We start from the raw sequence: 72089 nt of genomic DNA, 5'->3' as shown, positions 1-72089 counted from the left end.
CAAGCCCATCAGCACTGTCATCAATACCATCTTCCCCACTACCTTCTCCAAAGAGAAGTCCGAGCGGGTCAAATCCAGGACTCCCCAGTCAACTCTGAGAGGAAATGGGAGCTGGTCCGGCAACGAAAGCCTCGACGGGCTCGTCTTCCCAGGTGTTTTCATCACCAGCAGTGGCGACCTTCACCTGACGTTGGGGATTTCGGATGGAGGTGGTGAGTCGTGACGGGGGTAGCTCTCTTACTATTCATGTCGGTGCTCGCGAGATCCGACTTGCCCTTCATCGTCACCCACAAGAAGGTCTTCCTCAAGCTCAAGTCCGGCATTGAGCACGTACTTGTCTCCACCGACATCTACAAACCAAGGATCTTCAATGGCTTATGATGCAAGCTTAAGTGATGACAGCTGGCCTCAAGATATCTTTAAGGTTGCCAGTGGTAAACACTTCCAAGTCATAGGAAAGGCTTAATGCAAACAGGCTTCCCGAGAAAAAGTTTGAGTGGGTTAAGGCCAGAGGATCTCCGCAGGCCATTTAGGCAGTTTAGCGTGCTTAAGGACATCTACCTGCCAAATGATTACTATACTAGAGCTTTTAAGCCAACTTGGAGCGACGGAGATGTACTTTGTTGCTTTTGTTTTGACTCTCACTTTCATCTGGGTTCGGCCTACCGCTCGTCAATAGTCAAGCAATAGATTCTCCCCCGTCTGACATATCAGTATAGACATGGCTCGGCTGACGCTGCTTCTTGTCCGTTGGCTTAGTCCGGGCGGCGATCAGCTGCGGGGTGGCAGCGTCGAGCTCCTTCGAGTCCAACCCGCCAAAACCAAAGGAAATAATCCATCTTTCTCTCTCTCTGTCTATTTTTTTTTTCACAACCTTCAAACCAAAGCTCTCACTTTCTCTCTCATCAGAAAAATCTCCAAAAGAGAGAGAACAAAAGGAGATCAGGCAAGTTGTCTGCAAAGGGAGTTGTACACTTCGCAAGACGAAAAGTTCTTTGTCCCCTCATTTCTCAGAATAATCAGTGAGAACACAGAGGATAGCTTTAGAAGTATACTGTCTGAACCCTTTCCTGGAGTTTATACATTTGAAATGTTTCAGTCGGATTTCTGTGAATTGTTAGTGTTGTACCCCAGGGCCGTGCCTACACCCCCTGGCGAGTTTCACGAGGAGATCACCAGAAATGCTTGGCGAGTACTTTTCATTTCCTCGGTGCCGGAGACCAGTCACGAAGCTCGCTCTTCAATGCGATCGCAAATCAATCAGCCTGGACGACGACACTGTGGTCCTCTAGGTTTTCGAAATCAGGAAATTGATTCGACTTTGTTAGTGGTTTTGGAAATCAGGAAGGACCTCTGGTTTTGTTAGTGGTTTTTTGGGTTTTCGAAATCTGCCGCAGATAAGAATTGAAATTGATGAGTTTTGGAAGAGTCTGGTAGGTACTATAATTGTAGGACTTATCTCTTTGGAGTAGATGGAGAATCATGTGCTCACATGGCGGACAAAGCAAAAGGAAAAAAGAAAGAAAAGTAAAAGCAAAAGCAAGTGAGTGTGTCTAGAGGTGGAGAGATCAAAGAAAGGAACAGAAAAGAAAAAAGATCATGTTGGGAGAATAATTCATAAAGCAGAAAAAAGGAAAGCAAAAGGGATGCACATGGGGACACTGCAAAAGTAAGGAATAAACACCCTACTAGAATGATGTAATTTATTTTCCTTATCTTTCGGAAACGTCTGTATAAACCCCATCAGAGGGTGTAATAAAAAAAATAAAAAAAAACGACAACCCAAAATAATGGGCTGCAATGTCATGTGGTGGGCGAAGGCCCATAAGCTCGAAATAGCACCAACCAGGTCATCAAAAGTACGCCCAGTACTCCACAATTATTCGGCAACCTGCCGCTATTACCACCAACCAGGTGATCAAAAGTACGCCCAGTACTCCAAAATTATTCGGCAACTTGCTGCTATTACCACCAACCAGGTGATGAAATGTACAACCCGTACTGTAATATCATTTGGCAACTAGCCATTCATACCACCAACCAGGTGATGAAATGTACAACCCGTACTCTAAAATCATTTGGCAACTAACCATTCATGCCACCAACCAGGTGATGAAATGTACAACCCGTACTCTCCTTCATGCCACCAACCAGGTGATCAAAAGTACGTCCAGTACTCCAAATTGTACATGAGCATTACTCATGTCATTCATACATAAACATTCATGAGCATCACTCATAACAATCATACATAAACATTCATGTCAACATTCATGAGCATCACTCATGTCAACATTTATGAACATCACTCATGTCAACATCCATGAGCATCACTCATGTCAACATCCATAAGCATCATGAACATCACTCATATCAATTAGCTTCAAAAGCTTCATTTACAAAGCTCTAGCTTTAAAAAGCTTCATTTATAGAGCTCTAGCTTCAAAAAGCTTGAATTACAGAGCTCTAGCTTCAAAAACTTCATTTACAGAGTTCTAGCTTCAAAAAAACTTCATTTACAGAGCTCTAGCTTCAAAAAAGCTTCAATTACAGAGCTCTAGCTTCAAAACTTCACTTGCAAAGCTTCATCTACAAAGCTTCAGTGCAAGGTATACAAATACCGCCTCCGAACAACTACCATTTTGGCCCATACATGGATTCAATTTGAAGTCTCCAGCCAATAAACTCTATTGACCGAAGACTTAGGGAACTACATTATACACTATATATTGGGCCTCAACTGGGCCTCATGAAAAATACTTGGAGGACTTAGCCCATTATTTATGTACTGAGGAGCGAGCCCTTATTCTATAAAAGGGACTCCCTCACTTTCATTAAAGATGACCCATTATTCATGTACTGAGGAACGAACACTTATTTTATAAAAGGGACACCCTCACCTTCATTAGAGAGCATCGCCGCCTGCTGAGCAACCGCCTCGCCGCGAGCCTTAACTTTAACCCATCACTTATGTATTGAGGAGCGAGCCCTTATTCTATAAAAGGGACTCCCTCACCATCATTAGAGAGCATCGCCGCCTACTGAGCAACCGCCTCGCGGCGAGCATCAACTCTAACCCATCACTTATGTATTGAAGAGCGAGCCCTTATTCTATAAAATGGACTCTCTCACCATCATTAGAGAGCATCAACTCTAGCCCATCATTCATGTATTAAGGAGCGAGCCCTTATTCTATAAAAGGGACTCCCTTAACTTCAACGCCACAAGTCGAGCTAACCAAGGCAACATAAACCACGAGCCGAGTAGCCTCGTAGCATGTGCTACTTCTAGTTGAGCATCATTTCAGATTGAGCATTGTCTCATATCGAGCATTAGTTCAAGATAGCATCTAGTTACTTCGGCCCACACATGGATTGAATTTCAAGTCTTCAGCCAAAAGACTCTCTTGACTGAAGACTTGGGGGACTACTGTTTATACCATATTTAGGGCCTCGTATTTAGATTTCGTACAAATACTCGAGGGACTTAAATGTAATTATGTGATAAAGGAATGGGCAAATATGTAATAAGTGAGGAGTTTTTATTCTATAAAATGGACTCCCTTACCTTCAACACCACAAGCCTAGCCAACTAAGGCAACATACCCCACGAGCCGAGCAGCCAAACAGCATGTGCTACTTCTAGTTGAGCATCATTTCAGATTGAGCACCGCCTCATATCGAGCATTAGTTCAAGACAACATCTAGTTACTTCAGCCCACACATGGACTGAATTTCAAGTCTCCAGCCAAAAGTCTCTCTTGACTGAAGACTTAGGGGACTACTGTTTATACCATATTTAGGGCATCATATTTAAATCTCGTACAAATACTCGAGGGACCTAAATGTAATTATGTGATAAAGGAAAGGGAAAATATGTAATAAGTGAGGATTCCTTATTCTATAAAATGACCCCTCACCCTCACAATTAAAGGAGGCCAATTCCTAAGGCTCCTCACCCCCCTCAAGCTCTCACTCTCAGAGCTCTCTCTCTCCCTTAGATAAATACATAACCAATGTGGATGTAGCCCAAACCTTGGGGTGAACCACGATACATCTTGTGTTATTTACATTTCATGCAGATTCACGGTCGGATTTACGTTGTTCCAAGACCTCCGATTTTGTGCATCAATAGATATGTATATTTAAGCCAATCCAATGGTCACCAATTTTTAATATTTAATTTAATATATATATATATAATTATTATTGTTAATGTACAAAACCGGAGGGGTCTTGGAATAACGTAAATCCGACCGTAAATCTGCAAGAAAGTAAAAAACACAGGATGTATCATGTTTCACCCCAATGTTTGGGTTACGTCCACACTGATGTTGATTGTATTTCTCTTCTTTGTATGAATGTATGGATTACAAGTGTGAGGGGAGTCCCCCAGAAAAAGAGAGTTTGAGAGAGCTCTCTGATGAAAGTGAGGGGATTGTGAGGGTCAGAGAGCTTTCTTTGGGGATCTGAGGCTTGAGGATTGTGGGGGTGATGAGTCCCTTTTATAGACTAAGGGCTCCTCCCCTTTTACATAGATTATGGGCTCAATGTCTGGAAGCCCAAGTAACGAGACCCAATATAATATGGTACTAATAGTAGTCCCCCAAGTCTTCAGTCAAGAGAGTCTTTTGGCTGGAGACTTGAAATTCAGTCCATGTGTGGGCCGAAGTAACTAGATGTCGTCTAGAACTGATACTCGATATGAGGTGGTGCCCAATATAAAATGATGCTCAACTAGAAGTAACATATGTTGCAAGGTTACTCGGTTTATGGCTTATGTTGCCTTGGTTGGCTCGGCTTGTGGCGTTAAAGGTGAGGGAAGGTCCCTTTTTATAGAATAAGGGATCCCTCCTCAATACATAAATGATGAGCTAGAGTTGATGCTCGCGGCGAGGCGGTTGCTCAGCAGGCGGCGATGCTCTCTAATGATGGTGAGGGAGTCCCTTTTATAGAATAAGGGATCGATTCTCAATACATAAGTGATGGGTTAAGAGTCTCTATCTAATAAAGGTGAGGGAGTCCCTTTTATAGAATAAGGGTTCGCTCCTCAATACATGAATGAAGGGTTATGAGTCTCTCTTTAATGAAGGTGAGGGAGTCCATTTTATAGAATAAATGTTCGCTCCTCAATAGATGAATGATGGGTGCTCTATATATGGTACATTGTAAATAATGGGCTAAGTCCCCCAAGTATTTTTCATGAGGCCCAGTTGCGGAAGCCCAATATATAGTACATAGTGTAGTCCCCCAAGTCTTCAGTCAATAGAGTATGTTGGCTGGAGACTTCAAATTGAATCCATGTATGGGCCGAAGTAGAGGTTGTTCGGAGGCAGTCTTTGTATACTATGCACTGAAGCTTTGTAGGTGAAACTTTGAAGTCAGAACTTTGTAAATGAAGCTTTAGAAGCTGGAGCTCTCGAAGCTGGAGCTCTGTAAATGAAGCTTTCGAAGCTGATTGACATGAGTGATGTTCATGAATGTTTATGTTGATTGACATAAGTGATGCTCATGGATGTTGACATAAGTAAAGCTCATGAATGTTGGCATGAGTGATGCTCATGAATGTTGACATGAATGATGGTCATGAATGTTTATATATGATTGACATGAGTGATGCTTATGAATGTTTATGTATGATTGACATGAGTGATGCTCATATATAATTTTGAAGTACTAGACGTACTTTTGATCATCTAGTTGGTGATAATAGCAGCAGGATGCCGAATAATTTTGTAGTACTGGACGTACTTTTGATCACCTGGTTGGTGATAATAGCGGCATGCTGCTGAATAATTTTGGAGTACTGGACATATTTTTGATCACCTAGTTGGTAATAATGGCGGCAAGCTGCCGAATAATTTTGGAGTAGTGGAGGTACTTTTTTTTTTTTTGCCTTCTTTACACATCAGTATAACTATACAATAATTGCTCCAGTTTGCAGAATACAACTTAATAAAATATTCATCAATGACAGTGGGTATGGGTGTGCCATGCTTTCCATTTCCTCGGCTTTTCTCCATCTCTAGACATCTTTTCCTTTTTCATTATTTTCCTCCCTTTATTCCTTGCTTTTGTGGTGTGGGTGTTCATTCCTTACTTTTATTTTCTGCTTTTTCTCGGTTTTTTTTTCTGCTTTACTTTTGCTTTTGTTTCCCATTCCATTTTCTGCATGTTCTCCTGTAAAAAGTGACCCCTTTGTACTCTCAGAAAGTAGGCATCTTTTTGTCTTATTCATGAGTGCTTCTCGTGCAGTGTAAGTGAATACCGCCTGTATTCACTTGATTGGATAGAAGTTTGGTTGTAATTTGAAGCACCTAAGAGAGGAAGGATAAGCTTTGAAATGTTTCTTAAATCAAGCTCCGACGAAGCACCTCTCTGAGCAACTCCTGAGGTATCTGAGCCCAGCAGATCTGATTCAATGGCTCCCATCAAACACATTGACAAAACCACCATTCGATGCGTTTTTATTTCGCAAACCAGCTTCCAACTCACCTCAAGTTGGTTTTGAACATCACCACCATTTGAAGTGCTACTACTACTAGCTTCTTATCCCATCACAAACTCGTCCGAGCCACCTCCATAAACCCATCTCCCATCCTCAGAAATGATCATGGAGTTAAGCGAAACATCATTATGCCCCTGCAAAATACCTTTCGAACAGTGTGTACTCTTCTTCCTTAGGATCAGTTTTAGCATCTGGTTTGGCATTAGGAGCAAACTGAGCAAGACGAACCTTCTTCTTTGCATCCTCATCACCCACCACAGTAGGGCCAGGAAGCCCAAACCTCTATGCTCTAGCCGTCCTCTTCAAGTCCTCTGATTTTTTAGATGTTTCGGATTCGTGTGATGTAGTAACAGTACCAAACCTCTCAGCGCGAGAGTTGCGCTTCTCTTTTTCTGTGAGCTGCACGGATATCCCAAACGGCGCATCTTATTCTCAATGACGGTAGCCGGAGCAGCCGCGTCACCAGTGGTAGAGTCAGTTTTGGGATTCTTACACAAGTGATGTACTCTAGTGTCGCAGGTGGTGAAGCAGCGGCGGAAGCAATCGGAAATTATGTCCATGTTGGGGAGGTGGCGGGCTTCAACGATTGTGAGGTCGAGGTTACCGTGCAGGTAAGTCACCCGCTTAACCGTCTTTTCGGCCATTTCCGGAGGTCAGTGTACAAACCCGTAATTTCGTATACCAGATTTGATGGGTTTGCGGTGGGTGTGAATAGTGACAAAAGCTGGGTTTATGGGGGTTTGGCGTTGCTTATAGGCAGAGAAGGTGGGAGTTCTTTGCCAATTGGGAATTCGGGACCGGGTTGGGGTGTTTGGGATTTCTGATTTCTTTGCGTTTTTTAGAGATGGGTTTTGCAGTGAATTTGCAAGTGATTGGTTCTTGGGTTTCTGCAAATTCACGGTGGAGAGTGTGGTGAGGTCTCATGGTGGTGAGATGAAAAAATGAAAAAGAACCGACATAGCTTTTCGTGTCGATTCCCACAGACGGTGGCAAATGTTAATGCACAAAACCGGAGAGGTCTTGGAACAACGTAAATCCGACTGTGAATTTGCAAGAAAGTAAAGAACACAAGATGTATCGTGGTTCACCCCAATGTTTGGGCTACGTCCACACTAATGTTGATTGTATTTCTCTTCTCTGTATGAATGTATGGATTACAAGTGTGAGGGGAGTCTCCCCAGAGAAAGAGAGAGTTTGAGAGAGCTCTCTGATGAAAGTGAGGGGATTGTGAGCGTCAGAGAGCTTTCTTTGGGGATCTGAGGCTTGAGGATTGTGAGGGTGAGGAGTCCCTTTTATAGACTAAGGGCTCCTCCCATTTTACATAGATCATGGGCTCAATGTCTGGAAGCCCAAGTAACGAGGCCCAATATAATATGGTACTAACAATTATAGTTTTTGTTAAATTAATATATATAATTATTATAGTATTTTTTTAGGGTTATAAAATTATAAAATTAATATTTTGCTTATCGTGTATCGTGTTACCCACGTGTATACCTGAACCAACCCGTTATCTTAATAGGTGCTTATCGGGTTATCTGATGTGAAAATTACTTGACACAAATTAAACCCTCTTTTTATCAATTGTAGTAAAGTATGTAAGTAGGGTATCGTTGTAGGCCGGGGATTAGGAGGGATTGCTAATCTATTCTAAATTAATTTAAAAATATTAAACAAGACTCAAGGACACAAAACTAGGCTAAAAACTCTAATAACTCGAAACACACTTAGAATGACTCAAAATAATGAAAACAATCAAATTAGACACTAGGAACTGAAATGGACGGAAATTGAATTAAAAGACTAACAACAATGAAAACTAACTAAATAATACAATTTAATAATGGGGGGGTTGGTTTTGACGAGAAGTAAATTAAACTTAAATAAATTACAGAATTGACAAAAGCATGAAATTAAGGTGAAAGGATAGGTGACGGACTAGCTAGAGGGTTCTTCTCCACACATGACACATATGCAACCTAAATTGATTTTCAGTTGTTCTTTCAATAAATTGTAACTCTCAATACTTCAGATTAACCGTGAACAGCACTTTTTTAATCTTCAAGTTTTCCTTAAGTTATTGAATTGGACGGAAAAACGCATACAACAATTCAAAACATTCTTCAAAAGTCCCCTACGTGAAAAGCACAATAGAGATACAATCAAAGATCATTAAACTTTGTGAAAACTATAAGCATTGACGAGGCATTCGTTACTATGATTTGCATGAAACTTATGCCAAGAATTTACTTAACGTGATTGTGACTAGCAACCTTCACTACTTGTGAATATAAGTTCATAACGATTAGGTGAAACTCCTTTATATTCTAGCGTCAAATTCATGCATGTAAATTAAGTATGCATTCTTAATCGACATACAAAAATAAGCTATCAATCAAGCAGTTAAGCAAATTAAATCACAACTCAGAAATCACAACTGAAGGTAATCAATTCATATTACAAATATATTCATGGCTTTGAATTAACCTCTAGCCAAAATAAATTTAGTTACACATTATTAAAACAGAAATAAAATATAAGTTTGGAAAGATTTAACCGAGAGAGAAGGCAGCTTGCTCCTTCTGTTTTTCTCCCCGCAAGCACTGCTTCGCTGCTTTCACTTCTCTGCTCTCTGCCCTCACTCTGCGCTTCTCTCTCCGCACACTTCCCTGCTTTCACTTCTCCGCTCTCTCCCCTTGTTTCTGTCGGTCTGTCCTCCCTGGCGCCCTCTTTCTTGGCTAGAAAGGCAGCTTTTATTCTCTGGTTCTCTATTAGCTGCAAGGCAGCTTTTTTTTTTCTTTTTCCGAGCTGCCAAAGGCAGCTTTGCTTCTTTATTTTCTCTGCCGCTGGTTTCTGCCCTCTGTGCTCCTTTATTTCTATTTTATTCTTTATTTGACTTTTCTTCTATTGCCAACCTGTGCTTTGCTGTATTTGTTGCCTTTCAGACAAAACCAAAGGGCAGCCTTAATCATTCATCATGATTATTCATCATGATTTTATGCTTTATGCTCTTCTTTGTCATCTTTGTCTGCTTTTCAATTCCAATATGCAAGTTGTCGTCAGCTAGACCTTCCCTTACTCAAATGCCCATAACTTCTTCTAGAAAAATAATATTAACAATCCGCGAAGTGTTCTACACAGGCAGTTTTGACGAATTTATTACATAAAATTTCACTTGTTCTATTTTTATTTTCTTTGCATAACAAATCCTATAAACACAAAAATAACGTAAATAGCTCAAAAATATAAGGAACTAACTAAGAAAAGACGAGTGAATTCGAAGTAAAAATATATATAAATATGATCCGATCATTATCCGATAACGATCCAATTCGTTATCGTGTCGATCCGAATACTTGTTAATTTCGTGTCGTGTTGTGTCGGATTATCGGGTTGTGTCAGGAATTGTCAGGCCTAATCGGTGCTCTCTACCTAAACCATTTATTATTATTTAATTTCTAATTAAATCTAACCCAACCAAAAAAAAGAAATTAAAAAAAATAGAGATTCAGAGACACTTAATAATATGGTATTATTCTACACTTATAAGTGAGAAATTTTAAATTTTATATTATCGTTGTCAAAAATAAATTTAAACCACGTTATTACTAATTGGGTAAATTACATAGTAGCCCCTCAGGTTTGAGCTTTATTGCAATCTCATACAACATCCTTAAAACATTTCACTTTCATACCTCAAGTACTATTTTATTTCAATTTCATACAACCGTTAGATTTTCCATCCATGGATCTGTTAAATGCTGACGTGGCTGCCACATATATGACACGTGGCTGCCAAATGTCTGCCACGTGGAAAATAAAATAATTTTTTATTTTTTTTTTAAAAAACCTGAAATTGGAAGGAAAAAAAAAAGGTCTGAACCCAGAAGAAGAAGAAAGAGAAAGAGAAGAAGAAGAAGAAAGAGGAGGGAGGAGAAAGAAGAAGAAGAAGAAGAAAAAAAAAAGAAAAAAGAAAGGGGTCCGAACCCAGAAGAAGGAGGAAGAAGAAGAAAGAGGAGGAGGAGGAGGAGAAGGAAGAAGAAGAAGAAGAAGAAGAAAAAAAAAAAAAAAAGGGACCAAACCCAGAAAAAGGAGGAAGAAGAAGAAGAGAAGAAGAAAGAGGAGGAGGAGGGAGAAGAAGAAGAAAAAAAAATAAAAATAAGGTCCGAACCCAGAAGAAAAAGAAAAAGAAAGAGAAGAAGAAGAAGAAAGAGAAGAAGAAGAAGAAAGAGAAAGAGAAGAAGAAGAAAGAGAAAAAAAAAAGAAAAAAAAAGAAAAGGACCGAACCCAGAAGAAGAATGAGGAAGAAAAAGAAGAAGAAGAAAAAAAAAAAAAAAAAAAAGGTCCGAACCCAGAAGAAGAAGAAGAAAGAGAAAGAGAAGAAGAAGAAGAAGGAGAAAGAGAAGAAGAAGAAGAAGGAGAAAGAGAAGAAGAAGAAAGAGAAAAAGAAAAAAAAAGAAGAAAGGGACCGAACCCAGAAGAAGGAGGAAGAAGAAGAAGAGAAGAAGAAAGAGGAGGAGGGAGAAGAAGAAGAAGAAGAAGAAGAAAAAAAAACAAAAAAAAAAGTGGCAAATATGTTTTTTTTTTTTAAATAAATAAAAAATTATTTTATTTGCCACGTGGCAGACATTTGGCAGCCACGTGTCATATATGTGGCAGCCACGTCAGCATTTAACAGATTCATGGATGGAAAATCTAACGGATGTATGAAATTGAAATAAAATAGTACTTGAGGTATGAAAGTGAAATGTTTTAAAGATGTTGTATGAGATTGCAATAGAGCTCAAACCTGAGGGGCTACTATGTAATTTACCCTTACTAATTTGTTGTGCACACTCTCAGCTAGGGATGGGCAAATACCCATTGGTTTATAGGTAACCGCGGTTACCCGCCCATTTAAATTAAACGGTTACGGTTATGGGTAACCGTTTAGATAAATAAATGGTTATGGGTATAACCGTTTACCAGCGAAATTTAAATGGGTGGTTATGGGTATTAACCACGGTTATAAACGGGTAACCGTTTACCCATTTATTTTATATATGTAAAACTAACACAAACCATGTTCTCGATCCAATAATACTTAGCACCCAATAAATTAGCAAGGAATTCATCGGTCATTCTCTCAATAACACTGCTACAGGAATGATGATTCTCATCATCAAGAAATTGGCCAAATTAATTTAAATTCATTGCAGGTAACCGTGAAATTGACAGAAATGTCTTCTAAACAATTTTTGTAACCCAATAATACTTAGCAAATATTATATTTACCTTCATTGGTAACAGTTAAAAATATCGTCCGTAAACTATTATTTCAATTATTGGAATTGTATAAGGACTTAAAAAATTAAAATATGGAAATATATGATGAATGTGCCTATAACGGTGTTTAATTGTCAAAAAAAAAATTATAACAATTTTTTTTTTAATTTTCAAGTTATTAAAAAACATGTAGACGGGTGAAAAAAGGGTAATGGTAAAAAAAAAAAAAGATAAACGGGTTAAAAATGATAAATGGGTAAACGGGTATTAAACAGTTACGGTTAAATGGGTATGCGGTTATGGGTATGGGTATAACCGCTTAGGCAATTACCCAACGGGTAAACAATTATGCGGGTATGAGCATAAACGGTTATAGATAAATTAACCGCGGTTACCCGCCCACGTAACCATTACCCATCCCTACTCTCAGCCCTAGAGATAATAGCGTTAGTTTAAAAAAAAAAAAAAAAAAAAATTATGGCTGTTGCTCCTACTTGGTTGCTTTCCTTGTCATTCTCCTCCCTGTTTTTACATCTTAGCCGCGGGGCACACAGAGAGCGCAGTAACTATGGCTGTTGCTCCTCTTTCTTTCTAAACCCCAACCATCTCTCTCTCTCTCTCTCTCTAAATCTTAAACCCTAGAAAAGCCTCTCTCTCTCAATCTCTCTATTTCTGTGCAGAGTTGCCAACACTAGAGAGAGAGAAAGGGCTTTTGGTTTCAGATCGCGTTGATATCTCAGCTCAGCTCGCTCGCCGATCTACGCCGTCTCGCCCGAGTTCGCTCAATGGGCGGCTCGGACTATTGAAATGCTGGCTGCTGCTCTCCGCGATTTCGATGTTAATCGCCCAAAATGTCCGCTTCTTTAGCTGCTTTTGAGCGCCCCCTTCGACCTGCTGCTTCTAACACGGTACTCTTTCCTCCTCCCCTCTCCTTTTCTTGCTTAAATTAGTAGAGTCGATTTATTTATTTTATTTTTGAATATTTGTTTAAATTCGTTTTAGCTGCCTTTCGTGGGAAGCCGCCAAACTGATGTTGTGAAATGCGATTTTTCAATTTTTTTTTTTTTAGATTTTGGTTTTCGTTAAATCACGGGTGGTGGAATGTTCGTCGCAAATGTTGTGAAATTCGATTGCATTAGATTGATTTTGTTTCCATGTTCTGTTCTGATTGCTGGAGCAAAGTGTACAAGAAAGGAAATTAAAAGGCAAGTAAATTCGACGCAATGGTTCCCATACTTGTTGGTGTGGCAATGCACTTGTCGAAATTAATGAAGTTGCGCTTAGCCCGAGTTTAATCACCTATTTTATTTTTGACTGCTGTTGATTTGGATTTAGAATGTTTCTTTTCTGTTATGGAACAACCGAACAAGAATTTCATTAAGATGATACCAATCGTGTACAAAACAGGATGTACAAGTTTGGAATGAAACTGCAGTGCAATTTCCCTTCATCCGAACAAACCCAAACGTGCCCAAGTTTTGAGGGAATTGATGGAAACTTCGATATTTTAATGTGAAATCAATATCTTTATATTTGAATGTGTTCTTAACTTTCAGATTCTCGAAATTGCAGTCTGTCAGTTATCAATGTAACCTGATCATGTTTTGGTGTTCCTTGGCATCCCTTGTGCTTAATTTTGCAAAGTAGTTTCACATTGTGCTTGGTGGGTGGGAAATATTTTCATGCCTTCTAACATATCAGATGATCCAGCAGGTGTTCAAGAGTGGCCCACTTTTCATATCTTCTAAAGGTTGGTATACATCTCTTGTTCTCCTGTTCCGTTTCCACCCAATGATAGTTTTGGTCGCATCGCATTTCCAATTTATTCGTTATAATGCTCATTTGACTTCGACGTGATTCATTAATCTTAGAAGGAAAAAAATTGTAAATCTGAAATTTGATAATTGGCCTTTATAATGTTATCTTTACTTGGAAAAGAATTCTTTACTAGACTTATCAGCATATCAATTCGTTGAATCCATTAATTGCTCTGATCATTGCCCAAGTGTTTATTTGTTAGACCAATGGATGTGGTACTAGGAACTAAGTTCCTTGGAAATTTCATAAGATTTAGACTTAAAAGATGATTAATGGGGGAGATAACAGAAGAAAAAAAAAACACATCCGAATGAAAGAGAGAAACAGAGATAACACTCCGAAAAGAAACACCCAAGGCATATAATTCTTAAACAAACCATTTAATTTCCAGAGATATTGATATCCTATTTATTTATCTGATTTGTACATTGATAAGTTTCTTTAACCTTATCCTATATCCGTGCAGCGTCTGACGTAATTCAAATAAACCATATCATAGGTGTTAAGAGTAATTTTTCTGAAAACTCTGTGCTTGTTGATTTTTACTTTTTCAAGAGAAATAACTATTTTTGCTTGGTCTAATTATGAACAGCTATTAATATATTTTAACAGCGTAACCATTTTTCCTGTTAGGCATTGGATTTGAACCAGTTTAGTATATTCCTTTTATTTATTATGAAATTTGTGTTAAATTGTTGTGCTATTTCTTTCTTTACCCATCTTTGCTCGGTTTGCTGCACTCCTCTTTTATTAATTATGTATGATGGTTACTTTCAATCAGCATTTCCATGTCTTTGCGGAAGAAGTCACCTTATCGTTTGGTTAGAGATTACTTCTCATATGGTCTCAGGCATTGTTGCTGTAGTGTTTGTCTGTGTTTCGGCTAAGATTTGTGAAATCAAGTTACTATTTGTAAACTTTGTTTGGAAGAAATCCTATAAGAAAGAAGTGTTGATGTGCTGACTGTTGGTTTTTTGCTTTCTCAAGTGCAGAAATGTTGTTTCTTAAATGCTTTCTTCTGGCGGGAAATTCTGATGCCATCTCCAGAGTCTTCAGAATGTAATGCACTCTATCGACCGTGCAACCTGAATGTAATGTTACGCCTGGTTCAAAATCTTGTTCGAAGAAGCTCACCTACAACCCCTGCACTCTCACCCTCACCCCCCTATGTCGATTTTTCAGTGCATTTGTTGCTCCAAAACACTTGCTTGCAACGTTATTTCTCTGGGGGGTCAAAGGCGTCGGCGTCACGCCCTAGTCTCTCCATATGGAGGCGCAAGAAAGAGATGGGGAAGGAAGGTCTCATGGTGGCTAAGGAGCTCAAGAGGCTCCGCTCTCAGCCTCTCCGCCTTGACCACTTCATTCGCTCCCATGTCTCCCGCTTGCTCAAGTCCGATCTCCTCGCTGTTCTCGCCGAGTTCCAGAGACAAGACCAGGTCTTTCTCTCTATCAAGGTTTGTTTTCTTTACTTCTTCTCTCTTAAATTTTTGTCCGAATTTTTGTTGTCATTATCATTATATTATGGTTCTGCATGTTGGGGTTTTAAAAAAAAAAGTTGCTTTGTTTGATTTTCTAGAAAATTCAGGATGGAAATGTTAAATTTATGAATGTAGAATGATGAATTGTTTGGGCTCTTATTTGTTGGAGCCTTGGAGGCCAATGCATATTGAGAAACAATTCACAGTTACCTAACCATCTTGGAGGTATGAATTCTCTTTTGGCATAGGATAGCCTGGCTAATGTGCACCGCTACACGTACAAATTCTTAGTTTTCCATCTTCAGGAGCAGAATTTTGTGATTTCTTTCACTGTGATTCATCTGCAGTATTGCTAATCTGCTACTATCTAAAGTAGTGCTTGGTTCAGTTGAATAAAAATTGAAATGGAATATACCTTGTCGAGAACACTTTTATTGGTTAATTAGAAATTTACAAGTTTGCACTATCTTCTAAGTGTAATCACTTATATTTAATTATTTATTCTGGTCAATTACAACATTGTGGTAGGGTGTGATTGTAACTAATCAAGTCTTAGCTAGACCATGAGATGATACTGGAAAGGCTAAATGATATCAGTAAAGAAACAGAAAACTTCCTCTGTAAGTGTTCAATTGTATTGACTGAATGATAACTTTACAGTGTGTAGATATATATAGCCTTTGGCTATTTACATAGATACCCCTGACTACTTTTATAGCTGTCCTAACTAATCTCAACAGATACTACAACTAATTACATTCAGTTATTTAATAGTAATAGAATTGTTAACAGTAACAGAATTGGATGACTTGTCATTCTCCCTAATACACCCCCTCAAGCTAGAAGGGGAATCCGAAATGAGTCCAATTGGAAGCTTGGAACACAGATAGGTGAATCTGTTTTTAGACAGGGACTTGGTATGAAGATCAGCCAATTGGTCTTCACTGCAAATAAATCGTACTTGAAGGAGTTTTGCCAGAACCAATTCTCTAATATAGTGCTAATCAATTCTCTAATATAGTGGTACTTGGGTTCGCACAATCCTCTTCAGATGCTTCTTTATTTGTTCTCAATGGTCCTCAGTTGGTGATTGTTCTTGTCTATGTTAATGATATTCTTGTCACTGGACCCCATCCTCAACTTTGCCAACACTTTATCAAGCAACTCGGTGCCCAATTTCCAGTGAAAGACCTTGGTCCTTTACACTATTTCTTGGGTTTAGAGGTACACAGATCTTCACAAGGCATATTTCTCCACCAAACAAAGTACTTATTGGATCTTCTTAAGAAAACCAACGTGGAGGGTGCAAAACCTTGTTGCACTCCTCTTGGATCTAAGAAACTAGATCATAGTGGGCCTCTCTTGTCCAATCCTACTGAATATCGTTCCATTGTTGGTGGTTTACAATATCTAACTTAGACTAGATCGGATCTTGCCTTTGTTGTGAACCAAATCTGCCAATTTGTGCATGATCCCCGAAAGCAACATCTTCAGGTAGCAAAAAGGGTTCTCAGATTTCTCAAAGGTTCTCTTTCCCATGGTTTGTGGTTCACTAAAGGTCCTGTCCATCTTTCAGCATACTTTGATGCTGATTGGGCTGGCTGCACATTTGACAGGCGATCAACCACTGGCTATTCTATCTTCTTGGGTTCTAATCTTATTAGCTGGAGTGCCAAGAAACAAAGCACTGTTGCACGGTCATCTACAGAGGCTGAATATCGCTCCTTAGCTCACACAGCTGCTGAAATCACTTGGGTTTGCAAAATTCTCAAAGATCTACACTATCCTCTATCTACATTGCCTACTCTTTGGTATATCCCAAAAAAATACAACTTTTGCTCTTGGGATCCAATTTGCTATGAATATAGGGTTTGAGCCAAGGAAAGCATTGACAACCAAACACTTTTAGTTTAAAGTAGTCTGGATGGCAGTGAAACAACAACTCCCAAGGTGACTGTGAAACACCAGAGATGGGAAGGATTAATAAGGTAGATGGCAGTGGAGAAAGCTTCTACCCAGAAAAGATGAGGGACATGAGAGGCAACAAGTAGAGTTCTAGCTGTCTCAACAAGGTGCCGGTGCTTTCGTTTTGCATAACCGTTTTGCTCAGGAGTGTGGGGACAACTGAAATGATGAAGAATGCCATGTTTGCTAAGATATGATGCAAAAGAATGACTTGTAAATTCACCCCCTGAATCTGAACGCAGAACTTTTATTTTATTTCCAAGTAAATTTTCTACATATGATTTGAAGACAACAAATGTAGAGAATACATCGGACTTGGATTTCAAAGGAAAGAACCAACTATATTTGCTATAGTCATCAACAATAAACAAATAATATTGAAAACCACTATTGGATTTGACCAAGGCAGGTCCCCACAGATCACAGTGCAGTAGCTGAAGACTTTGAGTTGTTGATGAAGTAGCTGCTTTAAATGGGAGCTTATGATTCTTAGCCAGTGCACAATATGAGCAGAAAAAATCCACAGTAGTCTTGCCTTGTAAAGCAAGATTATTAGTTGAAATTACCCTTCTGAAAATGGAGGAAGGATGACCCAAGCGCCTGTGCCAATCTTTAACAGGAGCTTTAATACTGAGTAAGGCTGTAGGTGAAGAAGAATGAGAGTTGCTTGAACTTTGAAGAGGATAGAAACCATCTTTAACCGGTCCCCGTAAAAGCATCTTCCCTGAAATACAATTCTTGACATAGGATCCATAAGGGTCAAGTGTCAACGAACAATTATTATCATGAACAAACTGATAAGCTGATAAGAGATTATGTTTTATGTGAGGAACATGTGAAACATTTCTCAGGTGAAAGGAGGTATGAGGAGTGTGCAAAGAAAAGAAGATGAACCAACATTAAGAATAGACAAACCTTTACCGTCTCCAACATACACTTTATCCTCGCCAGTGTAGTAGGAGAGGTAACGTTAGCAACATCACTAATGATGTGAGAGGTTGCGCCGGAATCAATTAACCAAGGCTGAGATGGTTTAGCAGAATAATGAGCACACATGGCAGTGAGTTTAGCTGGAGGAATACGACCACTGATATACGAATTCATACGATCGAAACAGTCAATAGCCTCATGACTGGTAGAACCACATATTTGACAAGGAACTTTGAAGTGAGAAGAACCTTGATTGTTGTGAGAGCCTTGATAACCTCGATTGCCACGATTGTTGGTAAAGGTACCATGATTTCCTCGATTACCTCAATTGGAAAAGAACTGCCCCTTAGTGTTCCTACCACGATTGGAGTTAAACCGAGATGCAAAGTGAAGATGTTGATGCTGAGCAGCAAATGCAGATGGATTAGGAAGTAGGGAAGGCTGAGATTGCACCGAGAAGGCCTAGAAAGGTTCACTAACAGAAGATGAACTAACAGTTTTGCGCCTTGCCATAGACAATTCCTTTGTAAGAAGAAGGTCATGAAGTTCATCAAGAGAGGTAGAGGACAATCGAAGCATGATAGAATCTATGAAAGACTCAAATTCATGAGGCAAGCCATGTAGTGTGGCTGCAATAAGATCTCGATCAGACACAGAAGCATCAGCGACTTGCAAGGAATCTGAAATTTCCTTGAGATCTTGAAGATATTCAGAGATGGAACGAGATCCTTTCTGAATAGATTGAAGGCGCGATCGCAGTTGATGGATATGAGCCTTTGAAATGCCAGCAAAACGCTGTTCAAGCTTCACCCAAAGCTCTTGAGATGACGAAACCCCAATCGTGAAAAGGATGATTTCCTCAGAAAGTGTGGAATTCAACCAGATCAAAAGATTTTGATCTTTTTCATACCATTCCTCAAAAGCAGGATTGATGCGACGATCAGGGAGAAATGGCGATGGACAGACTTCGATACCATCAATGATGCCAAGAAGCTTATATCGTCGGAAAATCGGGCCAAATAGTGCCGCCATGGTAGATAATTGGATCTTTTCAACTTGATCGGCACCATGCTACCGATGTTGTGAATTGTAAGAGAAGTGTAGGAATTCATAGGATTGGGATTACAAGAGGAATTAGGGTTTGGGCTCGAGGGGGAGATGATCGAAGAAGACGATCCAGTCGACGGAGCCGCCATTACTGACAGAAATCAAGATCGTAAAAGACAAATCGAAGAATCAGAGAAAAAGAATAACAAGAATCGATCACGAATCGATCACAAATCGATCGATGTAGCGAGCGGAAAGAGAGATCGAAGCGGTGAAGCAAAATGGCGAGATACCATAAAGGAAGTTTTCAATTGTATTGACTGAATGATAACTTTACACACTGTGTAGATATATATAGCCTTTGGCTATTTACATAGATACCCCTGACTACTTTTATAGATGTCTTAACTAATCTCAACAGATACCACAACTAATTACATTCAGTTATTTAATAGTAATAGAATTGTTAACAATACCAGAATTGGATGACTTGTCATTCTCCCTAATAATCAGATCCTCCTTTAGGGCCTATAAATTAGATGCACATTAGTTGGACTCATTAGAGCCTATAAATTTTGGTGGGTTTTTTTTTTGGGGAGGGGGGGGATCTCCCATATTTTTACTTTTCTTCTTTCTTCCTTAGACTCAATAGAATAGTTGGACTCATTAGGGCCTATAAATTTTGGTTGGTTGGTTGGGGGGGGGGTGATCTCCCATACTTTTACTTTTATTCTTTCTTCCTTAGACTCAATAGAATAGGAGGAATAAGGAAAAGGAAAGTGTGGCTAGGGTCTTATATCAGGGCCCCACCTTTTCTAAATCAGTAGAGCCGCACCATTTGTTGGAGAACAAGAGGGTGATGGTTCTAAACCCTCACACCCTTGTAAGGGTACAGCAAAGGAAAATTAAATCCTTTATCTACCTTCTCAAAAAGGAAGTCACAGTAAGAGCTCCAGTGCAAGAAGCTCCCTGCTCTCCCCCTTTTTTTATTGCTTGCAGAAAATTAAGAGTTTTCATGAGGTGTGGGGTTTCTTAGTTTCTATTGTAGCGTGTATTGTCTTGCATTTTAAGTTTCTAATATGTTCATATGCACAGAAACCTGCTAGTTTGTCGTGCAACTTTGGCTGCTTGTACTAGGCTTTGTTCTTAGTCATCCAAAAATAAATTAACAGCTTCTCACAAGCATGCATTTTGTATCTAGATTTGCCCACGTGAAAGGTAGGACAAAATAAAATGAAAATAAGGTGAGCTCGAAAAGACCTGCAACTATGAGCAGGGATTGTAAATTTGTGTAAGTTCAGGCTACAAAGGGATTGGAGAAAAAGTAAAGTTGCCATTCAAAAACAAAGCTTTGATAGCGACTTCAAAGATACTGGAAAATTTTGTGGATCTTTGCTGATTCCTCTCAATGAAATTTGCCGTGTTGCACTAAGTTACTTACGGATGTATGCATGCAATCCGGGAACCCTTTGGGGTCGATCAACCATAGGACCTGTTTAGAGTTATTTGGTCCTTTATTTTCCGTTTAGTTGAGTTTCTTATATTGCATCAACAAGTGCACATGCATATTTCTTCTGAAAGGAAAGGAGCATTTTACTCTTTTTGGCTGGGGTGGGTGAGGAAGGAAATATGCATGTTGATTGGCTTGGTGAGGAAGGAAATATGCATGTTGATTGGCTATCCTGCAATGTTTTCTTTTACTAATACATAATGTTTTTATTTTTCCAGATATATGATGTGGTTCGTAAAGAGATTTGGTATAGACCGGACATGTTCTTTTATAGGGACATGCTTATGATGCTTGCAAGAAACAAAAAGGTGGATGAAGCAAAGAAGGTTTGGGGAGATCTGAAGAGAGAGGAAGTTTTATTTGATCAGCATACTTTCGGGGACATCATGAGGGCTTTCCTAGATAGTGGTTTGCCCTTGGAGGCAATGGAGATATATGGTGAAATGAGACAATCACCTGATCCTCCAATCTCATTGCCGTTTAGGGTAATATTGAAGGGCCTCCTCCCGTACCCAGAACTGAGGGAGAAGGTGAAAGATGACTTCTTGGAGCTATTTCCTGATATGATCGTCTATGACCCACCTGAAGACTTATTTGAAGACAAAGAATGGAAAAGAGAGAGTGAAGATGATGACTAATAGTGCTGCAAGGCATGATGCAATCCGTTGTGTGTGGTGTTTAAGTAGGTCTTTTACTAGTAGATGGTTGATATGCTGCATGGTACAACAATTAATCCAGCACTTCAGTTTGTGTTGCAACGAGTAAGTAACCCTGATTCTATTAACAAAGTATTGTCTTGTAAATGCTTTTGGGAAGTCTTATTCAAATAGTTAGGCAGACTTAGGTATGCGATCCTAGTTTTAGTTTTAGTTATCGTTCTCATGTTTGGGTTGAAACAATTTTTGTTTCCGAGTTTCAAATTACTACTATCCTACTGCCCTACCTATGCCCCAAATGTCTTATGTAAATGAAATAATTTTCCGTTGGCGGGCTTTCATCGCCATTGAGGGTTTTGATGCCAAAAAATGGACCAACTCCGTTGGTGAAAACACTAGATTATTCATTCCAATTCAAATGAGGTCATGAAAGAGAATATTGATCCCTTTTTATTTACATCAATTTCCTTTTAAATAAATAAATAAATATATATATATATATATATCATAAGTCTATATCTATATAGATATAGCCTCACAGTGGGACTAACTAATGTATTTGGGGGCAGTTTTTGTCCAATGCCAAGTGAACGCCATCGCGAACAGCTAAGTACTCTTCCAAGGCAGGATCCAAAACCTCGAGTGTAGCTACCGGCTTTGTCACGGAATATGACACCAGCTCCCCTTGACCGGTAGCAGCGTGAAAGTCTCGGTCTATATGAACTTGTAACCATTGGTTAGGACTTGGAGGGAGCCACCGAGAAGGAGAAGAGATTGGTTTTGCAATCAAGTCGGGCTGATCATTCAAATAGTCTAACAAATGCGAATCAGCTAGACGGCCCACAACTGCCGGATCTTTTACGAGCACGTCGAATAAAATACGAACCTGATAGCTGCCAAGTACAAGCAATGTGGTATAACCATGCTTAGAAGTGAGGACGAGAACAAACTGCCTTGGCGAATGGACAACCTTTTGGCCACATGCAGCGGCAGCGCCGACTCCAAAAAGAAACTACAACATAGACATATCTAGTTTAGTTACCAAATTCGATCTAGTAGGGAGAATGTCATTGCATAATTTCCATAAGTAAATTTTAATTGGATTTGGAACCTTAGAATTCCATAGAGCTTTCCAAAGTGTAGAAAAAGCTGCAGAGGAACTAGAGGATGGCCTCTCATAATTCAAATCAAAACCCACTCTTCACAGAGACTGAACCCTTAGACCTACTTCAACCTTTGGAGTAAAACTTTAATTTTAGGTTATAAACTTACCTCAACTTGCTCCAACCCTTTGGACAAATGATGTGGTAGAAACTAACACACAAATTAAACTCTATAAATTATGCAATCGTAGTATGAGTAAGTATGGATCGTTCTATTCAGGGGATTAGAATGGATGCTAATCAACACAAATTAAACTTATAAAACTGAAAACTAAGTTAAACTAACAATAAAACAATGACTGGGGGGATTTTGGACGAGTTTGATTAAAACAAAAGTAAATGGCAGCAAGTAAATTAAGTTGTGAATGAAATATGGATGAAATGATAGCTAAATGATTCTTCTCCACACATGAAACATATGCATACAAATCGATTTCCAGTTATTCTTCTTATAAACCATGAATGACAATGCCCCAAATTAACTGTGAACATCACCAATTAACTCTCAGATTTTCCTAAGTTCATTGAATTGGACTCAGCGACGCAACCAAATTATTTTTCTCAAATTCCCTAACTATGAAAAGCATGATAGAGATACATCTCAAAGATCATTTAGTTCTGTGAAAATCATAAGCATTGACAAAACATTCGTAACTATGAAAAGCATGATACTCATACCAAGAATTTACTTAACTCAATCATGACTAGTTACTACTTACAAATATAAGTTCATAACTATTAGGTGAAATTCTCTTATATTCTAGCATCAAATCCCTGCATGCAAACTAAGTATGCATCTTTAATAAACATACAAGAATAAGTTCTCTATAAAGCAGATAAATAAATCACATTCATGCTTTATGAAACAATAACTTAATGGAATCAATTTATATAAAACATATGATCATGGCTTCGAATTCACCTCTAGCTAAAAAGAAACTTAGTTACACATATTCGTCATAACTAAAAAGCAATTTAAAATAAACATTGAAACTTAAAACAAAGATAGAAAGAACTCTGAAAATTCTAGCAACTTCAATGGATGAATGTTAGGCGCGGCACACCCAAAATCGTTGCAGGAATTTCATATATATAGGGGAAACAACTGAATCCAAGGAGGTTTTGGCGTTTTAAATTATTTTAGAACTCTAAGAATCAGGAAGAGTGTTGGAATGTGATTAGGATTTCTCTTTGCAGCTGGAGATAAGATAAGATAATGTTGGATAAGATAGGATAAGATAATATTCCTCTTCAACTAGGATTCCTCTTTCTTGTGTAATTCCTTACCTTACAAGCCTCAACTTTAATTTATCCAGATTTTAGCACATGTTTAACACCATTTAAACACAAAAAATGTCCAGCCTATATGTTATCCAATCGAAGTCCAAAACTGCTCCAAATTGCTCCATTTGGCTATCTATTGTCATCTTTACCAACTGGACATACAATAATAAGAAAATAACTTAAATTACTACAATAAATGGAAATTAACTAAGAAAATACAAAGAAATAAGATAACAAAGTTGAATAAATATGCTTCTATCAATAAATATGAGTTTTAACTCAAAACTCATTTATGAGGCAAATTTAGGCTAGCATTCTCCCTGGGTTAGTGGGGCTGGCCCATCATATACGTGTATTTTTTTTTTCAATTTTATATTTATAAATTCATTGAATCCAATGGCTAAGATCTAATATGATCAAATCCAACAGTTAAAAAAAGATCTAACAATCCAAATTTAAATCGAACGGCTAAAGTAATTAAGAAAAATTCTTTTATTTGTTTCATATTCTTTAATAGCGTTCCACGAGTTTTTGTCGAAGTTCCTTTTGAGTGCAAATATAAGGATAGTATAGTAGCACAAGTAAGGGTGTCGAACCACAGGGAATGAGAAACAACTTAGTAAAACCTTTTACAAATTAGCATTAGTTAAAGACTCCTATGATTTAGTAAAACCTTTTACAAATTAGCATTAGTTAAAGACTCCTATGACTTAAAATGGGGGGTTTGAGTAATTTTGGAAAAGAAATAAAGGCAGAAAGAAAAGGGAAAAATTAGAACTATCTAAAAACAAACCTAAGACATGGAATAGATTAGAAACGTTTTTAGGACATAAATTTGACTTCAAATGAACACATGTCTACTAAACATTCATGAATCAGTGATATGATCTTTTAACTTATCCTTTTCAAATGCACAACTAAGATGTTCACATATCTAGCATGGCATATAACTAGATTGTATGAATCCTCTCTTACTTTGCATGTTAGATGCATGTCATATACATAAAACTTATATTTGTAAGTGCAACCTAGCATGACATATACTCAGATTTAGTACCTAGAAACTCATTAAGAACGAAGAAGATCATGAACCCTAGAACATGTCATTTATCCTAGAACTTCATGGAATCAATTTACATGATTAGTTTTAAACCTAACCACATGTTGCTAATGAATGAAAGAAGATATGGCAGTAATCCTTATCATTCTCAACAGAAAGCAAACATAAACAAGGTAGCTAAGCTTGAAAATATGTACTTGAAATGATTGAAACAGAAAACCGATTCTAGCTTGCAAATGAAATTGATAAACTAAAAACTGCATCATAACATTAATGCAATCATGTCTAGGATTTCAAAGTAGTCCTAAGTATCCATAAAAACAAAATACATAAAAAGTCAGGAAAGCTAGAACCTAGAAAACAGCTCAAGGCTAAAGACTCTTGCTCTCTCCCTAGATTCTCCTCCTTCTGTTGAGTATTTGTCTCCTATTAAAAGGCTTAGGACTTATCTAAAATCTGACACATATACATCCTTGAATTTACTCTCATTTATAACTCATAACAACCAGCTTTTAGTATTGGAGTAACTAAAAACTAGTTGTTATCAGAATTTGTAACTGAACAGCTCCTCTTTATTCTGTTATAACTTCTTGTCGAAACCTCCAAATCACAAGTTGTAAAGGCCATCAGAAAGAAGACTTCCAGGGCTTTCCAACCATATATGGCCTATTTTCTAATTCGTTCTAAGCACTTCGGGACAAAGATCACAAGTTGGCTGTTTTGAAAAGACCTATTTTGACGGATCTTAGGCCAATATTCAAAATAAGATGATTTCTCCAAACCCTTACTTTCATCCTGAAATACAATACAAACAACAAAATACCTTGTGATTAGGGATGGGTAAATACCCATTGGTTATGGGTAACCGCAGTTACCCGCCCATTTAAATTAAACGGTTACGGTTATGGGTAACCGTTTACCCATTTATTTTATATATGTAAAACTAACACAAACCATGTTCTTGATCCAATAATACTTAGCACCCAATAAATTAGCGAGGAATTCATCGGTCCTTCTCTCAATAACACTGCTACAGGAATGATGATTCTCATCATCAAGGAATTCGCCAAATTAATTTAAATTCTTTGCGGGTAACCGTGAAATTGACAGAAATGATTTGACAGAAATGTCTTCTAAACAATTTTTGTAATCCAATAATACTTAGCAAATATTATATTTACCTTCATTGGTAACAGTTAAAAATATCGTCTGTAAACTATTATTTCAATTATTGGAATGGTATAAAAACTTAAAAAATTAAAATACGGAAATGTATGATGAATGTACCTATAACGGTGTTTAATTGTAAAAAAAAAAATTATGACAATTTTTTTTTAATTTTCAAGTTGTTAAAAAACATGTAGACGGGTGAAAAAGGGGTAATGGTAAAAAAAAAAAAGATAAACGGGTTAAAAAGGGTAAATGGGTAAACGGGTATTAAACGGTTACGGTTAAATGGGTATGCGGTTATGGGTATGGTTAACCATTTATAAACGGCTATAGGTATGGATATAACCGTTTAGACAATTACCCAACGAGTAAACGGTTATGCGGGTATGAGCATAAACGGTTATGGGTAAATAACCGCGGTTACCCGCCCGCCATAACCGTTGCCCATCTCTACTTGTGATGCATAGAGATTTTAAGTAAAAAACCTAAGTAAAAGAGGGCATATAAATATAACTTTATGCACTCAACAGTTTCATGGTGTTGATTTAGTGATTTTTAAATATTTATCGGAATCTAAATATTTTTAGGTTAAAATGTTCATAAAATAAATCCAGATAGTCTACATAATTTTTTTTTTAAAAAGGAGTTACTATAAGAAAAAAAAAATCATATAGTCTACATATTTATCAAAATCTAAATATTGTTAAGTAAAAAATTTTAGGTTTTAACCCGAAAGTTCGAGATAATGGAGGAATGAGCCAAACGGTAAGAAATGTGCTATTATGTATAACTGAACTTGTGGGCGCTGGATGAGGATGAGATCATATTTGTTGATAAAAATTTCTTACCTGGTACAATGTTTTATCTCTCATCCATATTATTGACATTATACTTAAAGTTAGCAATTTTTCTTCAATGATAGTTAATATTGATAGTATAGAAAATGAATACATAAAATGAATAGTTTAGATTGAAAATAAAAAGTTTAACAATTATGAAAATCAAATTTAACGATTAAAACGCCTATAAAAATGAGTGTTAAATAGCATTGAAGCTACTTCCTAAAGTTAAACTTATTGGACACATGATTAAATATAAAATATATATTTTTTAATTATTTTTCTAAATCAAGGCACAACCTTACTTGCAAGCACGAGAACCGACCATATTGAGTCAATGACCACTCCACTCACTCTCTATGCACATTCTTTCTTCCACTCCTTACAAATTTAGAAATCTCCCACCTCTATATTTAATTACTTTATACAAACAAAATTAAGAAAAAGAAGGGGTCAAGATAACGGACGTGGATCCCCTCTTGATCCATTATGTGGGGATCCTAGGGATCCTCACATCTGAGCCGTACATTGTAAATAGTGCGGTCAGAAATCATTTTACTTTTATTATTTTAAATTAAACACAAATAGTGTCTAATGAAAACTGACCACACGATATACGATGAACGGTTGAGATGTACCGGAGGGATCCGTCTTTCAAGATAACCATACTTTCTATAGAGCTCACAACCGAGCAATTTTTTGGTATACTTGGAATATGGTCAGGGTGAGTTATTATTTAATTCAAATTGCAATACGTTAATTTACGTACAAAGTTATTTTTGACACTTAAAAAAAAATCATTTGATACTCTTTCTTCATGTTTTTATCTCTTATAAAGGTGCATACTGACTATTTTAGAGAGTTAATAATAACAAGATTTTATTTTATTTTATTAATTTACTGTAGATGTGAAACGTGCCAATCAGTTGCCAACATTTATTATAACACGTAAAATGATACACTATGTAAGTTGTGTTTTCAGTACCTGAAAATTTTTACAAGTAATAAATTACTAAGTGCCCAATTTCAACACTACCTGTGACAGCCCGTCCCTAAAAATTATGCTTTTTGTAATTTCAAAAATGTGAATTTGCAAAAATGCCCTAGAGGTGAAGGTGTTGACTTTCATTGACCAATGTGTAGTGGGATGTACTAAATATTCTTTTAACGTATTCCTGAGGTACTCAACGATATGAACGAGTAAGCGCAAACATAATTGAATTTGGAATTACGAACCGAAAGTATTTTGAAGAAATAACTATTCTATTTATATTATATTAATGTATGTTAAATTAGGAGGACATGTGTGTGTGAGTGTGTGTGTGAGTGTGTGTGTGTATGTGACGGAAAGGGGGAAGAAAAAGAAGAGGAATGGGGGGAGAAGAAGCAAGGAGGATAAGGGAAGGGCTGCTGCCCAATCAGGAAGAGGAGAGAAGTGAGGGACCAACCAGAGAAGAGAGCAAGGAGGAGAAATGAGGGAGAAAAGAAAAAGGGGAAACCGGGTTTCCCTTAACCCGTGACCCGACCCGGTGGATTCTCCCATCTCTGGCCACCTTGGACGACAAGCTTAGTGTCAAAATGACCTTTACCATGAGGCCAACGGATCCCTCTTCCATTTACATGTGAAAATTGGTGAATTTTGGGTAAAATCGTGCAAAAAGGGGGCACGGGTTGGTTTCATTCCGCCATGATTGGAAGTTACCTCCTCCAATTAACACTACAAATAAACTCCCCTCAACCTCAGGAACAAAGCCCAAGCACTTGTGGAGGCATTGGAGTGAGCATTGAGGTTGAATTGAAGCACACCATTTTCTAGGGTTCCGGCGGGTTTGACCAAAATTGGAGCTTTTCTCGGCCAAATTGGAATTGGTCACAGGTATAAAAGTTACTCTACTCATTGAGATATTCATTCCTGTAACTTTTGGTAATTTTTGGAAATAGTTGGATTTTCGGGCGAGTCGGGACGACCGACCACCACTTGCCGCGGCACGTGCGACGGTGCGTGGCCAGGAGATTTTAGATGCTACTTTTAAGCTAAATTAAATGCCCTGAATTCAGTTTTGATATCTAAATGTCATAGGTTGATCGTTTGAATCAAATTTTGTTACGATACTTGGTTTGGTCAAAATATGAATCGACGATCCGACCGTTGGATCGTCACCAAACTTGGATACATTATAATACGTAATATTTATGGATCATAGGAATTTACGGATCGGGAATCCGAAGTACTGATCTTCCCGAATTGGATTTGTAAATTTGTAAAATAAATGTTAACTGCCACTTGGTTTTGGGCAATTGGCGGAGATCCGACTGTTGGATCGTAATGAAATTTTAAGATGTTGTTCTAGAAGCATAATGTGTATCTTTGGAAGTAACGGATCAGAAATCCTTAATGCAAATCTTCCAGATCAAATCTTAAGGGTGTGTTTTATGTTAATTATGTATTTTTATCAATCAGTAGAAGAAGACCTTTGACTCGTGACTCCAAACCCAAACCCTTAACCCTTTTAATTCTTTTGTTTTTTTTGTTATTTGTTAAATTGAAGGCCTAAACCCAAACCCAATCCCTAAAACCCTAAACCCTTTTAGTTTAGGCCTTTGGGCCTAGAACCTTTAAATCCAACCTATTAAACTAACCTAACCTAATAACCCTTAACCCAGATGAAATATTCTGTTAGGGAATATCCCATCTGTTTGAGAATATTCCGTCCTTCAGGGAATATTCATCCTGTTGACTTTTGTTGACTTTTCGAAAATTTAAGCAGGACTCTTCTTAGGGTAATTCGACGTCCTGAATCCGTTTTTGACGTTTGTTTTCCCAAATTCAATTGTTATGATATAGTTTTATTAATTGTACCTTTATGTGCTTAGAGGCAATTATTAGTGGCGTTTCCATCTTCGCTAGGTTGCGTGGCTCTTCAGCAGCGAAGTATCTGTGAATGGGCAGTTTATTTTATACATATACATATTGATAGTTTCCCTAAATGCGTAGTTACTTCACTTTTACGCTTATATTGCCAAGTATTCGATATTGTGATATGAAATGTGATAAATGCTGCTATATGGTTGAGATATTATTGTCATGACATTCATACATATGTGTACATGCTCATCTTGTTGCACCCCGGTGTTAGTACTCCACCCAGGGCCAGGGCCAGTCCTTCACGTGTATGTTCACATCTGTACCATTCGCTCGCCTTGGATCCAAGTTAGGTGCCAATCTTTTTGAGTAGATTGCATTAGGCAATCCGACTTGTACGTGACCATGCTTTTGCACCAGTCTTCGCGTAATCGTAGTACTAGAGCGCCTTGATTACACCCAGTTCGGTTAGGTAGAATTGCCTTAGGCAGTTCCGACTTGTGTGCTAGCTTAGATGATGAGCAAACTACTTATAATTGATTATCACATGATTATATTACTTTGGCATTTGATATATCATGACTTGGCATATTTTTGGTTATATTGCTGTTATATTTGATTACATACTTACGTAGTATGTTTTAAGGAAACTATACTTGTTTTACGGCAAGGGGTTAGTATATTAAAAAATTAAGGTTTTCGTATAAGTATTGTTTTACTGACCCACTCAACTATGTTTTTCGCCCCTCCAGGTTTAGTAGCTGTGTTTACGCGTATACGAGGATTCTGGCAAATCTCAGGAGATTCTTCAGTGGTATAACCCTCATCCTAATTACTGTATTGTCTTATACTCTGACATTACGTGTGAAAATGGTTCAATCCCATTCACCCGCGCACTCTTTTGATTAGGCATTTTCAGGTTTAATTTATTCACTTTTTCCACATCACTACACTTTATGGCTTCGTCACCTTCTAGGTGTCGGCTATCACAACTCGATTTGGAGTTCTGGTAAACATTCCGGGTCGGGGTGTGTCATATGCCCCACACTTTGTCTGTGAAATTTTTATTTTAAAATGGAAAGGAGAAAGGGGAAAAAAGAAATGTGGATTAGAGAGAAAGTTTTTTCTTTTCTTTTTTTTAATATTTTATTTTTCAAATTTAGAGGATGTTAGCATCACTCTTGGTTGAGACTTTGAAAAAAAACAAGAGAATTTAATTTGTGTGAATTTACTCTACTACTCATGATTTTATTTTATAGTAAAAGATAAAATTGTCTTTTTATTCTCTTTTTGTTAAGATTAGGATGAAAGAGAAATTCTCTGCCTAGATTCCCTCCGTCTCCGCTGCCAGCTCGTTCCCTCCCCTCCCATTGGTTCGATTTCTCCACTGAGACTTAACCTTGACTGCAGGCGACCACTCCCTCTCCCTCCTCCTCCTCGTCCAACATTAGCTTCAAGCAAGTAGGTGAAAAAGCAAACACAATCCTCCCTCCCCAATAAAAATACTACCACAGACACTGCTGCTCTCTACCTAATCTATTTATTATTATTTAATTACTAATTAAATCTAACCCAACCAAAAATAAGAAATTTAAAAAAAAAAATAGAGATTCAGAGCCACTTAATAATATGGCATTATTCTACACTTATAAGTGAGAAATTTTAAATTTTATATTATCGTTGCCAAAAATAAATTTAAACCACATTATTACTAATTTGTTGTGCACGCTCTCAACCCTAAAAATAATAGCGTTAGTTTAAAAAAAAAAAAAAATTATGGCTGTTGCTCCTACTTGGTTGCTTTCCTTGTCATTCTCCTCCCTGTTTTTACATCTTAGCCGCGGGGCACACAGAGAGCGCAGTAACTATGGCTGTTGCTCCTCTTTCTTTCTAAACTCCAACCATCTCTCTCTCTCTCTCTCTCTAAATCTTAAACCCTAGAAAAGCCTCTCTCTCTCAATCTCTCTATTTCTGTGCAGAGTTGCCAACACTAGAGAGAGAGAAAGGGCTTTTGGTTTCAGATCGCGTTGATATCTCAGCTCAGCTCGCTCGCCGATCTACGCCGTCTCGCCCGAGTTCGCTCAATGGGCGGTTCGGACTATTGAAATGCTGGCTGCTGCTCTCCGCGATTTCGATGTTAATCGCCCAAAATGTCCGCTTCTTTAGCTGCTTTTGAGCGCCCCCTTCGACCTGCTGCTTCTAACACGGTACTCTTTCCTCCTCCCCTCTCCTTTTCTTGCTTAAATTAGTAGAGTCGATTTATTTATTTTATTTTTGAATATTTGTTTAAATTCGTTTTAGCTGCCTTTCGTGGGAAGCCGCCAAACTGATGTTGTGAAATGCGATTTTTCAATTTTTTTTTTTTTTAGATTTTGGTTTTCGTTAAATCACGGGTGGTGGAATGTTCGTCGCAAATGTTGTGAAATTCGATTGCATTAGATTGATTTTGTTTCCATGTTCTGTTCTGATTGCTGGAGCAAAGTGTACAAGAAAGGAAATTAAAAGGCAAGTAAATTCGACGCAATGGTTCCCATACTTGTTGGTGTGGCAATGCACTTGTCGAAATTAATGAAGTTGCGCTTAGCCCGAGTTTAATCGCCTATTTTATTTTTGACTGCTGTTGATTTGGATTTAGAATGTTTCTTTTCTGTTATGGAACAACCGAACAAGAATTTCATTAAGATGATACCAATCGTGTACAAAACAGGATGTACAAGTTTGGAATGAAACTGCAGTGCAATTTCCCTTCATCCGAACAAACCCAAACGTGCCCAAGTTTTGAGGGAATTGATGGAAACTTCGATATTTTAATGTGAAATCAATATCTTTATATTTGAATGTGTTCTTAACTTTCAGATTCTCGAAATTGCAGTCTGTCAGTTATCAATGTAACCTGATCATGTTTTGGTGTTCCTTGGCATCCCTTGTGCTTAATTTTGCAAAGTAGTTTCACATTGTGCTTGGTGGGTGGGAAATATTTTCATGCCTTCTAACATATCAGATGATCCAGCAGGTGTTCAAGAGTGGCCCACTTTTCATATCTTCTAAAGGTTGGTATACATCTCTTGTTCTCCTGTTCCGTTTCCACCCAATGATAGTTTTGGTCGCATCGCATTTCCAATTTATTCGTTATAACGCTCATTTGACTTCGACGTGATTCATTAATCTTAGAAGGAAAAAAATTGTAAATCTGAAATTTGATAATTGGCCTTTATAATGTTATCTTTACTTGGAAAAGAATTCTTTACTAGACTTATCAGCATATCAATTCGTTGAATCCATTAATTGCTCTGATCATTGCCCAAGTGTTTATTTGTTAGACCAATGGATGTGGTACTAGGAACTAAGTTCCTTGGAAATTTCATAAGATTTAGACTTAAAAGATGATTAATGGGGGAGATAACAAAAGAAAAAAAAACACATCCGAATGAAAGAGAGAAACAGAGATAACACTCCGAAAAGAAACACCCAAGGCATATAATTCTTAAACAGACCATTTAATTTCCAGAGATATTGATATCCTATTTATTTATCTGATTTGTACATTGATAAGTTTCTTTAACCTTATCCTATATCCGTGCAGCGTCTGATGTAATTCAAATAAACCATCTCATAGGTGTTAAGAGTATTTTTTCTGAAAACTGTGTGCTTGTGGATTTTTACTTTTTCAAGAGAAATAACTATTTTTGCTTGGTCTAATTATGAACAGCTATTAATATGTTTTAAATAATTAAAAGAGAGGAAAAGGAGTTTTTCCAAGGAGTTTTTATTTTGTTTAATTTGAATAATGAAAACCTTCCAAACCAGTTTATGTTGCAGCCTCAGAGTTAGAGATCTTGGGGACAACTGAAGATTTTGCTTCATTCCTCTCAAACTGATATGTTAAGAGTATCTTGGTATTCGTGTTTGGTTTTGTCAACTAGAATTCGAACTTAAAAATTTTTCAATCATGCATTTCATAGTTTTTTCAGAATCACGTCTTCTGCACTCATTATTTATATATTCAGTTCTTATGTATTAACTTTGCAGGAATAGGCTGGAAGTCTTGGAAGAAGCGGTGGTTTATCCTCACACGGACATCTTTGGTTTTCTTTAAAAATGATCCTGTTAGTATTCATCAGTAATCTTTACCTCTTTTTTGGTTATACCATTATATTTTGTCTTCGTTTTAATTTCCTTTTCTTTTTCTATGATTGGCCTCATTATTTTGCATGAATTCAATGTTGTTATCGGAAAAAATTTGTTGGTCACTGAATTGACGTGTAAGTTGTATTGGTGCTAAAAATGGTGGACTTGAGACATGTAGTTTTGATGGTTTATTTGTCGGAAAGGGTTCACACCTAGCTTCCCTGTATGTTTGAAAGACACTAATATTCTACTATGTCAAGAGCTATTGAAACTTCTTCTATTGCCTTCTGAAATGGGATGAATCCCTGTTCAGTCCTTCATATTGTGATCTTGATGATATGTGAAATTATTGTAGCTGCTTCTCTTCCTTTAATGTATATGTTATTAAGGAAACCAACGAAAATGCATGGTTTCCCATCATTCCTCCTTCCTCAATTAAAATGTCACATTGTGAATACAATTTCAATATATAAGGGTCTGTATTTCAAGTGTTTGCTGGTTGGTTATGTGTTGGAGTTCCCAGAACAACCTGCTAATTGCTAGCTTATTTGCTGAGCAGAACTCTTGAAAACTGAGGCAGGACTTTATTGATTTTGTGTGTGTGTGTGTTTGTCTCTGTCTCTGTCTCTCTCTCATACATACCTGACAGTTGAACAACTGCGAAGTGCATGTTATTTTTTATTTCATTTTTAGTAATGAATGTTGTTTTAAATCTTTGTACAGAGTGCACTTCCACAAAGAGGTGGTGAAGTAAATTTGACTTTGGGGGGCATTGACTTGAACAATTCTGGGAGGTATGCATGACCATGCTGATTGTTTGTTTTATTATTATCTGCAATCTGACTAATAAATGCAACTGGTTTCATGTAGTGTTGTTGTAAGAGAAGATAAAAAGCTGCTGACCGTTTTATTTCCTGATGGACGTGATGGGCGGGCCTTCACTCTTAAGGTGACTTTTTTTGTGATATTTTTGTTCAAGACTTATTCGAATATATAGTATAATTGCATAGCTTCTGTTGATGTTATGTACATTGCATAGCTTCTGCTGATATTTATGTACATAATAATTCGATTAATTTTTGTAATCATAGGCTGAGACATCAGAAGACCTGTATGAGTGGAAGACAGCCCTTGAACTTGCCCTTGCACAAGCTCCAAGTGCTGCCCTTGTCATGGGACACAATGGGATTTTCCGTAATGACACAAATGATACGCTTGAAGGGTCCTTCCATCAATGTTTGTACTTTTTCGTCATTACACATTCAATGTCTCATGATTTCATCTATCTTGAGCTAGTATATTTATATATAATTTTGGGCTTTCAGGGAGGGATAAACGGCCTGTTAAATCTTTGGTTGTTGGAAGACCAATTCTGCTTGCGCTAGAAGATATTGATGGAGGTCCTTCCTTCCTCGAGAAAGCTCTTCGGTTCCTGGAAAAGTTTGGTAAGTTGTGATCCTGTTAATATTGACAAGAGCTCAAACTGTACGGAAAAATTCCTTGCAAATGTGTGTAACCCTTGTTAATCCAGTTAATATTTACCTTAGAACCCCTATGTTTTCTAGTTAAGATTTACCGTAGAACCCCTACATTTTTGTTAATCCAATTAATATTTACCGTAGAACCCTTATGTTTTCTAGACAAACATACGGAACAACCCTTGTTCATCCATTGTGTTTCTCTTGTTCATGTATCTTGTATCCAATATCAGATTTTCCAAAAAGTCAACTATGTATTTTGAGTATCAGATGTGTTTGTAATTCTTTTGTGGGCGCATAATTGGATACTTCATACCCGTGCTTTACAGATACAATTTGTAAAGATAGATATAAATAAAAAGGTGGACCAGAGTTGCATAAATCACAGGTTTTATGTTCGAACCATGATTGGGTTCGCATGTAGTGGCGGAGCCTTATGTAGACTGCACAGTACCATCACCCCCCTCTCTCCCTTTCTTTTATGTTTTCTTAAAAGCTAATGACCATTTCAAAAACAGATGCATATGTTGCCTTGTTGGCAAGGAAGTGAATTTCTTGCTTAGGCTTTTAGCACATATTTGTGTTTTTCTTTAATAAATCTATTAACTATTTAAAAAATAGTTAATGAGTATGGACTTTTAATTGTATTTTTAGCACAAATGAGTATACATTTGGTATGCAAATAAATTCTTTATTCGCAATAATGGGCGACCCAATCTCCTACTTCTGTTTTAGCTTTTAATCTCTCTTAGGCAAAATATTATTTAATGTTTTGGAGTTGCAGGAACTCTGAAAACTCAAAGAAGACGAAGAGGAACAGTATTGTGGAATCCTCTCCTTTTTTGCTTTTACCAATACCAAGAAATAATATGAAAAAAGTTTAGAGAAAATAATGTATTAAATCTGAACTATTAACTGTGGCTTCAGCTTGGAAAAATAATGTATAAAGTTTAATAAATCCATTTATAATTAGAATAAATATCGGTTTATATAAGTAAAAAATATGCAAAATTATTTACCATAAGGAAAACAATCCAGATTGAACTTTAAAATGAACCCATAATACCGTACCAACTGAGTATGACCGTAGCTTACTCTGTCTCCATAAACTATCGTACGTCGTACCCTTTCCCATTTTATTTACTGACTGGACGCTTTGTCTCTTTGTCAGTGCATTACACTCATATCTGAGTATGATTAGAATACAATTGTTGTGATATTGGCTATGCAGAAGTCAAGATACTCCTTCACATACCAGTGTGGAGACATCATTAGTACAAACTGTTAATCCTAATTGCCTATGAAACTATTTGGAAGCACAAGTCTGGGAATTTACTCATTAAGTCATTATATTGGGAGATATACCAAAAGAAAGATGGTGTAAAAACATATTTTTGAGCATTATACTATACAGTTTTATAATCTGTAATTTATTTGTCTAATAGGTACGAAAGCTGAAGGAATTTTGCGACAGTCTGCAGATGTTGAAGAGGTAGAACGTAGAGTACAAGATTATGAGCAAGGTATCCATTTTATTCAAGTTGAAAATATCTGCTTCATTCAATTTGGTGATTGCTTTGAATGGCTTTAGTGGATCTTAAAATACATAATAGATCCCGTTGTGCCAATAGCTCATGCCCTCAATTTTCTTGGAAGTATACATTGATTTCCAGCTTAGTGTCCTAACTGTTTTTGATGTTTGAAGGCAAGACTGAATTTGATCCGGACGAGGACGCTCATGTTGTTGGTGATTGTGTCAAGGTACTTTCCCAAAATTTGTTTGGTGTCATTTGCTGTCCGGTATGAATAATGCTTTATTTCAATATTTACTCAATCTGTTTGATCTACAGCATGTTCTGAGAGAACTGCCTTCATCTCCAGTACCAGCATCTTGCTGCACTGCATTGCTAGAGGCTTATAGTAAGTTTATCTTTATGTTATGCCTTGTGAATTCATAAATTAATTAATGGGCTCTTTGTTTATCTGGGGAGTTAAGTAACTGGAAAATTTGTGAGATTGTACAACCACATACTGCATAGAAAAGATTGACCATCAGTCTCCTGCGCAGTTATCCATTTGGACATATTAAATAATACTTTTATGCACGATTCAGAGATTTGTACCAAGTCTCCATGTCAAATTTTCTGTCAACTGATAGTTTCCTCAAGTTTCTGGATTTATTTGCACAAATTGATCAATTTATATTATTGTAATGGAATAAAAAAATTTACTGTTTGCTTTGTGTTCTCTTTAACTAGAAATTGATCGAAAGGAAGCTCGGATTAATGCAATACGCTCTTCAATATTGGAGACATTTCCCGAGCCAAACCGCCGTTTATTACAGAGGTAACCTTCTCGTACATGATGTGAGATGTCTTCTTCCATTCTACGTTCTGAGTCCTACTCATAATGTTTGAGACACCTACTTCTGTAGTGCACTTGTACTTAATGCATGAGTTTTAAGGGAACGAGATATCTCATATGTTGGCAAGGAAGGCATGCACAATAGTTTGAAAGGTGATGCATAAAACAATATATGAAGCAAGGATGAAGATGTTAGGGTCAGTTGAAATATCCATAGTGATATTGAGGATTCAAGGATATATTCATTGAAATATGGTTAAAAATTATGAATACAACGGATACTTGTTTTAGAAGTTGGAAATGAAACATTAGGAAATGTTAATCTAATTAGTAGAACGTCATTTAAACATGTATATTGTATAGCATACTGTTCATAAATTATATGACATGTAAAATCAAAAGCGTTCGCATTCTGAGCATGAATTTGTACAATTTTTTTGCTATCTATTTTATTTTAGATTTATTTCAAGTTGTCTTTGGTATGTCTGAAATGTATTAACTTCAATAATTTTAATAATAGTTCTGTGTTGAATTGCCAAAACAGTCCTAGTCTGTAGAATATTATAAATAAGATCTGGCTATAATGTGGACCTGAGGACCATGAAAAATAGGCTTAAATGTTAAAATGGTCCTTGTCTTTTAGTCATCGGGTCAATTTAGGCCTTGTGTTTTCAACTTGGCCAATTTGGTCCTTGTGTTTATCTCCGTTAGCCAATTAAGGACATTTCCATCTAATTTCTGTAAATTTTTTTTTATAAATTATTATAAACATTTATAAAATTATAATTTAGTTGATTTAAAAATTTAAAAATGAAATAAAATAAAAAATTAAAAGAAAAATTATTCTCCTTCCAACTCTCCAACCTCCTCCCTAACATTACCCCCTCTCTTTTCTATGTCACAACCTTAATCATTTTTCAGATTGGAAGTTTTATTTCTTATAAGGCTCATCCTTAAGTCCTTACCTTTTTGCGTTGGTAATGGATGAGTTAACAGGACATATTCAAGATGATATTCCTTGGTGTATGCTTTTCGCAGACGATATAGTGTTGATAGATGAAACTCAGGAAGGGGTAAATGCAAAGCTTAACCTTTGGAGAGAAGTGTTGGAATCTAAAGGTCTTCGCCTAAGCCGATCAAAGACAGAATATATGGAGTGCAAGTTCAGTGCAAATGGAGGCCAAAACGAGTTAGGGGTGAGGATCGGAGATCAAGAAATACCAAAGAGCGACCGTTTTCGTTACCTAGGATCTATCTTGCAAAAGAACGGAGAATTAGATGAAGATCTCAACCATAGAATACAAGCTGGATGGATGAAGTGGAAGAGTGCATCCGGCGTGTTATGTGACCGTCGTAGGCCACTGAAGCTCAAGGGAAAATTTTATAGGACGGCAATAAGGCCAGCGATGTTGTATGGCACAGAATGTTGGGCGGTGAAGCATCAACACGTACACAAAATGGGTGTAGCGGAGATGAGGATGCTTCGTTGGATGTGTGGGCACACGAGAAAGGATAAGATTAGGAATGAGGATATCCGGGGTAAAGTAGGAGTAGCCGAAATTGAAGGAAAGATGAGAGAAAATCGGTTACGGTGGTTTGGACATGTGCAAAGAAGGCCTACTGACGCTCCGATTAGAAGATGCGACTATGGGACAGAGGTTCAGGGTCGAAGGGGTAGAGGAAGACCTAGGAAAACTTTGGAAGAGACTCTAAGAAAAGACTTAGAGTACTTGGATCTAACGAAGGACATGACACAGGATCGAGCACAATGGCGTTCTAAGATTCATATAGCCGATCCCACTCAGTGACTTGGATTTTCCAAGTCTCCAACCGAGAAGTTTTCCTCACTCGGAAAATTAAGGGAACACTACCCCAACCTACATGCTCCACTCAGAAAGCTTCAACATACAAGCTTCAACAAAAGAAAATTCAAAGAACTTAGCGAAGAAGGCTTTGGTGTTTTTAACACAGTACGTTGAAATGAAGGAAAGCTTATTTATTGATATCCCCAATAAGCTACAAATATGTACATATACATGAGTCAAAATAAACACACAAGAGGGAGCCTTCATAAAGGTTGCTTAGGAGAAGTCTCAGCAGTCGGTAGAGCCCCAGAAAGAGAAGGCACCGGAGGGGGATCATTTGGAGCCTCAGTACTGGACAGAACCCTAGAAGGAGGAGGCATCAGAGGTTGATCATTTGGAGCTTCATTACGCGGTACAGCCCCAGAAGACGAAGGCAATAAATGCCTTTGGAACAAACCCACAAATCTCTGATGATCAAGTAAAACCTGACCATCAGTTTCCTTCATCTGGTCAAGCTTCCTCTTCATGTTTGTAGCATAGTCATGTGCGAGCCGGTGCAACTGTTTATTCTCATGCTTGAGCCCTCTAATCTCCTGTTTGAGACTCATCACTTCAGCCGCCAATGATTCAACTTGGCGGGTTCGAGCAAATAGGCGTTGGGCCATATTAGACACAGAACCTGCACACTGAACACTGAGAGCCAGCGAATCCTTAACAGCTAACTCATCAGACCGTTTGGAAAGTAGTCTGTTATCTTTGGGAGTGAGAAGGTTCCTGGACACCACCGCAGCGGTCATATCATTCTTCATCACGGAATCCCCAACGGTAAGAGGACCAGTAGGGGAGACGAAGGATGGGCGCCATATGTTGTCTGGAGAAGGCGGGGCTGCCTCTTCAACAAGGTTCAAGTCAAAACGACGGTCGGAGGGGCCAGACATTTTCAAAGTTGTTGAAGAGAGAAGAGGTCGGACAAATCAAGATCTTAGAAGTGCAAGAATGAAGCTTCTACTGGTGGAGATTCAAGTGTGCTTTGGAACTTAATGCCAGCCCCTATAAAAATCTGCACTCGACGGAGCTTCAGAAATCGAAGAGGCGCCTGCTCAGAAATCGAAGAGGCGTTTGCTTTCTCAAAAGCTGGGCTGCTTAGAGATCACGAGGGTTGATCTCAGAAATCGAAGAGGCGTTTGCTTTCTCAAAAGTTGGGCTGCTCAAAGACCACGAAGGCCGATCTCAGAAATCGAAGAGGCGCTCGCTTTCTCAAAAGCTGGGCTACCCAGAGACCACGAGGGCCGATCTCAGAAATCGAAGAGGCACCTACTTTTCCAGCCTTGTCAGCACCTGTCACACGCACACTCAGCTTTGCGGAAATTATGGGCATTCTGTCGAAGACTTCTGGGGAAGTAGAAAACACATGAATCTTACTGTTCAATCACCCACTTCCCACACGCAACAATAGCTCATGGGTACCACAGATAACTTTGCCAAAGTTGAGCACGTGAAGCTTGCAGCTCCCACTACATCGCTCTGACCAAGAAGGGTAAAAGAATAGCAAAGAAACAGCACTAACAAAGTTTAGACCCATAAATTTTGAAGGTCTAGCTACCATATTATTACCCACAAGGGTAAAGGAACAGTACCACTGCTGGATAATTGGAAAGTCCCTGTGTGTCAACCTCTGTGCTTCGTGGCAAGGTAGACTAGCAAACATGCCCAACCTTTACTCACATTCGAGAAAACACTCCCAATAAGATTGCTTGCTCCAAAATCGAAGAGGCACCGTCCTCCGAATCTCGAGAGCCAGACTCCCAACATGACTACTTTCTTAAAAATCGAAGAGAGGGTAAAGGAACAGTACCATTGCTGGATAATTGGAAAGTCCCTGTGTGTCAACCTCTGTGCTTCGTGGCAAGGTAGACTAGCAAACATGCCCAACCTTTACTCACATTCGAGAAAACACTCCCAACAAGATTGCTTGCTCCAAAATCGAAGAGGCACCGCCCTCCGAATCTCGAATCTCGAGAGCCAGACTCCCAACATGATTACTTTCTCAAAAATCGAAGAGACTGCTCCCCGAATCTTCGAGAGCCAGACCCCCAGCATGATTGCTTTCTCAAAAATCGATGAGGCATCGTTCTCCGAATCAATCGAAGAGGCGCTCGCTTTCTCAAAAGCTGGGCTGCTCAGAGACCACGAGGGCCGATCTCAGAAATCGAAGAGGCACCTACTTTTCTAGCCTTGTCAGCACCTGTCACACGCACACTCAGCTTTGCAGAAATTATGGGCATTCTGTCGAAGACTTCTGGTGAAGTAGAAAGCACATGAATCTTACTGTTCAATCACCCACTTCCCACACGCAACAATAGCTCATGGGTACCACAGATAACTTTGCCAAAGTTCTCTGCCAAAGTTGAGCACGTGAAGCTTGCAGCTCCCACTACATCGCTCTGACCAAGAAAGGTAAAAGAATAGCAAAGAAACAGCACTAACAAAGTTTAGACACATAAATTTTGAAGGTCTAGCTACCATATTATTACCCACAAGGGTAAAAGAACAGTACCACTGCTGGATAATTGGAAAGTCCCTGTGTGTCAACCTCTGTGCTTCGTGGCAAGGTAGACTAGCAAACATGCCCAACCTTTACTCACATTCGAGAAAACACTCCCAACAAGATTGCTTGCTCCAAAATCGAAGAGGCACCGTCCTCCGAATCTCGAGAGCCAAACTCCCAACATGACTACTTTCTCAAAATCGAAGAGAGGGTAAAGGAACAGTACCATTGCTGGATAATTGGAAAGTCCCTGTGTGTCAACCTTTGTGCTTCGTGGCAAGGTAGACTAGCAAACATGCCCAACCTTTACTCACATTCGAGACAACACTCCCAACAAGATTGCTTGCTCCAAAATCGAAGAGGCACCGCCCTCCGAATCTCGAGAGCCAGACTCCCAACATGATTACTTCCTCAAAAATCGAAGAGACACTGCTCTCCGAATCTCGAGAGCCAGACCCCCAGCATGATTGCTTTCTCAAAAATCGAAGAGGCATCGTTCTCCGAATCTCGAGAGCCAGATACCACAGACCACTTTTTTCAAAGTGCTCTGACAGAGTTAAAACATGTGAAACTGGCAGCTCCCACTACTGTGCTATGACCAAGCAGGGTAAAGGAATAGCATTACTACTTGTTGTTAGGGAGACTCCTATATATGTCGACCTCCATCCCCAACGGACAGGCAGACCTGCAAAAATGCTCAACCCTTCATCATATCTGAGAGGGCACTCCCAACGAAGCCTTTCGAAATATTCAGCTTTCTTTCCCCCCGATAATACCTCTGCAAACAAGCTATACTAGAGCAAGAATATCTCATATCATCAGGGTTAAAAGCAAGAGTATCCCATATCATGCTTTTTCCCTGTCTTTTCCTTTGGCCTTGTTTTTACCTGCAAGACAAGGAGAAAGAGAGCAATCAGTCAGCACTTGGAATCAAGCTTCCAGCCAGGAACTGACTGCCTGGAACCCCTTACCTGATTACTTACCTGGCATTGCTCTCGAGTACTCATCTTCAACATCTTATGTTTCCAGGGAAGATTCCGCATCTGCTTGAGGAACAGATAGGGCAAGTGCGAAGGATACAAGGAAGCATGTGGAGACAAGCGTAACAGCACACGTGCCGATACATCCATTACTCTGTCAAAAGCAAAAGTATCCCATATCAGCAGGGTGGAACGTACTCTAGATTTGATGGACTTGTTTTGACCCTCAAATTCTCCAGTCGGCCTTGTACTCTGGAGGAAACCAGAAAACCCTTCAGCTCAGTTCAAGAATAAGCCTGTGGAAAGTTACTTCTTCAAAAGCAAAAGTATCTCATATCATCTCTTCTCATTTTTCTTCTCTTTATCCTTCATGCTGCTGCAAGATGGGGAGAAGGTGAACAATCAGTCGGAGCTCTGATTGCTTACCTTGTCTGTCACCTCTTTCAGCAGACCCCCTAGCTCGGCAACTTGGGGGACTCCTACTACATGGTTTGTATCGCGCTTGACCAAGCCTGAAACTACAAGTAAGCTTCAAGTGAAATTGATACATTACCTTGTGCATCTCCACCAGTTAAAGATACCACCCCTGGATGGAGGAAGAGTACTTCCAGAGAAGATGCCACATCTACCTATGAGACAGATAAGGCAAGTCAAGACGACACCACACTCCGATACTTAGAAGTTTCGTGATTACGAGATCATTCTCCCATAATATTTCCTAATGTCATTTGTAATAAATCATTCACTTGTACTCACTAAAGGAGAGCTTGAACCTATGTACTTGTGTAAACCCTTCACAATTAATGAGAACTCTTCTATTCCGTGGACGTAGCCAATCTGGGTGAACCACGTACATCTTGTGTTTGCTTTCCTATCTCTATCCATTTATATACTTATCCACACTAATGACCGGAGCAATCTAGCGAAGATCACAAAAAGCGACCGTTTTCGCTACCTAGGATCTATCTTGCAAGAGAACGGAGAATTAGATGGAGATCTCAACCATAGAATACGAGCTGGATGGATGAAGTGTAAGAGTGCATCCGGCGTGTTGTGTGACCGTCGTAGGCCACTGAAGCTTAAGGGAAAATTTTATAGGACGGCAATAAGGCCAGCGATGTTGTATGGCACAGAATGTTGGGCGGTGAAGCATCAACACGTACACAAAATGGGTGTAGCGGAGATGAGGATGCTTCGTGGGATGTGTGGGCACACGAGAAATGATAAGATTGGGAATGAGGATATCCGAGGTAAAGTAGGAGTAGCTGAAATTGTAGGAAAGATGAGAGAAAATCGGCTCCGGTGATTTGGACATGTGCAAAGAAGGCCGACTGACGCTCCGGTTCAAAGATGTGACTACGGGACAGAGGTTCAGGGCCGAAGGGGTAGAGGAAGACCTAGGAAAACTTTGGAAGAGACTCTAAGAAAAGACTTAGAGTACTTGGATCTAACGAGGACATGACACAAAACCGAGCGCAATGGTGTTCTAGGATTCATATAGCCGACCCCATTTAGTGGGAAAAGGCTTTGTTGTTGTTTGTATGTGTTATTTCTCATTGATTTGCATTTTTTTGTAAAGAGAAAGGGTAATTATTGCTCATATGATTTTTCTTATGAATTTTTTTAAAAGAGATTGAATGAAATGCCCTTAATTGGCTCACAGAGACAAACACAAGGACTAAATTAGCCAAATCGAAAACATGGGGACTAAATTGGCCATATGACTATAACACATGGACCATTTTGACATTTAAGCCTGAAAAATATGTTACAAAGAAGTTTGACATGATGTGATTGAAAATATATTAAACAATGTTATGGCCCTAGTTACTGATGTTTCAGTAGTGGAAGTAATATGGGCATGTAGATTGCAACAAAGTCCATCCCAATATTAAAATCTTATTCCCTTCTATTTCAGTATCTGGTGCTTCAAATCTTGGCATATTGGTGAAATGTTGGACTGATGTTTCGACATATTTATCCATATAAAAGTTAATGTTTTCTTACTAGACAGTTTATGCAAGAGCCTCTGTTGAATGTTAGGTTGTTACTTTGGGAAACAAAATTTTAGCCACTTTGAGTATATCATATTGTAGAGACCACTCTTTCCCATGGACATGCATTCTATTAACGATTATGCTAAACAATCATATTGGTCTATAACTTGCTTTTCTCCTTTTCTTTTTGCAGAATTTTGAAGATGATGCATACCATATCTTCTCACTCTCATGAGAATCGGATGACTCCATCTGCAGTTGCTGCATGCATGGCACCCTTGCTCTTACGCCCTCTATTAGCTGGTGAATGTGAGCTGGATGATGACTTTGATATTAATGGTGATAATTCAACCCAACTTATTGCTGCTGCAAATGCTGCTAATAATGCTCAAGCTATCATCACAACTCTTTTGGAGGAGTATGAAAACGTTTTTCATGTAAGACACTGCATAGTTGGTTTATACATTGTGTTCTTGCTATTTCATAAGGTGGATCCTGGATTTATAATTCTCATTCTTTCAAACTGTATAACTTCACTTATTCCAATCAACTATAGTATTCAGCGCAACGTGTTAGGATATCTACTCTCCTTTTAACATCTCTTTTGCTGTGGAATGGGGGTACCATGGGCTTAGTGAAGATTGCTTGAACTAATGAAGGAGATAAGTTTGGTACTGGTACAAGTCATAGGTGCACAGTCATAACAACCCAGACTTCGTTTTTCCTCGGAACTATATCTTGAATAAGTTGATAGAATCATTGTAGTAAGTTTGTGTGGTGTTAGGTTGATAATCTTGTTTGATGTTAAATCCATTTATATATCCAAGTGTGTTCTAGGGAGCACTAGAGAAACTTAAGCTATTCAGTGGTGGTTTAGGCTGGGGTGGGGGTTGTGTAGAGTGATTAGGAGCACGGAAGATTTTATGTTAAGCCTCCACCAGATTGGACATACTAGTATTTTGGATGGGACTTAATGATATGGTAAATGCATTGGCTCATCTTTGCTTGATCTAGAACAAGATCCAGTCTTTATGAGTAATGGATTACCTGCTTATTGACATGTTAGTACTATATCATAGGTAAGGTCTGATATGTTGTATCCATGACATGGTGAGAGTGCCTGCTTGAGATGACATCCAACTCTAAAGTGTCTTTATGAATGATAGAAAAAATTGGATGCAGTTCTAGTTGTTGAAGAATTGGTTTGAGGTGCATCAGCTGAAGAAGAACAAAGGTTTTGTAGTTAAATTTGCCTTCCTCCTTGTCTAATGTTATGTGTCTAGTCGGAGATAAATGCCTATGGGGGTTCAACTGCAATTCTTGCATTTCGCAGTATGAGATAGGAGTTTCATTATTGGGATTAGTGGGTGCCATGCTATTTTATCCTTTGAGAGAGATATCAATATCTATTTTTGTAGGATCCTTTTACACCTCACTCTGAAAAGCACTCAAATAATTTACTTCATTTTACTTTAACTGTTTGAACGTTTTGTTTGTTTGGATGTTTCTCTGGACTGCATGGCTAGTTGTCAATTCGATGACATCTCTAGTAAGTTTAATACAAACTACATGATATATTGTTTAAACACGAATTGAGATGAAACGCATCATTCATGAATGATGAAACTTTTGCTGACACTGATTCTTATGGTCTTCCTTTACATGCTATTTACAAAGTCTCGAAATCTTAAGTTCATGTTAGATTTTTCAATTATGCAAAGTGGTCTTTACTTGTTGGGCTCTTGTTTCAGGATGAAAATCTTCTAAGGTGTTCCATCTCTGCTGATTCTCGAATTGAGAATAGTGGGAGTGAAGATTCATCTGATGATGAAAATCTTGATCTGAAAGACAATGGTTACCATGACGCAGAAAATGAAGTTGATCTAGAAACAGATGATGATCCGGATAGAGTCCATAGTGGAAAGTTGAGTGAAAGCAGTGGTTATGCTGGCAGTGACCTCTATGATTATAAGGTTCTCTCCCTCCGTTTCTCTCTCACTCACTCACTCCACAGTGCTTGTGTTATGCTCTGATTTGTGTATGGTTTTAAGAATTTTTTATGTGTGTGTGTATATATATACTAATGAAGGGATTAGAGTCTTTCTCCTGTACGACATTAGTAGGTTATGCCTTCCTATGCCACTGATTGCATTGACTTTCACGTAATTGACTCCAGCAATTGCTGTGGGGTCCTCTATGAGTTATATGATGTCGTACAAAAAGTTATATTTCATTAGTTTGATACAAACACCTGGAAGATTTTTGTAACATTACGTTGGTTCCAACATGATACTGCTAATAGATCTGTGTCACTGTTACCCCTTTTGTTTATTTATTTATTTATATTTTTTTTCCCATAACCTTGGTCTTTGATTAGCTCTTGGGTCTTTAGGAGTCGAAGGGACGTACCAAGTCAATTAACTTATATGCAAGTTCCTGATTTTGCCTATTTGATCTGATTTTCTTCTCTGTTGAAATGTTCAACTGCGTGAGTTATAATATTTCTGATTGACATGTAAATTGGTGTCCTCAAACAGGCGTTCGGGGTTGATGATTCAGATGTTGGATCACCTAAAGGAAATCATGCGTCAGCTCAGAGTTCAAGTTCATATGTTCCTCAACCCATCAGAGATCCAAATGTTGGAGTCGTGGAAAGAGGAAGCAAACCAAAAAAAGAAAATGAAAATGTAATTAGTGAGACAGAAACACCAAGTGCGTCACCTGCTGGAGATTCTTACAGATCAATGGGAGAGATTCTGTCAGTAGTGGATCCAGGGCATCATTTACTGGTTCCTGGACTTGATTCAGGAACTGCGAAGACAGCGGCTAAAGTTACAGGCTCCAATCATAATGCAAAGCGATCGGCATTTTGGGGAAGAAGCAATGTGAGTTGTCATTTTTTGTTATCTTTTATTATCTTAAGTTGATTTTCGGGTTAACCCAGTTAACAAGCAGCAGATAAATTATATGTTAATCAGTGAAGAAGCGGTTTCATTTAGCTGATGTTCAATAATCAAACTTGATAGCTCTTTCTTTATTTTAAAGTCAAATTAACTCTGCATGAGAGAGAGATGTGGATCCCCTAATGTTTTAGACAAAAAAGAGAGATGGATCCTTTTCTATTGGGTTTAATTCTTTGCATTGAGTACAGACAATGATTTATTGGATACCTCCTGAAACTGTATGGCTTCATTATCAAGAAGCTTGTGCATATTTATTAGTTTGTTGATTTTTAATGTCCTCTTCTTTTCTTATTTTCAAGGTGAATTTGCAGTCTAGATATTATTTTTAGGTTTTAGTCAGTATTTGACGTGATAGCCTTATATTTGAGCATACCCTTTGTTTTAGGAGATAATAGCTTAGCCGGCATTTACAGTTTTGTTTTAAAATCCAGTGACATCTGATATTCTTCATTAATTGTTGTACAGGCAAGAAAGACACCGTCAATGGAATCAGTTGATTCTTCTGGAGAGGAAGAGTAAGTTACTCATAATATGCATTTGTAGTTTTGTACTTTGTTTTAGCAACAGGCTTAATGCTCATGAAATATATGGACGTGCTACCTTTTGTTTAAAGCTTCACAACTTTCATGTAGCTGTTAAGAAATCTGATATGTGCTGTAAGTTATATGGTACTTTTAGTAAGTGAAATAATTTGGTTGTTTTTTTAGGCTTTCAATTCAGAGGCTTGAGATTGCGAAAAACGACTTGCAGCACAGGATTGCGAAAGAGGTAGCTATGCTTCTGCTTGACTTATTGTAATGTCAAATCATAGAAACTGGTACTTATACTAACCGGATTAGACACTCATGTTATAGGCAAGAGGAAATGCAATATTACAAGCTAGTTTGGAGAGAAGGAAGCAAGCTTTACATGAGCGCCGCTTGGCACTGGAACAAGATGTATGTTCATGAAAAAAATTCCAGATTAATTTTCTTCCTCCGTCCCCGTTTATTTAAGGACCTGACTAGATAATAGAAGGAAGGGAACAACAAAAGAATGTGTGAATATATTTTTGCCTGCATTCGGTGATGTTGTGGGGTTTACTCCTGTTTGACACTGGGAGGGTTTGCTTCTGAATTTCCTTTACATGAGTGCAAATGAAAGACAACCCTTTTTGACTTTTTAAACTGATACACTTTTGTAGTGGTAATGATAGCTCATAACTACACCCTCTGTTCTGTGGCTTACAAAGGCAATTAGACAGAGCAAAATTGCTGGTTCTGTTCAGTTGCATAGGCGACTGGCTAACATTCGTGTACAACATTTTTTATTTTATTTTTTGACAAGTAACATAAGAAATTACAGGTTTTGTGTTTTCATTTTCTCAATCATTTTATATTTGATAAGTAAGGGTGCCACTTGATTGAGTTACACAATTATACTTGATGTTAAAACCTCCTCACTGTTTTTTCAGTGGAAAACCTGCTTACTGTTGATCAAAGGAAAATAAAATCTCCTTACTACTCTATTATTAGTTTCTAGATTGTCAATGTGGGAGCTAGATCTTAAGGTGTGAACGTGTATAGTATTTAATGACATCTATTGGTAGTACTTTGTATCTTACAAGTAATTTTCCTCTTTGCTTTTTGGCTGCGTATAAGATCTTCGATTAACTATCTGGAAATGATAATATAGGTTTCAAGATTGCAAGAGCAGCTACAAGCTGAACGAGATCTTAGAGCAGCATTAGAGGTTGGTTTGAGCATGTCTTCTGGACAGTTGGCCAGTTCACGTGGCATGGATTCTAAGGTTTGTATAGATTGTAAAGGATTAGTTTTATTTTAATTCTTTTTCATATCATTTATCCAAGCCAGATTCTTATGATTAAATTCTGGTTTGAAGACACGGGCTGAGCTTGAGGAGATAGCTCTTGCTGAAGCAGATGTGGCCAGGTTGAAGCAGAAAGTTGCAGAACTTCACCATCAACTTAATCAACAGCGACAGCATCATTATGGTTCTCTCTCTGATGCTTGTGACCGTTATCAAAATGGCCAAAATCATAATTCCCAACAGTGAGTGTGCAGAACCCACCATTTTCTCAAAAGAATAAAAAAAAAAAAGAAAAAGACGTAATCATCTTATATGATTGAATTTTTCTCTAAAAAAGTAAAAATTGGGAAATGATTTTTTCACACCCATTTGAGTCTTTGACCTGCACTCTGCTAAATTCTGTCCCCTGATTCTCTTGATTTATCCAATCCAGAAAGAGGACGAGGTGTAGAAATCAGTCCCCAAAAAATCGGGGGTTGAAAAGGGGAGTGCAGAAATCAGTCCCCTAAAATTCGGGTTGCAATCCCCTAAAATTCGGGTTGCTTTAGTTAACCCAAGGCTTCTTAACATTGCAGAGTACATTGCTATATGATTGAGGGATTCATCAATGCAATTTGCAGAGCTTTAATACTACTAGGAATTTGTTTGGTTCAGGTCAAGAAGTTCTTATGATTTTAAATTGTTTACTTTCTGCAGGAGGTTTCTTCAGCAAGATTTTGATGCAACCCTTGCCTTCTGTAATCATGAAAGGAAACAAAGGAATGAGGTGAGGTGTTATGTTTTTCTATCTTCGATAGTTCATGCTTCATATTGGGAAGCATTCCTACTTGGATATTTTCCAGTGATTTGCAAAATGTTGTTTACTTGGCGTTGCTCTTCCTTGATATCGTTACTCTACCTATGTCCCTCACATTTTTATTTCAATTCTGTCCTTAACAATCCAGTACTCCTTGACTATTTTGCTACAGGAGAGTTTGCTGGGGGAAGATTGGAGGACTATCAAGGGCCAAATTTTAGCATCTGGCAGCAGTGTAAGGCAGCCTTCTAGGAAGCAATTCATGGATCCGGCTAGCATAAGTGAATCAAAAAGTACTGATGCATCGAAAAGTTTGTCTGTTGATGAGCTTTCTGCTGTTGATTCTGTGTCCATGCCATCGACTTCAAGAGCACCAGAGGCAAGCGTTTCTATTTTTCTGCGACTGTCATTTCTAGTTTGTGGTTGAGCTTCTCTCTAAAAATTAAAATTTTGCTATTTAGTATCTTTGAAACCTTATCTTGTATTAACTCTGGAATGGTTCCCGCCAAATTCAAACAATTGTAACGTATTGAAGTTGTGACTATGGTTCCAGGTGGTGGATTATCCAAGGCATCCATCAACAGCATCTTCTGCCTTGGTAGAATTAACAACTCGTCTTGATTTCTTCAAGGAAAGACGTTCTCAGCTGATGGAACAGCTTCATAATCTTGATTTAAATTATGGCACGACATCTTTGCAAGACTCTGTTTATAGACCATCGTCCCCACCGTGGAATTGACTGGCGGAGGAAATTGAGTTGGAAGAAGAATGCCGGATGCCTTCCTGTATATTCTTTGATAATGTTTGCATATAAATAGTCATGTGGTGCTCTTGTTCGATATTGAAAGTTGCTCGTTTTTCATTTCTTAGTGAGAGGAAGTGAACGGAATTTCGGTGAGAAGTGTTTTCTCTTTGTTATATGTATTGATGATTCCTTTTGTTGTTGACAAGGACCCTGTAACTGTAAACAAATCTGTCTTCTGTTGTTGTGTCCATAGGTGGGGTAATGTTATTGAACGATAATATTTTTAGTCAGCTACTTTTTGAGGTCACTTCACATATTTCTTACTGCATTACTTGTTTTTAATCTTAGTTTTCTATTACAAATCCAAGGGTCTTTCTATATGGCAGTACTTTCTCCTGACTCATTTGATCGACAGACCACTGCTGTGATTAATCTCGGATCGGTTATGAAATCGGAAAGCTTGTTAGGTGGCTGTTTGGGCGGGGTTAGGCGGGACTAGGCGAGGTTAGGAGAGACTAGGAGGAGCAAGGCGGGCTGCGCGGGGCTGGGAGAGGCCATGTGAAGGAGAGCCGGAATCTGAAAATTTTTAGTGCAGAGTTGACGGACGGGCACAAAGTCGTGGAGAAAATGATGAGTTGGCTCTTTAATATAATGCTTGACGTCGTCGTTTTATACTTCTTTCTTTTGCTGACTTTTTTTCTTTCATTATTTAATTTTTTTTTTCTCACTTATAAGGCCCACCATCTTTCTCTGTAACTTTTTTTTTATTATCCCATTCTTATCCTTTTAGTGCCTCGCCCGTTTTCCACTAGATTATTAACCTAAAACTCCCACCTCATGTAATATATACTAGCATTTGGCTACATATTTTGTGTGTATGAATACATTTTTTTAGAAAATGAGGAGAGAGGGAGAGAGAGAGAGAACGTGGGGGAGTGAGAGGTTTTTGTTTTTGGTTTTTTATTTTTTTTACTTTTTTATTTTTATAGAAATATTAGAAGTATTTTAATATCGCTTGTAGGTGAGGTTTTAATAAAAAAGGGTAAAATTTGGACCTATGAAATTACATTATTGCCCATCATTTTGTTTGTTTGATAGAAGACTAATTTGTCTTTTCATCCTCTTTTGGTTGACAAATAGGGTTTTTATTAATTAGTAGAGATAAATATGATTTTTTTTTAAGATTTATTATATATAAGTATATGTTGTTATTTATTTTGTGCCATATTACTGTATTGGTATATATAATGTAGTAATTTAATTAATTTATATGAAAATTATTCAAATTCGCTTAGTTCGCCTAGCCCACCGCCTGATTAGCGCCTAGCATCTTTTAGAACCATGGTCATGTCTGCTGGAGATAGTTTAGTTTACAATGTTGCTAACATCTCAAGCTGAAACAATTCGCTTCCTAATGCCTCTGCTAACCCATACACAAACAATCAAGTCCATGATGCTTCAATCGTCCCAGGGAACAATAACGCTCTAATTGTTGGATCCCCTCCCACCATGGATCAGATATAGGTGATTTTCTAACATTAGCTTCTTTGTTGATGAACTACAGAGGACCAATAAGGCTTCTCAGACGGAGAACCACTCAAACTTTGTTGACATCGAGAGGCGAATAAAGCCTTTGGAGAACTCTAGCAGGACTACTCTACAAACCCAAGTCCTTGTATTTGGATTTGGGAACTTGAGTACTATAACTCCAGATGGACATCTAATTGCGTCAACATCCATTCAGGCTCTAGCTGGGATTATTGATTCGAACGCGTGCGCAAGACAACGTGATGGCCAAATTATCAACCATACCTCTGTAGGCGTGACTCAAACCCGATGCACCTCTGATCCCTTGGACACTACAAGAGCCCCACCATCTTAACTTCGATGATCTGGATTCGTCAGAAGAGCAAGAGTGGCATAAATTACTAAATCGAGATGTTTTTAGGGATGCTCCGAGGGACACTCAAAATCACCTCCCCAGTAAGGCTGTTGATAGGAGCATATTTATGCGACTTAGTTAGCTTGTTTACTTGCATATATGTTGTTAGTTCTTACTTATTATAATGTTTTAAGCTATTTTCGTGTGTTTGTAGGTCCAAATGACAAAGTTGGTAAGAAAGTGCATTTTGGAGCATTTTGGAGCATTTTAGAGCAGTTTTGGGCTGGAATGGATAGCTTACATATGGAGCACAAGGAATAGATGAATTTGAAGACCAAGATGTCAAGGAATGTACTAAAGAGTTGAAGAAATAAATCCAAGACAAAGAAGATAAGGAATATGTGAACACGGAAAATTCCTGAAACAAAAGAGACAAGAACAACGTGCACAAAATAATATTTGTGTTTGATGATTTTGGGTTACAATCTCTCTCAAATTTGATCCTCTGATTCGATCTCCGTAAGGTGTTGATTTATGGATGTTTCGTTGATCCAAGGGCCGTTGAGGCTTGATCTTGGATGAACTGTTGGAAGTTTCTTCAAGGGGTCGTGGGCTTAATCTTTGAAGGTGGATTTGAGCGGATCTTCAAAGAGCCGTTGGGGCTTGATCTTGAGGATGAGTGTTTCTTCAAGGGCCGTTAAGGTTTGATCTTGAATAACAGTGATGAACGGATCTTCAAGGGCTTTTGGGCTTGATCTTGAAGAACGGTTGGATGTGTGGATTTGTTGATGTTGTTGATCCAAGGGCCGTCGGGGCTTGATCTTGGATGAACGGATCTTCAAGGGCTTTTGGGCTTGATCTTAAAGATGGATGATTGTTGATCCAAAGGCCGTCGGGGCTTGATCTTGGGATGAGCAGTTGTGTGGATTTGTTGATGTTGTTCATCCAAAGGGCCATTGGGGCTTGATCTTAGGATGAACAGTTGTGTAGATTTATTGATGTTGTTGATCCAAAGGGCCGTTGGGGCTTAATCTTAGGATGAACAGATGATGAACGATAAATACTTTCTTCAAGGGCCGTCGGGGCTTGATCTTGAATTGGTGGAAGTTCTTCAAGGGCCTTTGGGGCTTGATCTTGAAGGAACAGTTGTGTGGATTTGGTGATGTTGTTGATCCAAAAGGGTCGTCGAGGCTTGATCTTAGGATGAACAGATGTGTGGATTTGTTGAACACTTTCTTCAAGGGCCGTCGAGGCTTGATCTTGAATTGGTGGAAGTTCTTCAAGGGTCGTTGGGGCTTGATCTTGAAGGAGGATTTGACGAAGAACGAAGAGGGCTTTTTTGATCCTTCGGGATTCTTAGGAATTTGGGAGGTTGGATGCTTGAAAGCTTTAGAGTTTCAAAGCTTCAAGGATTTTGGATGAGTGGGGAGTATTCTCTTCCATTTTGGGAGTAGAGAAATGTATTTGTGAATTGGTTGATGATACCTTGATGTAGAAGCCTATTTATAGGCTTTGAGAATGAATCACCACCACAAAATATTTTTTTCTTTTCCAAGCACCATTGCCTAATTTCCCACTTAATACAATTTTAAACTTGAAGTGGTAATTTTATGGCCTAATTTTCCACTTAATATCATTTTAAACTTGATATGTGCATGCTTTGTCATTGCCCAAAATGAGAAGAAAACCTTGTTTTGATCTTCAATGGATTGAAATGTGCTTGCCTTGTCATTGCCCAAAATGAGAAGAAAAACTTGTGTAATCCTCCAAGGGTATTTCTTTTTGAAGGGAAAATTATGAGATTCTAGAATGGGATTTCATAATGACTATCATGCATATACAAATCAAAATTTAATATACGAAAGCAGCGGAAGCATTTATAACATATTATCAAAGCTATAGTCATGCAAATCCCCTTCAAGGTTCATAGGTTTATATATAATGCATCAAAACAATTTTTAGAATCAAGAACAAAGTGAAGGTTAGTCTTATACCTCTTGATCTAGACTTAAGACCAAGGATGGACCACCTCCAAGGCCTTTGCTCCTTGAAATCCTTGAGCCTAGCTTCCCTCCTTGCCTCCTCCACTTTGTTACAATGAGTGCTCCTAGGTTCTCTTCAAGTTCCCAAAGTAGGAAACCTCTAAAGATCCTCACCCACTAGTGTAGTGAGAAGGATGAAGGAATAACCAAAAGGGTGTAAGAGATGTTAGTAAAAACCCCCCTTTGGTGGCCGGCCTTTGTGGTTCAAGATGGCTATTTTCTTTTGCCTCTTTTGTTGTTCAAAACTCACAAAAAAACCCTAATGAACAATATCTTATAAAGTTGCTTATATAGACAAAAAGAAAACCTAGTCAACACTTGACTAAATATCTTTCCAAAACCCACATAATATGGCCGGCCCTCTTGTGTTGTTTTTGGGCTTTGGGCTTTTAATATTTCAAGTCATCCAATGCTTGAATAAAAGCCCAATGGGTTTATGCCCAATGGGCCTAATTAAACCCGAACGTTTCTTTAAGCCCAAAACGATCTTTATCGCTTTTATGATTTCTTTAGACTTTTCTAAATTAATCACAACACATAATTAATCCAATTAATTGTTTCCATCATCCATTAGTTACTCACTACAATAGTGTTGTGGTGAACAATCTTTTAGGTTCTAATTAGCAAGGCAGTGAGGTGATTGGCATTAATCCAATTGCTTATATTTAATTCAATCACTTAGTGAATTAAAACCTCATTTTAATTCACCTTTCTTCTTTGACGACTACATCTAATCATCTAGAAGAACTCACAAGCTATGAGTGACATCTAACCATATGTCATAGCTACCCAAGCTAATGTAGAAGTTTATTCAAAGAACCTAGTTAGTTGGAATTACAATGTAATTCAATCCTTCTCTAATACAATACTCTCAATCACATCATTAGGGTATGGATATTTCATGTCAAACCTCTAATGTGATTATTCCTTCTTATATGATCCAATTGAGTCGTATAGGAACACTTTCCTTTATTACGCTCGACACTTCAGCCGAAGATTCCCGAATCATATCTTAGAGTATTCTTCCTCTCTTATCGAGGATTAGAGATTCCTTGTTGCGCATACACTTGCCTTCATGACTAAGTGGCTTAACCCCAATTATGCCGTGGACACCCTCGAATGGGGAGACTTTGACATAATCAAAGATTAAGTACTTAACCACAAGACAACGACGATGCCTCAGGTCTAAGGATTACTTACATCTTTCCAACCATTAGAGTTACTTGCTTGACATGTGAGTAGACCTCCATGCAAGTACTCCCGTTCGATTGTGTTCAGTGAACTCATTCCCTTAATGAGCACCTACATACTTGTCTTAGTGTCACAACACGAATGGGTTGAGACTTTCCATCCTTCCAATTGAAGCGGACACAGCATGTACTGGTCTAAGCATTGTCAGTATCCCTCCGACAATCCAATGACCAGGAACCTTTTTGGACATCTGTTTATGTGAAGAAGGTCTCTGTAGTCTAACATCATTAGATTACTTCTTCAATCGATCCATTGTCCATGGATTCACTATTCAGGACATATTTCGTTTATTGAGATAGTCCTAATTAGTATCTTTGCCATTTGATGTATAAGAATCATCCATACATCGATTCATTTGTCCTGAAAGATTTCTTCCAAAGATTGACTTTCAGGGCATATTTCCAACACTTTTTATTTTGTTGAGTCACACACCATGTGTACAATTTGTATGACACGTGGCATATGCCATGTATGCCTTGACACGTCAAAATTTTAATGCGTTGGTGAACATTTATTTCACCGCAATTTCGATGTCTACATAATCAACTCAAAAGAAGGAGATATTATCCAAACTGCCTTATCTTATCCAAAACCTTATCCAACCTTATCTTATCCAAACTAACCTTATCTTATCTTATTCTTTCCTAATCTAACCTTATCTTATCTTATTCAAATCAGTTTGTGCCTTGATTCTAGACATTTATAAGGGATAATTATGCATTTAAAATACATATTTCAGATTCTAGAACCCTTATCCCTTATGTGCCGCATATATGCCCTCTCCTTGGTGATTTAGGAATTGTAATCCTTCTCTGAACCCATGTCGTATATCCTTGTCCTTTTAGGTTCAGAAATTTGTGCTAAAACATCCTTTCTAGAAGCTTTAAAACCTGCCGCACCTTTCTAGCCTAATCCCCCTTGGTTTCTGATTGTTTTAACCCATTCCACTTGGGTTTTGGTTACACAATCCTATTCCTACTCAACCTTATGCCGTGCCTAGCCTATAAATACATCATTCTGCGAACAAATCAGATCACCACCCTCTACCATATATTTCTACACCACGCACCCATATATTCAGATACAATTCACAGAGATTCATCAAGTGCTTGCAAGGAAGGAAGTAAGGAGCTTTGTGCTGTGGCTTGCAATCCAAGGAGGGTTCGAAATCTACCATTGGAGTTGCTGGGACGTTCCTAGTTCTTTTTATCCCTAGATTTGTTTCAATGTTTGTTTTAATTTGGTTTTATGTTTTCAATGACATGAGGAACTAATTTCTTTTTAGTTGGAGGTGAATTTGAAGCCATGATTATATGCTTTATATGAATTGATTACATCCAGTTATTGTTTCTCGAGTCTTGAATGTGATTTGCTTATCTGAGTTATTAAAACTTGTTTATGTATGTTGATTGAGGATGCATACTTAATTTGCATGCATGAACTTGATGCTAGAGTATAAGAGAGTTTCACCTAATCGTTATGAACTTATATTCACAAGTAGTAAAAGTCACTAGTCATGATTGTGTTAAGTAAGTCCTAGGCAAGAGTATCATGCTTTTCATAGTTACGAATGTCTCATCAATGCTTATGGTTTTCAAGGAACTTAATGACCTTTGATATGTCTTTTTATCATGCTTTTCACAGTTAGGGGACTTGAGGATGATAGTTTGGTTGCGATGTGTATTCCATCCAATTCAATGAATTAAGGAAAATTTGATGGTTAATTTGTGCTATCACGGTTAACTTGGGGTGTTGTCATTCATGGTTTAAAGGAATAATAACTGGAAATTGGTTTGTTTGCATATTTCATGTGTGGAGAAGGACCTTCTAACTAGCCTTTCACCCTTTTCAATTCACCAAATTCATTTTTATAAAGTGTTTTATGCAAAGTTTCTGTTTTAAGTTTTAAATTCGTAAAAAACAATCCCCCATTCATTAAGTCTTGTTAGTTGAGTCATAATCTGTTTTCTTTTAGTCTTTTGAGTCAAGTTAAGTCTTATTTTCGTCAAAATCACTTGTTAGGTCTAGAATTGAGTCTTTTTTATTGTTTGTTGCTGTTTTGAGTGTTTTGAGTCTATAGAGTCTAGTTTAGTGTTTTTGAATCTTATTTGTGTTGATTAGCAGCCCTAGTTAATCCCCGGTCTAGAACGATCCCTACTAGCTTAATACTACAATTACATGTTTAATAGGGTTTAATTTGTGTGTCGAGTTAATTTTCACATCAGTTGTCGCTAAAGATAGAGATCCTATTTCTTCAACAATCGAATTTGCACCTTCTCTAGAGAAGTTCACTTAACCCATGTTTAAGTACTTCAACAACGATTCTGGCCCGAACTACCATGTCATTTATTGTTAGAATGTTATGGCTCTATACAACAATAAGAACGCATGGATGTGCAAGATGTTCCCATCTACCTTGGAGGGACATGCTATAAGATAGTTCTCAAAATTGTCAGCCCGCATAGTTCTTATAATTGCCAGCCCACATCTTTGATAGTTACGACCTTACTAACATCTTCCCTATTACTTACTATGTCTATTGTGATGTCCGCAATGTCATGAGGCCATTTTTCAACATGAGCACTCAAACTATGAATGAGATTTTTATAGCATACCTAAAACGATCTTGTGCGGAATTGGTTGAGATCGAAAAGCTGGATGACAGACTCGCTACAATGGATTTCAAGCAAGGGCTATGTCTACTTGCCTCTCTCCTAGAAGAATAAGAAAAAGTACGATTACGACACCCTAGTAGAATGCTTTGATATTGTTGATGGTATCACCGACTAGGACGATAGAGCTTGGAAGAAAAACTCTGACACAATTCATGAAAGAAGGTCCGCTCAAAGAAGAGATGACCGAGACACCCCACCTCATTTCCTCTTCAGAATGACAAGAGAGGACGCAAGGATAAGCCAGCTCTTCCCAAGCTAAAATAGTACATTGCTTTAAACATTACCATCAACAACGCCCTTCATAGCATCAAGGATAAACTCTTCCTAAAAAAGCCCAAACTTAATTGACTAGTATGTCCAACTAGTCAAAGTCTACGCATATAAGTCTCACAACAACAATCCCCAAACTTGAACACATTCACATATCAGTTCATTGTGCAAACAATAGTGACAAAGCAATTATGAATTAAAGTATGTTGGATTGACTAGTCAAACTCACCAATCAACTATGTACATATTCATTAGTTAACTAAACACAAACCTATCAATCAAACTTAGTTTAATACAAGTTATCCTAGTCAATAACAATTCAATTCATTACTCATAATATGTAGTGTAAACTTAGTCGCAAACACATATCAAATAGCAACCCATAGGATGCATGTAACAAGTGCTAATAAACAAGATACATGGACAAGTTCAAGTAACAAAGAACATAAGAAGTTTTTGACCTGACCCACCTCTGAGTTTAAAAAATTGGGGACTCCATCGAGTCTAATCCACTAGTGCAAATAAGAGTCATACAAGGTCAAGCTCATTTTCTAGATCTAATCTATAAAGAAGCTTTACCTTTGTATAAACTTACTTTGCAAGAGATGGAGACATCTTTAATCTTCCTAAGAGGGCAACTACATCCCTTGAGCTCATCTTCTTATGGCACCGAGACCAAAATGATTCATGTAGAATGATATGATGATGATGATATGAGATGTCGATTCAAATGACAAGTCAGTTTCTCCAGTCAAACAGTTGAAGCAAGAAAACTGATGTGAATCCAACCTAGGTCTATATGAAGATTTGAAACTTAAAAATCTAGACTATGAACATTGCAAACCTTTTTCAGAGATAATGTGAGTGAGTTAGCATAAGATTAAAGACATGAAAAAATATATGCAAATTGGGTTTCTAGTAAAGGACAAGAGAGGAAACTTCAAGCTTTTACACCACTCTCTAAAATCTAAACCCTCTAACCAACCACGAACTATGTAAATGATATGTAGCCGTGGATTAAAAAAAAAAATCAATTTCTTCAACCAAGCATTAAGGATTGAAGAAATTAACTGAGAATCCTCCCTATAAAGGTCTATTAAAAAAGATTTTGAAATAAGATTGAGATCAAAGATCGGAGCAAGCATTTTTATGAATAATTTTAAGAATATTCAATGAAGAACTTTTATCTAGAAAATGATTTGCTCCTTCTACGGTTTCTAGGCTAGAGAGGAAAAAGAAAGACACTATCACTTTGAAGATGAAGTTGGAAATCCCAAAAAAATGAAATCCCAAAAAACAAAAGACCACCACACAAGGCTTTTATCAAAATTTTTTTTTTTGTTTTGGTTCAGTTGGAGTACCACAAGGACATGTGTCAAATGAAAAGCAATCTAAAAAGATCAATGGTGAAAAACTTACACTCGGGTAAAAGGTGTCAGTCAACCCGTCTACCTTAAATTGTGTGCCCAACTCTCATGAAAACAATGAGCAATTTTGACAGGACAACTTCACTAGTCAAAATGTTTAAGAAATTTAAACGTAAAATGCATATGCATGTACAAACCTTACTTGAGTTGAGGCAACACCATTTGCACTTTGATCTTTCATAACCCAGACTTTAGACTCAAGTATCCTAAGGTCTCATATAAGGAAAATAGATCTAAAGAGCATGTGTGGTACATAATTACAGGATTTACAAGGAAAGCCAAAAACAACTAACTCTAGATACTTCACAAAGTATAATTATATTCTCAATGATAGATTGAGAACCCCGAGTCATTAACTAGTATTTGAAACAAAATAAAACAAAACAAAATCAGAAACAAAATAAAAGAAACAAACGGCAACAAAGGGGAATATAAGCAATTTTGCTTATCCCCAACAACAACTCCAAAATTTGATGTAACTAATGCTAGGGGTGGGTTGGAAAAACTGAAAACCGAAAACAACTGGACTGAAAACCGAACTGGGGCCTAAAAAACCGAACCGAACCAAAGTTCCATTATTTTATTAATTAATAATTCTATCTAAGAACGATGTCATTTACCTCTCGAAGTGCAACCCTACGCATCCTGATTCCTCTCTCCCATTTTCCCAATTCGACTTCGCGCAGTCCTCTGAGCCTCATCTTTTAGACTCTCTCTCGGTCTTCAATCACTTTCTCAAAGACTCAAATTCTTTGTCTCTCATTCCTAGCGGCGACCCGCGACGGCGCGACCCTTCTCAGTTCTCACTCTCAAACTCTTAGCAAAAGGTTAGTCTCACACTCTCACTTCTTATAATTTAGATTGATGCATGCAGAATCGGAGAATACCCATGTTTCAGAATTTGTAATATTTGATTAATTATTCTTTGTCTTGATTGAAGATTTTGATGGTTTTCTAGGATTTTGAGAACTTGTTTGTGGGTATTGCTTTGAATTTTAGATGTATATATACACAATAAAACTATTGGTGGTTACTGTTATCTGATTTCATGCTCTGCACTCTTGTTTTAAGTTCATCCAAATCATTCCTCGAAATTTATACTCACGGGAGAGGTTTACAATTTACACTATGTATTTTGGAATCTTATAGGAATCTATAACTGGTCTTTTATTATGCAATTATGTGGACCAATATGCAGAACCATAATTACAGTAAAAATATATTCCTTCGATCACAATATTACCCATCAACAACAATTTTATCTTATTTTTAGCATATTTGATCTTCCAAGAGAGAATTAAGATATAAAATGAATGACGGTTTGTATTGAGGGCATTAAACGTGAAGTAATCACAGAGATATGAAATGTAGAGAGGTGTGAACAGATGAGGGTTTTCTTTTATGTTCTTTCCTTGTTGGTTATACATGTTGATTTTTATTTGATGTTAAAGTTATTAACTGCATCAAAATGAATGGTTGGTTTGGCATAAACCAAGTCATTAACTGCATCAGAATGAGTGGAAAATCGGAGATAGGGTCATGACTGGTTGGTTTTTCCTCTTCATGTAAAACGATACTTGTTGTGTCTGTCTGGTAGATATGTTAAACCAGAGTGCCTTCAAGTCAGATTTTGTTGGGGGGGGTGGTTTAGTGTTAAGTGGAATTTACATATCATTTGATATATGCTTGATTTCATTTGGTTTATCACGGTATACACCTCATAGGTATGTTCTGTCTTATTCTTGCTGCATTTTTGTATCATTGGCCTTGAAAAATGATCACATTTTTTAAATCATAATTTTTTAACTTTTATATCAATAACCGAATATGCACCAATTGGAATCTGTATAAGTTTGTAGTACTAACTACTATCCTCTTATTATTTTGTGTGAATTAGATGAAGTCAAATGCTTCAAAGGTCTCAAGGGTCTCAAGCTCAAGTTCAAACTCAATGAAATCAAAATCAAATAGCCCTCAAGATCAAACGAACTTTGAATGTTTATTTTAATTGTCTTTGATTCTATTAGAAATTTGGAATGCTTATTTTATCTATGTTGAAATGGGACTTTGATTTTATTTATACTTCTCTAGATGTATTACAAAATGGCTGCAAATTGTTTTCTTTCAATTTTTTTTTGCTATGGGAAAAGAAAAAAAAAATACCGAACTGGCCCGAAACTGAATCGAGAAAAATTGAACCGAATACAGATCAAATCGAATACAAATCGACAGAAAACAAAATCGAACAGTAATTTTGGTTCGGTTTCCAGTTTTGGCAAAAAACCGAACGGAACCGAACCGAACGCACCCCTAACTAATGCACAAATTAAATCCTACAAAAGATGTGATTGTAGTACAATCAAGTAGGGATCGTTCTATTTCGAATATTTGAAGCATTGTTCTAAAAATCCCCGCCTAGCGCCGCCTAGGCCCCGCCTAACGCCGCCTAGGCCCCGCCTAGGCGCTAGGCCCCAGCCCACCGCCCCGATTAATGCCTAGGCCCCATCCCACCGCCTAGACCACCTAGGCACCCGCCTAGCCCGCCTAGGCACCCACCTAAACCCGCCTAGGTTGCAACTCACTTAGACAGAAAATACATAACTTTCATTTTGCATTTTGTTTTTTTCCAATAAATTGTAAGAGACTTGTTGCATACTTGAATGAACAAACATTATATCCTTATTTCACATGTTTTCATTATGTTCCAATACTTCATGATATATATATGCATTCTATTTTGTAGTTTATGATGAAATTATATATATTTCAAGTAGAAGCAGACACTTATTTACCTGAAATATGATAGATTTACCTAAATCCGCCTAGTCCGCCTAGGCTCCCGCCTAGGCGCTAGGCCCCAACCCACCGCCCGACTAGCGCCTAGCGACTTTTAGAACCTTGATTAGAAGGGATGCTTATCAACACAAACTAAACAAAAAATAAAAAACTAAGTTAAACTAACAACAAAACAATGAATGAGAGATTTTGAACGAATTTAATTGAACTAAACTGAAATGAAAATAAATGGCAGCAAGTAAATTAAGTTGTGAGCGAGACATGGATGAAATGCTAGCTAAAGGATTATTCTCCACACATGAAACATATGCACACAAATTAATTTCCAGTTATTCTTTCTATAAACTGTGAATGACAATGCACCAAATTAACCGTGAACAACACTAATTAACTCTCAGATTTTCCTAAGCTCATTGAATTTGATCGTCTCACAACTCAAATTGTTCTTCTCAAATTTTGTAACTATGAACAGACGATAGAAATACATCTCAAAAATCATTAAGTTATGTTAAAATCATAAGCATTAATGACAAAGTATTCGTAACTATGAACATCGTGATATTCTTTCAAAATATTTACTTAACTCAATTATGACCAGTGACTTTTACTACTTGCGAATACAAGTTCATAACGATTAGATGAAATTCACTTAATAAACATACAAGAATGAGTTATCTACAAACTTGTTAAGTAAATCTCATTCATATTTTTTATGAAACAATAACTGGATGCAATCAATTCATATAAAACTTATGCTCATGGCTTCGAATTTACCTTTAGCTAAAAAGAAACTTAATTACACATGTTCATCATAATTGAAAAACAATCTATGAGAAACATTGAACTTAAAACAAAGATAGAAAAAAATCTAAATTTCTAGCAACTTTAATGGATGAATAAATAATGGGTGTGGCAGACTTGTGAAATAGGTTGCATGACACTTTATAAAGCACGACATAATCCAAGGAAGAAAGGGATGAAGGCGTTTAAATTATTTAGACTCTAAGCAAACAGTTGGAGATTGTTTAAATTTGATTTAAACTCTTCTTAGAAGTTGGAGATAAGATATGATAAAATACACATCAACTGCCTTATCTCTTGATAGTGTTTCACTCCAACTAGGACTTCTCTTCCTTGTGCAATTCCTTGTCTTCCAAGCCTTAACTTTAAATCCTCCAGATTTTAGTACATGTTAAACACCATTTAAACTCCAAAATAGTCCATTTCTTGTACAATCCAGCATATCCAATCCAAGTCCAAAACTGCTCCTATTCCCTGAACCATTTATTGTCAACTTTGTCCACTAGACCTAAAATAAAATGAAAATAACTTAAATCAATATAACAAATGGACATTAACTAAGTAAATGTAAAGAAATAAGATAAAAAAGTCGCATAAATATGCACCTATCGAGATCCAATATTGACACACCCCAACCCGGAATGTCCATTAGGACTTCGAATTAAGCTGTGTTGGCCGACACCTGGAAAGTGACGAAGCTATAAAGGGCAATGATATGGAAAATGTGAGTAAATCTAAACCTAAAAGTGCCTAAATACCAGAGTGCGCTGGTGAGATGTTATACACCCACTTCACACGTGTCGTCAAAGCATAAGTAAGGTACAGTAGTGTGGGTAATGATCATACCCTTAAAGGTAGCCACTTATACTAAGATTCGCCAAGAATCCTATCGATACAAACTTTCAGCAGCTAAAACCTGGAGGGGCGCAAACAAAAAATGTGAGTGGGCAAAAACAAAGTTTTTGAAAACATCTTTCTCTTTAGAAATATAATTACCCCTAACGTGACCTATACGGTTGAACCTATAGCGGAGTCACCTAACGTGACCTATACGGTTGAACCTATAGCTCATAATTTATTCCTGCACATGAGTCAGAACCACCTAATGTGGTATGTACGACAGGGCTAGGTGTAAATATGTATGCTTAAGTGTTACGATCACGTGAAGGCTGTGTGAATAATCGCGGGTCACGAGTCGGAACCACCTAATGTGGTATGTATGACAGGACTGTGCACCAAACTTGGATCTAAAGTGAGTGTGCAGTGCGGGAGGTGAACATCACGTGAAGGACTGTGCCCTGGCCACGGGTAGGAGCACTAACACCGGGGTGCAGGATAATGAGCACTAAATGTGTCCAAGCATAACCATACACATCACAACCACTAACATCATAATGTACTCACCTGTAGCTTACTTGGGCCTCCGCAGCATCATGCAACCTTATGCATAACTACACTAATGCATATACTAAACTATAACGCAAGTATGACATGGCATTTCAATCACATTTCATTTAAAACAATTTCTGGGAAAAATGTAAAGCATACATATGTATATATAGAAAACCAAGAGCCCACTCACCTGGAGTCTGCGCTACAACTCCCTAGCACGAATATCGAGATGCCTCGAACGATCGTCGCCTAGAGCAAATATCAAATCACATCTCAGAATCCTTACTGATAGAACACTTAATTTACATAAAACACATCCCTAAGGACGATCTAGAATGATTTGAGACCCATTGAATCGGACTTCCCTTGAGGCCTATAACAATGCCCAGTTAGTGGTTGGAGCATCAGAGTGGATTTGAGGACGAATTAAGAACACCAAATTCTAGGGTTCCGATGGGTTTTAGCTAAATTGGAGCTCTTCTCGACCAAATTGGTCTTAGTCTCAGGTATAAAACTTACTCTACTCATTGATATCTTTATTTCTGTAAAATTTGAGAATTTTTGGAAATGGTTGGATTTTCAGGTGAGTCGGGGTGGCCAATCGCCACCTGCGGCGACACGCGCGGTGGCGCGTGGACCGAGGTGTCCCCTGACCTTCCTAGCCTAAATTTGAATACCCTGATTTATTGTAACATCCCACATCGCCCAGGGGAGTGGATCCTCTAAGCCTTATATGTATATTCTCATCTCTACCTACCACGAGACCTTTTGGGAATTCACCATCAGAACTCCGAAGTTAAGCGAGTTCACGCGAGAGCAATCCCATGATGGGTGACCCACTAGGAAGTTCTCGTGTGAGTTCCCAGAAACAAAACCGTGAGGGCGTGGTCGGGGCCCAAAGCGAATAATATCGTGCTACGGTGGAGTCGAGGCCTGGAAGTGGTGGGGGCCCGGGTTGGGATGTGACAAATATGATCAAATCTAATGATAAAAAAAAGAAGAAGATCTAACTGCCCAAAATGAAACTCAATGTTTAAAACAATTAAAAAAATTATTTAAATAAAAATTCATCTAAAAACTCTATAAATACATATGTATTTGTTCAAACATCCACACAATATTCACTTTTCTCATACAATTGGCCTATTAAGCTTCTAGGATCCCGAACGCTCTCTCCACCTTTCCTATACGACTCTTGTTTTTGCAAAAATAATTTCTTCATTGCACTATTGGGATGAGAATAACTTTTGAAAAATGTAAGCCAACTAGGATAAATAACGTAGTAACCTAGCTCATGTCTATTACCATTTATCTTGTACCTCTATTCAGGTGTCCATCCATTGACGACGTCCTCGAATAGATGAGAAGACCAAAGAACATTGATATCATTGTTTGATCCAAGAACATTGACACATGTTTCATGGAGTCGATTTAGTGATTTTTTAATATTAATTAGAATCTATTTTTTTTTTGGGTTAAAATGTTCATAAAAATAAATTATTGGTGTATATATATGTCACAGCCTGCCTCAAAAGATTTTCTCTGATGGTGTGAAATGTCTAATTTACCCTTAAACGTTTGTGGTGTTGTGGACCAATTATTTTCTTTCCTAAATACTTGGACCCAATTAGAACTTAAGGTTTTAGTTGTTTTTGGTTTGGTTGGCCAAACTTGGACCACACACAAACACACCCTCACTATCACCCTCTCGTTGACTCTCTTTCTCTCTCTCATCCCTCTCTTGGATTTTATCCATTTTTCGTACGACGTACGGACAACCTTCAAACCTTCACTTCTAGTCACGGATCGAGGTTGTAGTTGGCACCTTTGAACTCCTAGTAAGCTCATGAGTTATTCTATACCATTTTTGGTATGTGAAACCCTCGAAAACCTGAGAACCCAAGAACCCCGATTTGGAGTACTGTTCATGCACTTGTGATTGTGAAGTTTTCAAGGAGTTTTAAGGTTATAGGAAGCCTTAAAACACCTTCATAAAGCTCGGGGACGAAAGTTGGAGTGTTTTGGACATCGGGAAGTCCCAGTTTGCGAGTTTCAAATTTTGGCCTGATTATCAAGGTTTTTCCGACGAGATTATGTGGATTTTAGGGCTTTAAATTGGTAAGGTTTTGTTCTACTTGTTGTAAGCTTCAATTTGGTATAGATTTCGTGAATTTTGGATGCGAAATGAAGAAGATATGAAGGTTTGATTATTTTTCCACTTTTCGACGATAGTAGCAGCACCGGCGCCGGACTTCGGCGAGCCAAGGTAGAAGGAGGAGAATATTCCGTCAAAGTTGACGGAATATTCTGACGCCGTCAGGTAAACATAACGGCATATTATGATTTTTAACAGAATATTCCCTAACACCGTTAGGGAATCCGTTTGGTGTGCCAGGCATGTACCTGCGCGTGGGCCGTGCGTCTAGCCGTGCCTTGGCCGGCGCGTGGGGTCATGAAATTTTTTTGTAAAAATTTAGGGATGTTCCTGAGGTTGAGTAGGTCATGGTGGTATATTCAAATACCCTATTTGAGCATTGTATGAGAAGTTATTTCCTCGTTTTGTGTATGTGCTTTAAATAACATTTATTCAGTTATTTCACATATAGGTGAGACCTATCCTGAGGACGAGCACCATCAATCGAGGCTCGGGGGCTACGACCCTTCGACATATCAATGAGTGGGCTTTTGGTTTTCTCTATATACCTATATACTTAAGATTTTTCCCAAAAAATGAATTTGAATGATTATACGTTTTGAAATGCCATGCAAAGTATCTGCCTATTTTATTTATGCATTAGTAGTTGCATATATTTATGATTGGTGCAGCGGATGCACTGGTAAGTGCCAGGTAAGTTCATAAATTAAATATATGAGATTGTTTCAGTTATGCGAGATATGATGTGATGTATTGAGAGCTCATAAACCTGCACCCCGGTGTTAGTGCTCCCGCCCAGAGTTAGGGCACAGTCCTTCATGTGATGTTCACCTCCCGCACCATATGCTCACCTTGGATCCAAGTTAGGTGCACATGCTTGTCGTACAGACCACTTTAGGTGGTTCCGACTCGTAGGTGACCCACAATCATTCGCATAGTCTTCACGTGATTGTAGCACTAGAGCATATTTATTTTACACTTAGTCTTATCGTACATACCACTTTAGGTGGTTCTGACTCGTGTGCAGGATTTCATATAGTTGAGATTGATTATGAGCTATAGACTTAGCCGTACAGATTGAGTTAAAGGGATTCGGCTGATGCGATATCTGGCATTGATATATTTTGTCTGGATTACTTATGGCATTGCATTGAGATACTTTGGCATGGTATACATCTATGGATTTTTATCTTGAGTATGATTTCTGATATAACATATGTTATTATTTTTTCTTGGAAATTATACAGGTTTTACGGCGAGGGGTTAGAACTTTTGAGAAATGAAATGATTTTGAAAAGCTTTGTTTTTGCCCATTCACACTTTTTGTTTTACGCCCCTCCAGGTTTTAGGTAGAAGTGCTTTGGTGGCTCACGGGGATTTCAACGGTGGTTCTGATAGAACATCATAAATGTAGGGTCACCCTTAGGTGTTATACAACTAGTACTTGTCCTGCTTGACTGCACTTAGGATATTTATGCTCTGATTATGTATTTCACACTTAATCTCGCACTAGCACTTTATCTTAGCTAGTACTGCTAGTAGTTTGGTTTTTATTCACTCATATTCCCTTATATCTTTATTGCTTCCGCACTCTGCACATGGCTACGTCACCCTCACGTGACGGCCAGCACGCCCTGATTTGGGTCGGGGTGTGTCAATTTATATATATATATATATTATTTCTAAAAGTTATTTAAAAACAAATATAGCCTGAATTCATTTGTTAATAATATTGGGCTAATATTGGGCTAAAAATTTTAACCCAGCACTATTGTAGAAAAAAAACTGTTTTTAAGTTAAAACTTATACTTTATGGGTTAAAAAATTTTAGATTTTAACCCAAGGGTTGGAGATGGTCTGATGAAGCAGTTTCTTTTAATGTGGCCATTTTTTATTATTTAAGAAGCATTGGTAGGATTAGGAAAAAGAGTAAATCCTTACCTCTGAGTCTTTTGCCTTTTGGACCATTGCTAAAAGCGTTGTTTAGGTCTATAGTAAGGCACTAATACAACATGTACGAAAGATGCTAGAAATTTCATGAACCGTGGTTATATTAATAATATGAACACTTAAGGAATAATTCTAGATAAATTCTCATTAAGACTCAAGTAAGATATATCATAATTACTAAGATCCTACTTAACTGAGAAGAAAAGGAGAAGTATAGTTCCCCTTCTTTTTCCCAAAAGCAACTGTTAATTTAGCATCATTAAGACCATTTAGGATTTACTCTGACACAACCTTCCCAACAATTACTCTTGGTTTACACTTTAGATTTTGGGGTCTTAGATTCCTTGATCATTCCTTATACAGATCAAGACTTTCTCCTGTCTGTATTTCCAGAAAGATTAGTGTGAACACGGAAAATTCCTGAAACGAAAGAGACAAGAACAACGTGCACAAACAAATATTTGTATTTGACGATTTTGGGTTACAATCTCTCTCTATTTTGATCATCTGATTCGATCTCCGTAAGGTGTGTATTTGTGGATGTGTGATTGATCCAAAGGGCCGTTGGGCTTGATCTAAGGATGAACGTTCTTCAAGGGTCGTGGACTTGATCTTGAAGGTGGATTTGAACGGATCTTCAAATGGGCTTTTGGGCTTGATCTTTGAAGAACAGTGACGAACGGATCTCCAAGGGCTTTTGGGCTTGATCTTGAAGAACAGTGATGAACGGATCTTCAAGGGCTTTTGGGCTTGATCTTGAAGAACGGTTGGATGTGTGGATTTGTCGACGTTGTTGATCCAAAGGGCCGTTGGGGCTTGATCTTGGATGAACGGATGATGAACGATGGTGCTTTCTTCAAGGGCCGTCGGGGCTTGATCTTGAATTGGTGGATGGTTGATCCAAGGGGCGGCGGGGCTTGATCTTTGAAGAACGATGAACGAAGAACGAAGAACACTTTCTTCAAGGGCCGTCGGGGCTTGATCTTGAATTGGTGGATGATTGTTGATCCAAAGGGCCGTTGGGGCTTGATCTTGGAAGAACGATGAACGAAGAACACTTTCTTCAAGGGCCGTCGGGGCTTGATCTTGGAAGAACGATGAACGAAGAACGAAGAAGGCTTTCTTGATTCTTCGGGAACCTGAATGCTTGAGAGCTTCGGAGTTTCAGAGCTTCAGAGCTTCAAGGTGTAATATGAATTGGTTCCCCTTAAATGAATGAATTAGCCTTCTATTTATAGAATTCTCCAAAGCCTAATTTTGAATATAATATTCCAGATGAAATAAGTCGTTTCTACCAGGTGTTGACACGTGTCCTGTTTGATGACTTTTCCAACTTATTTCGATTTTTGTTTAGACACACGCTACGTGTAAAATTTATGTAATACATGAGTGTTGAAACTTTGATTTATTGGTCAACATTTATTTATCGAAATTTGGATGTCTACAAATGCCCCCACTTCAAGGCGCATCGTATACATGTGATTGTCACGTGTAGGAGATGCGTTTTGAAGTCCCTTACTGTAGATGTCGATCCAAGGGCCATCGAGGCTTGATCTTGAATTGGGCTGGAGATTGTTTCAAGGGTCGTTGAGGCTTGATCTTGAATTGGTCTTGAGATTTCTTCAAGGGCCGTCAAGGCTTGATCTTGAAGGTTGAAATTGGACCACGAGGAGTTTCATGTGGTAGGTGATGCTTGGCTTTGGTAGTGGATGAATCGGTACGTATTTTGTTGCACTTGTTGACTTTCCACAGCTTTGATCTTGAACTGGATTGGAGGATTTTCTGGATTCCTCCAATTGTTGACTTTCCACAGCTTATTCTTGAACTGGATTTGATTCAAGGGTGGTAGACACTTGATCTTGAATCGGACTTGTGATTTCCTCAAGGGCCGTCAAGGCTTGATCTTGAATTTGGCTGGAAGCTTCTTCAAGGGCCGTTAAGGCTTGATTCTTGAAAGTTGACTCGAACACATGGCAAACAGGCACGAGGTGGAGGTGATGACTTGTTGCTTTGTTCAATCTTTCTAATTCACACCTGAGCAGTTTGGTCAACGGTATGATTTTCAAGATTGATGGGCTCTTCTTCCAGTTAATGACTTGATCTTTAAGGATTTGATTCAAGGGCAGTGAATCGGCACGTGCAGCCCACAACGCCTAGTAAGTCGACCCAATAATTTGAGGGTCAAAACGAGTTCACCGTCCAGAGTGATTGCAACCCTGATGATATGAGATACTTTTGATTTTGAAGAAGTAGCGGATGACTCAGCACGTGCTTTGTTGC

General features: G+C 38.0%; 1 protein-coding gene across 13 annotated transcripts; it reads left to right on the top strand.

The window, feature by feature from the left end:
- Positions 1 to 12289: 12289 nt before the first annotated feature.
- LOC126591366 (pentatricopeptide repeat-containing protein At1g62350) lies at positions 12290 to 51475 on the top strand. 13 transcript variants are annotated; one of them, XM_050257033.1, is made up of 22 exons: positions 12295 to 12680; positions 32569 to 32605; positions 33585 to 33661; positions 34407 to 34477; positions 34554 to 34632; positions 34775 to 34919; positions 35009 to 35128; positions 36607 to 36684; positions 36867 to 36922; positions 37012 to 37081; positions 37420 to 37507; positions 45049 to 45292; positions 46607 to 46828; positions 47393 to 47740; positions 48284 to 48333; positions 48526 to 48586; positions 48673 to 48756; positions 49493 to 49606; positions 49700 to 49869; positions 50324 to 50393; positions 50596 to 50802; positions 50977 to 51475. In XM_050257033.1, exons 1-22 carry the CDS (start codon positions 12624 to 12626, stop codon positions 51160 to 51162), a joined length of 2634 nt encoding a protein of 877 aa, XP_050112990.1. In that variant the 5' UTR covers positions 12295 to 12623; the 3' UTR covers positions 51163 to 51475. The 13 variants fall into 13 exon arrangements, with proteins under 13 accessions (XP_050112992.1, XP_050112993.1, XP_050112991.1 ...); XM_050257030.1 differs by having other exon boundaries at positions 32566 to 32605; XM_050257032.1 differs by lacking the exon at positions 32569 to 32605 and adding an exon at positions 13486 to 13522.
- Positions 51476 to 72089: the final 20614 nt, after the last annotated feature.

The sequence above is a fragment of the Malus sylvestris genome, chromosome 11 (assembly GCF_916048215.2).
Source record: "Malus sylvestris chromosome 11, drMalSylv7.2, whole genome shotgun sequence".
NCBI classification, from domain to species: Eukaryota; Viridiplantae; Streptophyta; class Magnoliopsida; order Rosales; family Rosaceae; genus Malus; species Malus sylvestris.
Note: the sequence above shows the minus strand (reverse complement) of the source record. Positions and strands in the feature narration are given on the sequence as shown.

Bases quoted from the DNA above. Each gene is read 5' to 3' on its own strand.
- LOC126591366 (XM_050257030.1), top strand. From the start codon at position 12,624: ATGTCCGCTTCTTTAGCTGCTTTTGAGCGCCCCCTTCGACCTGCTGCT. The intron at 32,606-33,584 runs GTTGGTATACAT...TTAACTTTGCAG, and splicing joins ACTTTTCATATCTTCTAAAG to GAATAGGCTGGAAGTCTTGG. The intron at 37,082-37,419 runs GTAAGTTTATCT...CTCTTTAACTAG, and splicing joins TGCATTGCTAGAGGCTTATA to AAATTGATCGAAAGGAAGCT.